Genomic DNA, 72,089 nt, shown 5'->3' on the forward strand with positions numbered 1-72,089 from the left:
GTAATTACTAACAAAATCAGATGCTAGCTTGCTTGGGTCAAACAGGTCTTGGTGCTGGTGTTGGTTGAAGTGGAGTAAGTTATGCTGCGGTAATAAGCAATACCAAAATCTCAGGGGCTTTACACAAGTTTATTTCTTATTCCTGCAAAGCCCTCTGGGAGTCTGGGCAGCTTTCTGAGGAAGCCACTCTCCGCGTGGTAGCAGCTTGCATTTGTGGCACTTCTGTTTCAACAGATTCTTCACTATGGAGGGAGAAAGAATATGGAGAATCACACATTGCTCTTAAATGCTTTCACCCAGGAGTGAGAGATGACAATTCTACACCCACCCATTGGCCAGAACTAGTCACATGGTTTTATCAACTGCAGGAGGCTGGGAAATGCAGTCTTTTAAGTGTCCAAGAAGAGGAGGAGGATGAGAAATAGTAACCACCACAGTGGGATACTTTCAAGAAGAGAAAAAAAAAAGACAACAGATTCCTTGCAAACCAATGAGGAGGAAGCAGAAAGGAATAAGGGATGCAGACAAGAGAAGGAGAGGAGACGGAATCTAGTTGCTGCCCCGTTCAGTTCTTCCTCAAAATGCATCCGTGTCCCAATGCCTGCCCATGACACCATTCACTAAACTGTGTTGTAAAGGGGAAAACAAGGAACAGGTCATTATAAAGATCAATTGACAATACGGCCTTTCATTATTCCTAAGTTGACAATAACGAATGGCCTTCCTACATTTTTTGGTTTTAAAATGTCATTACTTTTATGAATCAATGGTGATCCTAGTTAGTAATTGCTTGTCTAATGACCTAACTTGGCAAAATAAAAAGTTGGCAGCCGCCCATAGCTTTCCCCATTTTTTTAAAGTTACTGTGTAAGTCTGAAAAATTAGATTCTGGGAGCCACTGACCTTGTTAATGGTTTTGCCTAGAGCTTGCTTTAGCTGCGTAGGGAAATTTACTTTTTTGAGCACCCACTCTGTGCTGGTTAGCATGTTGCCTCATTCGTTCCTTACAACAACAAAGAGGAAGGTATTATTATCCAAAATTTACAGATAAGCCAACAGAGACCCAGAATAAACTGCCCCTGGTCATAATTTCTCTGATGTTTCACTTTTCAACCCTGTAATAAATCCCTTATTCCATATTACTCCTGGTGGTTCTGCTTCTCTGTCTGAACTCTGGCAGGTAAAACACAAGGATTCTCATCTCAGGATCTACTTCTGGGGGATCTGACCTCAGACAAAGTACTTAATAAATGATGGCTATGTGACTTACCAAGGCCACATGGTTCATTAGGCAACGCTGGACCTCAGCCCACATCTATGTGACTGAAGTCCTGTTTCTGTCTTCAGAGCACACTGCCACTTTGGATCTCCAGCTACCTCATAGCAGTGAATTAAGAGGAACTTCTGGGTCACATTCACCTCGGGTACATTGGCAGACATTCCTGCAGATGTACAAGAATGATATTTATCACTTAAGTCCACTAATTAAGCATGCCTTGCCTGCACGCTGCCAACAAGAAGGACTTACCACTGCGGAGAGTCACACAGCAGGGTGTCTGAGAGCAGAAACTGACTAATTCTCAGCACAGGTGCTCTATGGAGTATTGATAGCTGGTCTGAAGCCTAAATAGAGCATCTCTGGCTCTTCCTCCACCAGCAGGTGTTTCTCACTCCTGGCACCCGCAACGTATGTGCCTTCTAAGACTGTAAAAATAGGCACCTCTCATATTGCTCTATAGGAACACTGAGAAACAAACAACAGTTGGAAAGCTGCATACATCCTATTCGAAGTTGTTCCACTTTTACAAGGGATCTGCTAAGTCTGATGTGTGAGCATAGATATTTGTATATTCATAAATTTCTGGCGCTGATGCACTTAAAATTCACCGTTCCTGAGAAAGGCAGGAAGAGGCAGGGTAGCTGTGAATAAGCATTGCTTTATTTGAGAATTCTTCACTAAATTTGTAAATATCCAAATTGCTTTATGTTGTTGAAAGCCTAAATGTTATCAATTAAGATTAAAATATCAAACTTTAAATAGGATATTGGGAAAGACCTCAAATAAATTTAGTTTTTCTAATTTAATAAAGTATTACTACCAAATTGAGGCAACTTTTATACCTATATAAATTTCTAATAATTCTTCTTATATCTAGACTTTTCTCTTAGTAGGTGAAAATAAGTTCTATAGATCATAAGTTATTTTAAAACCACTTTTATTCCAGGACTTCAAAAAACACACCACATGTACTTTCTTTTGCGTGTTCTGTAACTTGGGAGCCATAATCTATTGTCATAAAATATCACACATCTTACTATCCATAAGCAATATTTTGGTGGGATAGTTAATTAAATGACACAAAGATTTGCTTCCTTAAATCATTATTCATATTTGAGGCCTATGAAAAGGTACTAAAGCATAAGGAAGAACATTGCCCTAAAGACGCAGAGAAAAAGTATAACTTAAAAATGATTTTTTAACAAAAGTAGGTAGCCACAAGCAATGAAGGCAAAAATGCAGGAGGAAAAAAGGCAAATGAAATTAAAAAGAATTCAAAGAAATCTAAAGTCTAAAATAAAAATTAAAATCCACATTGGACAAAGTTGAAAGCAGAAAAGACACTGTAGAAAACCGTGTTATAGAGAACAAAATTGAAAAACTCTCAAGAATACAGAGGAGGGAAAAAAAAGCAATGAAAACCAATTTTTCTGAAAGATAGACATACAAAAGCATTCATCATAAAACAAAATATTACATATAAGACCAAATATGTTTATTGTGACAATGAATATAAATGGGTTAAATTTCCCTGTAAATGGCTAGGAACTTCAAATAAGATTTTAAAAAATGAAACTTTATTTTGCTTAAAATATATACACCAAAAAGGAAGATTAGAGTCCCAGTAGAGGAGGACCTCTCAGGCAGATGCCAACAACAAATGAAGCGTGGGTGAGGGGTAGAGTAGGTGAGCACTCAGCAGATATGCACATATGCATGGACACAGGGATGCTGGAGGCATCTTTCATCAACTCACAGAGCTGATTGCACACATCTCCTCCCCCCTCTACATTTGGTGACATCACATTGTTTGTTTTTGGGAGAGCTGGTTTACCAGCACACCACTGTATGTATTTCTTTCCTTCATTTTTCTTCTAACATTTCCCAGTTTTATGGATATAATTTGTCCTTTTAAATTCTGGTTATTATCATTAAAGTATTTTATTTATTGTGATGGTTAATTTTATGTGTCAACTTCACTGGACCATGGGGTGCCCAGATATTTGGTCAAACATTATTGTGGATGTTTCGGCAAGGATTTTTCGGGGCGAGATTAACATTTTAATCAATAGAGAAAAACAGATGGCCCTCCACAATGTAGATAGGCCTAACCCAATCAGCTGAAGGCTTGAAGAGAACAAAGAGAATGACCTTTCCCTGAGTAAGAGGAGAGTCTCCAGCAGACCACCTTTGAACTTCATCTGTGCCGTGGGCTCTTCTGGATCTTCAGGCTGCCAGCTTTTGGACTGAAACTGTACCATTTGCTTTCCTGGGTCTTGAGCCTGCCAACCCACACAGCATATTTGAACTTGCCAGTTTTCATAATCACGTGAGCCAATTCTTTGTAATAAATGTCTTTATATATATATATATACAGACACACACATCCCATTGGTTCTGTTTCTCTGGAGAACCCTGATTAACACATTTATACATTACATGCTTCTCCTTAAAGATTTTTTAAATATTTTCATTATTTTAGAGCTATATTACCAATAATTATTTTGATTTAACGTAAGCAGTTATTTGATATCATGAATTCCACATTCTCAATTTCTTTAATTTGATTCATTTCCTAGTTGTCTGGAATATGATGGTAAGTATTTTCAGGGAGAGTATGTTAAAGGTATGCATCTTGGTCATGTCTAGATTGTTTTTCTGTTGCATTCTCAGATGAACAGCCGAGCTAGATATCACAGTCTTTTTGAAGAAGAAGATTAGCCCTGAGCTAACATCTGCCGCCAACCCTCCTCTTTTTTGCTGAGGAAGACTGGCCCTGGGCTAACATCCATGCCCATCTTACTCTACTTTATATGTGGGACACCTACCACAGCATGGCTTGACAAGAGATAATCCAAACCAGCGAACCCCAGGCTGCCACAGCAGAAAGTACGAACTTAACAGCTGCACCACTGGGCTGGCCCCAATATCACAGTCAATTCAATATCTTTTCCTCTCCAAATTCTGTAGAAGTTGCTCCATTATCTTCTGATCATCGTTTTGCAGATAAGAAAAATACAAGCCTTATTTTTTCCATAATAAGTAGACTTTTATCCCATCTGAATGCTTATTGTATTCTTTTTGTTCTCTCTAAGATTCAAACATTTCATCAGAATAGCCTATTTGATCGATTTGGAAGGTAAACTTTTTTTCACATTTTTATGTCCTCTGGAATCAGGCTACATCTTATAGTAACTGTCTACCATATGGCAGTAGTTTTGTCATTCTGCAAACGCCTTCTATAGATACCTCTGAAAAACTAAAGCATAAAACTCTATTAGTCTTGATGCTATGTAGGTTATACTCTTTGTCAGTCTATTTTCTTTGGTCTATTTTTGTTATAAACCATAAATTGAACAGTAAACCATAAACTTAACACATACGTCCTTCTTCAGCTAAAAAAGATAGCTTCTATTAGTCCTCTGAATTATTCCTTCTCTACATGCTGTTTGCTCCTTCTGAAATTCTTCTCATTCTTCTCCCTCTGTTCTACATTTCTTTTATCTTTTCTAAAGTCAAAGTTCATGTCTTTCTCCTCTTCCTCTGAGTTTTGGGAGAAATTTTTGAGCACGTCTACCCCTTCACTGATTCCATTTTCTGCAATAGACAACCTAAAAATAGACAATTTTGTCCATTGCAGATTTTTACTTATCCGTAATGTATTTTCTTTCCATGTAACCCTTCCCAACCTATTTAGGCTCCCTAGAACCTCTTTCCTCTTTAAGACCACACACAAATGTAACATTTCCCAATGTAATCTCCAAAGAATTACGTTAACTCATAATTTATAAATATTCTAAGTATTCTCCCAATTCTTGCAGCACCTCCAGTTCACGAGGTGATCTTTGTTCTGATTTCTGAGTTTGATCGCACTCTTTCGAAGTCTAGTGATGGTGGCACAACATTGTGAATGCACTAAATGCCACTGAATTGAGTACTTTAATCTGGTATTCTTTTATACATCAGTTGGCTTTTCTTAGGTGCTTGCACATCTGTGGTGATGAGCAGCGACGTCAAAGCCATCGCGTCTGATGCTAGCGGTGTGTCGTCAGCTGAGAGTTTGAGTCAAAACGTGATTTACCCCATCCTCATCCAACCTTAGGCAGCCTTTCCCCACTTCTTTCCTTCTCCTCACTCTGTAAGGGGAACTCCTTTCAGAGAACTAACAGTTCAATCGTGTTCTGTTAGAGAGGAAACCAGTTCATCTACCGGCTGTCTCCATTCTGTCCCTCACATCTGTCCCCTTCTCTCCTGATAACCAGTGTTTACCCCTCTCACCTCCAACAAGCCACCTCTCCAGAGTCCAGTCCACAGATCCGACTTGAGTCATGTGTTTCTTTTTGAAGAATTTGCTACATGAATACACAGCCATTCCCCAGCCCCTCATGAGTCATTATTCCTACTGAGATGAAGTACACCCCAGAGGGACATTTTGTTTTTCATAAATGATATGAGATAATTAAGATGCTATTAACTAGTCTTGAATCATTTTGGAGTCTTTTAAATTTTTTACCTAATGAGATTAGGGACTCAGACTAATATTACGGAAAGGTAATTTATTTCCTTCATCAAAATAAACAAGCAATTGCTCACATCCCCAAAAGATGGTAAACACTATCTATATTTGTGGAGTTATATTTGGGAATAAGATGAGATGAGAAAGGCTGCATGATTTATTGCTGATGCTATCAAGGTGGAAACCTGTATTTATGAGAACAAAAATAATAAAGCACACTAATTATTATATGCACACAAATGAAGGTTAAGTTTTCGTAGCTATATTCACACATACTCTATGTGCCACATATTGGCAAAGCACAAACTCATTGATCTATATTACATATAGATCAATACAATATATGTACATACACACACACACATATAATCTAAAGTGTATCTATATTTAAACTGGGTTGAATCTATATATCTATTCTTCAGTTCCTCCCCTTGGATTTATTGCTAACACAGAAAAAATTCTGACATAATAAAAAGGTAATATTCAATTTCATTTGTTTCATTGCAATCTTCTTTCTTTGGAACCATAGTAATTTTGCTGGAGAAGGAAATGAGGAAAAGTTTCATCTAAACATATTTTCTATATTTAACTTTAATAATATATTTTAATATGCAACTGGTGTTAGGAATAAAATTTATGGTGAATAAAAATATTAAGGGAGAAATATATGTTTTCCCAGAGTGCTGACATTTTGTTATGAAATATAGCTCTTTGAAGCTGCAGCTCACACTGACAAAATTACCTGTGTACTGTCTTTTGACATCTGTGGTTACCAAATTGCTTGGCTTTTGCAGGAATTCACTTCATTCAAAAATACCCTTCCCCTAATATTTACTGAGCTCTGACTGCATCAGGTGGACTCAGTTAATCTTCAAAGCACTCCCATGAGTTACCTTTCATTTCCGTATACCCATTTTACAGGTGAAAAGTCTGAGGCTCGAGAAATTTGTCACCATACCATTGGTAAGACACAGAAGCAGGACGCAAAGACACCGCACTGTCTCCAGAGCCTATGCAGTTGCCAGTACCTTGGGCTGAAACTCCTTGGAAGGAGGCCTCCTTCAGCTGCCATGGTTACACCCCACGGATACACTGCTACAGGCTCTCAGAAAGTGCTGTTACCTAATTAACCAAAATGCCTCCAGAAATCAAGAATGGATTAATACTAGGAAATCTAAAATTCAACTCACTTCTTCAATAGATCAAAGAAAATATTCGTACGATCACATCAATAGATGCTGGAAAATATTTGATAAAATCCAACATCCATTACAGATATTAAATAAACTCCTGAAAAGGAGAAATAACATGTCTGAAAACTACCTCCTACCGGAAGAAGCACATTAAAGTGGAAATAAACAGTTCGACTAAAGCCAGAGGCAAGACATGACCATTATTAAACTTCATTCTGCAGAAACCTCCCAGCAAGTCCCAGGGCTCTGGAAGCCAGATTTATGTACCCCCAGGTAGAACACTGGTAGATTCTTCTCCCAAGAAACAAACTTGTCCAAGAGGAAAGACCTAGAGATGGGGAAGTACAGAGACCCCTCAATGAAGCCCATTATTCCACCAGCCACACTCATGCACACAGAGCTCTAAGTCAGCACTTTGGTGCCCCATTCTTTAATATTGACAGAGAGCCGGGGATCACCAAACATATAAGCACAGCCAGTACCAAGCAGAATGGAGGCAAGGAAAATGAACTTCTAGGAAAGAGAGACTGGCTGTCACATCTCTTTCCAGACCCTGAAAAGGCCATTTACAAACTTTTCCCACACCCTAGCAGCTGCAATATGGACAGACATCTCCATTTGGGGCTTTGAATCTGACACAAGAGATGCAAAGAAGCAAGAACAGATGCATGCATCCACCATCCACTGGTGGACACAGTGGCTCACACTCTTCCTGGGGTGTTGCCTTACCTACGGTCTTGGTCCCTCGGGTCCTTGGTTCCTTTCTGCTCTTTTTAATAACCTGATTCTCCAGTCTTCCTGGCAATTCTGTAAGCCATGCAATAGCTTTCGACAAATTACTTTGCTTTTTAAAAAGCCAGAATCAATTTCAATTGCTTACCACCACGCACGTGTCTCACACTAATCTCCAAATTATACCATTACATGAAAGAGCAATACAATATTATGATATCATTTAAATAAAAGTAAAAGCTACCCACAAAAATTGGCTAGAGCTAATTTTTATCTTCTTCTTTTTACTATTCTGTATTTTCCAATTGTTGTATACTAACCGTGTGTGTAGTAATGTTTAAATGTGCTTAATAATTGATAAATGCATTCCTTGGCTGTTGCAAATCAGATTCCCCGGGGCAGCAGACTCTGAGAAAGAGATCTGCATGCAGGAAATTCATTGGGGAATTCTCAACACCTATGAGGAAGTAAAGAAAGCAGGATTGGTCAAAAGGAGAGGTTGAACCGTGATGCAGTCACAACAAAGACCTCAGCTGATCCTATGAGGAGTTCTGGGGCTGAGTTGGCCCTCCAGTCATCCTGAATTGGGGCAAGAGGGCCAGATCTTCAAACCCTTGCATCAGCCAGCCATTAGCTATGGCCACCCCTGTAAAGAGGCATGGAGTAATCTTAAGCAAAGCATCTCTTTTTAGCTGAAGTCAAGTCTCACAAAGGAACTCAGCTAAGAACTTGCAGCTGCCAATATTCCCAGCAACTGAAAGAATGAATGCTTCAGTCCTGAAAGGAAGTAATCAGATCAGCACATTACAGTATCCACTACAGTCCACGCTTTGTCCTGCTCAGTTCCATGTGCTTCACATAATTCACGCTGGGAGCAGCTCCTCCAGGATCCTCTTGGACCTCTTTTCCTGGGGCAAAATTGTGAGAGAATGGTTAATGTGACGACATATGATCCTCTTTACCAAAGCATGTTTCAGTGCCAAAACTCATCCTCTTTAAGCCCCTCCTCCACCAACCATTCTAGATCCCCTTCATCTATAGCTAGCACCTCTGCAGGTCAAGGTAGCTTATCTGGTAGAGCAATATAGACCCTCAACTCTGAGGGTTCTGAGCACCTGCTCACCTGTATTTCTCAGACCAATGAAAATTACCATCGAAATTGGGCTAATGAGTATCAAAAGACAACTAAGGACTTTCCAGACTGAAGAACAGTAGAAATAAATTTGTTTTGTTTATAAGCTACCCAGGGTGTGGTGTTTTGTTACAGCAGCCCAAACTGGCTAAAATACATATGTATGATACCAATGCCTCCTGTGAGCACTTCTTGTTCCTTTGGTTCATTAACAGCATAATCAGTACAGTGGATCAGTGACATGCTCTGTGGGATGTCCAGATGATTCAGAACATTTGGGACTGTATCTGGACAGACAGCAGGAAAGTTAAGATGGCCCCAGGTTAAGTCAATAAATGTACACTGTTGTCCATCCCAAGTAATTGCAAACTGTTTATGGTCCTCCTCTCTGTCAAGGGTGAAAATCAACACATTTGCTGGATCACTGGCCACATGCCATGTACCTGAGGATATACTGATCCGCTCTAGCAAAAGATATCACATCTGGTATAGTAGCTATGTTCTGGTTACCTACTGCTGTGTAACAAACCATAGCAGTGCCTTAAAACAATAAGAAGCATTTATTTTGCTTTGGTTCTGGGGCTCAGCTGGGCTCAGCTAGGCAGTTCTCATTCAGAGTCTCTCATGTAGTTATAGTTAGTTGGCGGCTGGGGTTGAGGTCATCACAAAGGCTTTTCCACGCACATGTCTGGCCCCTGGGCCAGCTAGGTGCTGAAACATATAGGGTTCCTTGGGCATGTCGCAATTTCTCTCTATCTCTATCTTGTGTTTATCTTTACCTATCATATCTCCAAGTAGCCTCTCTACATGGTGGCCTCAGGGTTGCCAGACTTATTAGGCACCAACTGAAGCCTCCAAGATGATTGTCCCAAGAGAAGCCAACAGGCCTTTACTAAACTAACCTTGGAAGTCACGCAGCGTCAGCCCTTCTGCCACATTTTACTCATCAAGAGTCACAAGGGCCCATCTAGATTCAAGGGCATGGGATCTGGACAGCACCTCTTGATGGAAAGAGTGTCAAAGATTTTGAAAGTAGGTTTCCAAAGCACCAGATGCTGCCATTGGGGCTACCACGTTGTTGAGTTTATAGTATTTGCTCTCATCCACCAGGAGTCACCTGACTTTTGTAGGAGACAGATCACTGAATTAAATGAGGACATGATGGGGATTGTACCCCTGTAGTATTGGTTTTCATTTACTGTTCTGGCTGGAGTGAAGGAGTGGGGCAGTGTCAGAGACTTGCTGTTGGTTGCTCCCACTGTGATAGCTTTTACTCCACACGCTAAGGAACCAATGTAGAGTTCTGCCAACCACCAAATACATCCATTCCAATTAAATCTGGCCAGCCCCAGGAAGGAGAAGTGACCTTGGGCAAGGCGGCTCTCTTTAGCTGAGAGCAAGTCTTGGAGACAGACTCAGATGAGAACTGTTGGCTTCCAGCATTTCCAGCAGCTGGGGGAATGAATGTTTCTGTTTTGAATGGAATGGAGCAGGGGGAGGGGATCTGGTGAGCCCATAACATCTTCCACTACACTGAATGACCCTCATATTCTTTGATAAAATTCATGGTTAAAAAATCAAGGATTTATCTGAAAGTGCAATAGGAGAGGAAAGAGAAAGAATGCCAGTTACTCTCTTTTTTCAAGATTGGGGAAAGAATCAGCCTTTTGATTTATTTATCTTAAAGAGTAATTCCCATGAATAAGCTATCCCACAACCTCATTTCTCCCACCCAAAACGATACACAAGCTATCATACTATTTGCTCCTTTCTCTCATTCCAAGCGCTTGTCTTGACTTCTAAACATAATTCCCGCTCTAAATGTCAATGCTGTATATCTCATCTCCCCGTGGAGGTAAAACTGGGCAATGATTAGATCTACATTAAATAAGCATCAGTTATACTTTTGAGATGAGCTGACTTTGAATTTCCTAAACCTACTTTTTATTGAGAAAGCACCTCTACTCCATGGCATTTCTTAGAAAAATATAAGAAGGAAACTTAAGCATCTCACAGGTCAAGAAAAGAACAAGCCATGAAAAAATGATAAGACAGGGGTTTTTTTCAAATAGCCTATAACTTAGATTCATTTATTTAACTTTTTTTTTTTTGAGAAAGATTAGCCCTGAGCTAACATCTGCCACCAATCCTCCTCTTTTTTCTGAGGAAGATTGGCCCTGAGCTAACATCTGTGCCTGTCTTCCTCTACTGTATATGTGGGATGCCTTCCACAACATGGCTTGATAAGCAGTCTGTAGGTCCGCACCCGGCATCCAAACCAGTGAACCCCGGGCCACTGAAGCAGAACATGTGAACTTAACAACTGCACCACTGGGCTGGCGCCACAAATTAATGCTTTTAATCCCCAAATGTAGTGCAATGTATAATAATCGATTTCTTATATTTTATTGAATTCAATTTTATTTATGTTAATTTTATTTAATTTTTAATATTATTGAATTATATATATTTCAAAACAACAAAAAGAATTGAGATAGGCAGTGAAAAAAAATCTCTCTCTCATCCTCCTTTCCATCTGTCCAATTTCCTCCAATGGAAAACCAACAGTCTTAGCTTCTTACACATCCGGCCAGATTTTCTTTACGTACATTCAAGCATGAATCTATATGCAGAAAAAGTATCTTGCACATCATTCTTCACTTTGCTTTTTTCACTTAACAAAATCAATTGTTTTGGGGGTTTTTTTACTGTAACTTCTTTTTCACTTTTTGGTGAGGAAGATTGGCCCTGAGCTAACATCTGTTGCCAATCTTCCTTTTCTTTTCCTCCCCACAGCCCCAGTACATCATTGTACATCCTAGTTGTAAGTCCTTCTAGTTCTTCTGTGTGGGGCGCCACCACAGCACAGCTTGATGAGCAGTGTGTAGGTCCACATCAGGGATCCAAACCAGTGAACCCCGGGCCACCGAAGTGGAGCACGTGAACTTAACCACTCAGCCATGGGGCTGGTCCCAAAACCAATTATTTTTTATTAATGAGAAACCATGTGGTTTTAGGGGTGTTGCAGCAAAATATTATTACTTGAGATTTTATGATAATCATAGAACTATTGCATGTATGCTTGAGATGATGTCTATTACCTATAATTTAGAGATTTAATTCTGTATGTATGCTCCATGCCAATGACAAGGTCCTACAATAAAACTACAATTTATTTCCTTTTAATATTAAGTTATGGGTCACTACAAGCAAAGTGGTCCAGTAATCAGACCCAAATTTTGTGTCTTCTTCTACCTGGCTTCTTCACCTGCCTGTGCTCCTATGATACTGTAGATAGAACCACATCTGGAGGAAACGTCAAAAGTCTACCATTAAGTACCCTTGTGAATAAGATGTCCAGGGAAAGGGCCCCCATCACGACCCCAACGTTCTCTCCTCCACAAGAACCGCTAACTCCAAATCAGGAAAATGAATTACAACAGCATCCTCAGTGCCTACCGACAGAGACAGATGACTCTTAGAACATGGTCATTTGCAAGGTCAAAGCTCTAGCCAGCACCAGCTTCAAGGCATTTGTAGTCACACAGGGCCTCATGTTCAGAAGGACCCCAGGCTTGGTGGAATGCTCTGGTGTTGCCATCTTGAAATTCTCAATAATTTTTAACAAGATGCCTTGAATTTTCATTTTGCACTGGGCTTTACAAATTACGTAGCCAGTCCTGTCCTCTGCCCCTTCTCAGAATGCATCCTAAAAGGGAGGATGTAGTAAGGGAAAAGAAATGGCTCTAAAAATAAGGAAAAACACACTTCACAAAGCCTGCCTGGCTTAAGTATTATTTTCCCCATGGGAGAGCCTCTTTGGTGCTCCTTGTAAATCCCTACAAAAGGTTAATTGCCTAATCCCTAAGAACCACTGTCATTTTCTGAAAAGACTATTTGTCTTTGCAAAGAGGGACAGGTAATTGGTTTTCGTGTTCAGCTTCATTCTTACTCTTTTTTCCCTTTTCCATTAATGATGAATGGCTTGTCAAACAGTAAAAATATTTTTATTTTAATTACAGAGTCATCAGAAGTCCTTATTTTCAAAAGAAAAGTTTAATTTAATGATTAAAGTCCCTCCACCTCTATGAGTAATAATTGGTTAACAGATACGAAGTCTTCTCTCATTGGACTTATGATATAGCATTGGGACACAGATGAGCACATTTTCAGAAAATTAACATAAGTAGTGCACACCAGTGGATCTTCCATGGACCTCAGGTCCCAGGTGGAACTCGACATATATTGCAAACCATGCTCCAGTCGTGTAGGTACCAACTGCTGCTTGCAGACAGAATCATAACAGACCTCTTAAGGTCACATACTAAAAGTTTTTCAAATGTTTGTAGATGCTGTCAAGATGAGTAAGTCACAAATCACATATGAAAGTGTTGCTGAATTCACGGTAGCTTTTTAAAAGTATTGTTGCAACCACAGACCCAAAACTCCAACTACCATCATGAGAGATTGATCCAAGAGTATTTTGAGTTTATGCAAAAGGGATACTTAAGCTTGGAAAGGATGGGGACCAACTGAGCCAGATGTTCAAGTCGAAATGACTCGGAATGGCATTCAAGGCCTTTCAGCATCAGGCATCTAATGAGGCAGTAGGGGGAGGGGTGAGTAACACAGGTTTAGAAGTCAGATGGACTGTGTTCCACGCTCCGTACTTAGCTGAGTGGCCTTGGACAAACTACTTAACTTCTCTAAGTCTTATCCTCCTCACTTGTAAAATAAGGAAAATAACAGTACTACCTTATTATCTTGATCTCAAAGGAGGAGGATCCTAGAGGTTGAGGGAGCCCCTACTCCCATATAGAGGGAAGAAGGAGCTGAACCAGCAAGCTGGAGCCCTGGCTGTGGTTAGCAATGTGCCCTGCTGGATCACGTAAGTCAAACCGCGGCGGCTGCACATTGCAAGCCTGCCAAGTATTACTTAGCTATTGTTACAATGTTTAGTAAAGTCACTTGGCCACCTGTCTCTGGCTGATTAGCTGCCCTAAACTGTGTGATCATAAAAGCACACTCCAGCACACTGTTTCTCAACCTTTTCGTTCATGACCTTCTAAGAAGTTATTTTCCCTATTTTTCCTAATTGCCTTCCCCATGAAATTGTAATACCATAGATATATTGTAACTCTATTTGTGATGATTAATTTCATGTGTCAAACTTGGCTGGTCCACAGGGTGCGGGAGTTGCCAACCTCACCCCTCCACGTACAAACTGGGAGTGGGAAGGGGTTGTAGGCTTTGGGTGGGAGGTTCCTGAGCAAGCGAGAATGTGACTCATGGCCTCTTGGCCTCTTCTCTGAGTCCTGCCCTTCCAGACAGTGGGCTAGGTATCTTCTCTGAGGGCTGGTCCCAGGGCTTTTGGCCCCACCTAGAAACCTCTTTGCTTACTCCTCACTGGGCACACCCCAGTCTTCCTTCAAGTTCTCAACCCACACCCTCTTTATTCCTCCACGGAGAAACCCTTAATTTCTCCTTTTCCTCTCACAATCATCTTTAAGGCATTTTCAAACCAGAGCCCGAGTGATTAACAACCACAAACTACTTTCCCCTTATTAGAGGGCAGGGGGGATGGAGGCATCAAAGGCTCCTCAGAAGTAAGGGGGAATGTTTGCTTTCCACCCTTAGAGGGACGTGTGCCTCATATCCTAGAAGGGGTTGGATCATTTTAAAGCCATTGTCATCAAGTTTCTGAATTAAAATTGGTTGATTATTTATATCCTGCTATTTTCTTCATCTCAATGAATCTCTAGAAGTTTGTACATCAGGTTGCTGAGAGAAGTTACAGTGGCCTACCTGTGGAGGTCAAGGTAAGGTTCACTGAGGTGTGCTGAGTTCTATCTCAGGTCAGGAGGACAATGATGCTTAATCTCATTCCGAGCCGAACGCCAAAGGCCCAAGGATGACTGCCCTGTCCTGTGTCCTCATGGGCAAATCAAAACTCGCACAGTGACTTGGAGGGGAGATGGCTCTAGTGGTCAGAACAACCTAAAAAATGAGAGGTTGTGAGAACTATTGTGACAGGGACATAGAAAAAAAAAGAATCCTTCACTTTAAGTTGAAATTTTTTGCCCGAGGACAAAACTAAAACGTCTAGACACAATCTGTTAGAATTTCCAAAAGTCTGCTTTCCCAGATACCAGCTTTTGACGTCATGTTGCCCACTACACAGAATCTAAAATTCACAAGGTAATATCAGTGAAGTACGTATGCAGTATATAGAGGTTTTTTCTTTTGTTTTTATTATGAAAGCAATGTAAGTTCATGGTATGAAAGTCAAGCAGAAGGAAATAAGCGGAAATGTAAGGTCTTACGCTGACGCCAGCCACTCATTTCCACTCCCCCAAAGCAATTGCTTTTGTTAAGAACTTTTCCATGCAGTCACAAGAAACTACTGTTTGTTTGCTCATGTTTTTAGACAGATGGGACCATACTCTACGTTATTGCTTTGCGACTGCTTTTTTTCAGTATATAATAGCATGCATTGTGTATCTTGCCACCCACAGCTTTTAATAGTTGTATAATAATCCCACTTATTAGGGATGCATGAAGAAATTTTGATGAGTTTCCTAGTACTGGACTTTTAGGGGAAATGCCTGAGAAATAATGATAGTTCACAAAATGATATGATGAATAAACATCTTCATATACAAGCTCCCACGAAAATGTAAGCTCTATGGTGGCAAAGATTTTGCCTGATGGTTCACTTAGTATTGTGCCTGATACATGGTGGGTACCCAAGCAACATTCATTGGGTGAATATATCTTCAGGTGTATATGTATCTCTACAGGTGTTTAAAATTTCTATATATATTGACCAGTCACTCTCCAAAATTATCTCTTCACTATATACTCCCATCTATGTTTTGTTTTGTTTTATTTTGATCAGCTGAGAACATCTTAAGAGCTCGGTCTAGTAGAAATAGTGAATGCTTGTGTATTAATTTCCTTTCACGGCTATAACTAGTTACAATGAATTTAGTGGCTTAAAACAACACAAACGTTTTACCTTCCAGTTCTGGAGGTCAGAAGTACAAAATGGCTTGGCAAGGCTGCGTTCCTTCTGGAGGCCTAAGGGGAGAATTCATTTCCTTGCCTTTTCCAGCTTTTGAAGGCTGTGTTCCTTGCCTCTGGCTCCCTTCCACACCATTCCAACCTCTGCTTCCATTGTCACATCTTCTCTGACTCTGACCCACCTGTCTCCCTCCTTCCCTTATATGGACCCCTGTGATTTCATTGGGCCCACCCGGATAATCCAAAATAATTGCCCCATCTTGAAATCTCTGACTTAATCACATCTGCAAAATCCTATTTGCCAGGTGAGGTAACACATTCACACGTCCCAGGAATTCAGACATGGACGTCTTTGGGGAGCCATTATTCTGCATACGATAGCTCAGGAATCAGGTTTGAATTTCAGCATTGTCCTTCAACATGCATATCCTAAATATGTGCTGAGTCCCTGCTTACCACATCCTGAACTAAATCTAAGAAATACACTAACTAGCTCCATGGCCGTGCCCAAGTTACAAAACCTCCCTGAGCCCCTATTTTCTCACCTGCAGAAGTGGAGAGATTAATATCTGTCTCACAGGAAATGCTGTATGTAGCGTGGCTGCAGACATGCCCTTCCATTTAACCAGTATCCAGGAATTATTATATGCTGTTTTAATCTTGACAAAATGTAAGTAAAATACTGGATTAAGCAGTAACAAGATAGAGAAACAGATCCTCTTATAAACTGCTAGTGTGAATGTAAACTGGTGCAACCTTTCTAGAGGGCAACGTGGCAGCATGAATGTAATGAACAGTCTTACAAATGTTTGTTCTCTTTATTCCGGTAATTATCCACTTCTGAAGTGTATCGAAGGTGCATGGTCAAAATGCTCAGTGAAATATTATTTATGATACTGGAGGGGAAAAGTAGAAACAAACTAAATGTCTACCAATAAGGGATTAAGTAAAGAACGACGGTACAACATCATTACAGAAATCTCATCGGCCATATAAAAGGATTTTGCCAAAGAATATTAAATACGGCGTTCAGAGATTTGTCAAAAGTTAGTGACAAACTCGAGATTTAAATCAGGGTTATTCATTATCTCAAATCAGTAAAAGAACTCTGTGTGACGAGGTAGTGTGTGTGTGTGAACAGATAAAAAGGCTAAAAGTATAGATTTCATGATGATAACAGTGGTATGTCTGGGTAATGGGCTAAGAAGTGATTTTTATTTTTGCTTATACTTTCTATTTTCTAACAAGGAAGGTTGGGGGGAAAGAATTTCGACGCAGAACAATGCCTCCAGTTAGATGAACAGGCATCTCCAGGTATAGAAGGAATACTACCGGAGGGGTCCCTCTAGTGGAAGGGGGGACGCGGCTGCTGCGGGGACACCTGGTCGAGATTTTACTTTAAATTGCATACAAGCCCTTGCGAGAGAAACAAGAGCCTGAAATTAGTAAACTCTTTTGCTTATGCAAAACATTTTAAACGGGGAGGAGGGCCAGTTGCATAGTAAAGACCAAACCTCACGCTGGGAAACAGGTGCCAGTAATTCTAGGCGCACTTGGAAAGGTGACAACTTTTTCAATGTCCAAGTCACGGAACTAAGGTCCTTGGGTTTAATTCTCCTCTCCTTGCTTTTTGGTAGTTTGCGGGCTAAGCCGCATAAGTCTCAGACTAAAGGGACCCTGCAAGGTGAAATCACTGAAGGCTCCGGGGTGGAGCCTCAGGAGTGGAGGGGGCACCTGTCGGGAGCGGAAGCACCTTCCGGTGGCTCTTTGAATCTTCGGCTCTGCTCGGCTCCTCTTCGGCTGTGTTCGGCCAGCGCTCGCCTTCTCGGGCTCGGCTCTCTTCGGCTTCCTTCGGCCAGCGCGCGCCTTCTCGGGCTCGGCTCTCTTCGGCTCCCTTCGGCTTACGTTCGTCTCAGCCTCGGCTCTCTTCGGCTCCCCTCGGCTTACGCTCGTCCGGGTTTCGACTCTCTTCGGCTGCGTTCGGCCGCGGCCCCGGAAGGGCGCCCATGGAGCCCGGGCTGCCGGCTCGGCCCACGGCTATGGCGCCGTTGCTGGAGTATGAGCGGCAGCTGGTGCTGGAACTGCTGGACACGGACGGGCTGGTCGTGTGTGCCCGCGGGCTCGGCGCGGACAGGCTCCTCTACCACTTCCTCCGGCTGCACTGCCACCCGGCGTGCCTGGTGCTGGTGCTCAACACGCAGCCGGCCGAGGAGGTGCGACCGCCGGCGCGGGGGTGAGGGGACCCCGAGAGCCTGGGGGCCTCCTGCGAGGCTGCAGGCCCGGGCGCGGATGCGGGGCCTCTGAGGGCGGTGCAGGCCCCTGACACGGGCGCGAGGACACTGAGAAGATGGAGGGGTCCCGCGGGGTATGCAGGTCACTGACACGGGCGAGAGGAAACTGAGAGGATGGAGGGGTCCCCAGGGGGATGCAGGTCCCTGACACGGGCGCGGGGAAACTGAGAAGATGGAGGGGTCCCCAGGGGGATGCAGGTCACTGACACGGGCCCGAGAACACTGAGAGGATGGAGGGGTCCCCAGGGGAATGCAGGTCCCTGACACGGGCTCGGGGAAACTGAGAAGATGGAGGGGTCCCCAGGGGGATGCAGGTCACTGACACGGGCCCGAGAACACTGAGAGGATGGAGGGGTCCCCAGGGGGATGCAGGTCCCTGACACGGGCGCGAGGACACTGAGAGGATGGAGGGGTCCCCAGGGGGATGCAGGCCCCTGACACGGGCGCGAGGACACTGAGAGGAGGGAGGAGTCCCGAAGAGGACACAGGACCCTGACACGGGTGTGAGGACACCAGGCGGGGGCAGGGCACGGAGGCGGTCCCAAGAAAGATGCCGGACCCTGACACAGATGCAAGGACACTGCGAGGGTGAAGGGGTCCCAAGGAGGATGCAGGTCCCTCACACTGGTGTGGGGACACTGAGAAGTTGGAGGGGCTCCAACAGGGATGCAGGTCCCTACCATGGGTGGGAGGGCATTGAATAGGGATCCCCGACAGGGGTGCAAGGACACTGAGAGGGTGAAGGGGCTCTGAGAGGAGTAGGGGACTCATTTGAGGAGGATGAGGGCAGAGAGAATGGTTGGAGGTCCCTGAGGGCATAGGGATGTCTGGGGTCGTGCAACACAGGGCCCCCGGTAAGGTAGTGTTGAACTGGAGGTGTAAAGGGCCTGGGCCTTATTGACATTATGATATCCGGTCTAGGGTGAATCAGGACAGAGCTGATAGGCTACAACACCGCCTGGGAGGAGGACCCCTTGTCTTCTCACACAGTACTCTTGCTGCAAACCTGGCTTTGGGGGGAAGTATTTTCTAGCAGAAGCCTTGACCCAGGGTTTAAAAAGTCTTTTTTTTTTTTTTTTTTGGTCAATAAAATGCTAATAACAACTCAAATGCAATCATTTCTCAGTGCCAACCTAAAAGCAAAAACAAGACCCCAGTTGAATGCGGACTGGTTGGTTGACCACCATAAAGTATCAGCTTAGTGTGTATATTCATTATGAAGCTCATTATCTCTGAGAAAGGCAGCATCATTTTAAATACAGACCTGCCCCCTAATAAACGCTGCCCTGTGGTAAACTGCCTGCTAATCCGGTTTGGTTTGATTTAGGAGTATTTTATCAATCAGCTGAAGATAGAAGGAGTTGAACACCTGCCTCGCCGTGTAACCAATGAAATCACAAGTAACAGTCGCTATGAGGTTTACACGCAGGGCGGTGTGATCTTCGCAACAAGCCGAATACTTGTGGTTGATTTCTTGACTGACAGGATACCTTCGGATTTAATTACTGGTAAGAATTTGAAACTTTGTGGTTATTTGTATATAAGTTTATGCTTTTTTTTTGTCTGTCCCCTCTGCTAAACTCTAAGCTGGAAGCTTCTTGTGGGCAGCCCTGGATGTTTTTTGCTCCGCATTGTGCTTCCAGGTGTTGGCACAGTATCTGACATGTTTTAGATGCACAGTAAATACTTGTCGCCTGAGTAAAGAACTAAATGTAAGATTGACTGGTTCTTGTTTTCTAACCTCATTTTCAGTAAATACTTACTGGTTGGCTGGCATTTGCTTTTAGAACCTAATCACACTTAAAATATTTATAAATATTCTTTGTATATTTTCTAAAATATGTTTGCCTCTTTAAAGAATATATTTTCCTATGATTTAAAATTCAACCAATTTGTTGCTTAATTATTTTGAGAAGAATGGTTTAATTTTAGCTAGAATTAATAGAGAAAAAGGATTGCTACTCATTTTTATTTGTCCTTTGGGAAACCTTTTCTGATTTCCCCAAAGCTCGTATAGGGCCCCTACCTTGGTGTCCTCAGGTTTCCCTGTGCTTCTCTGAAGTCTTAGCGCTTCCGAACACAACCTTATATTTTCCTGTTTGTCTGTCTGTCTCGCTCGTGACATAACAAGCTTCACAGGCACAAGAAACACCTTGTTTATCCCAGGCTGAGTATCTGGTCCATAGTGTGTGCTAACTACATGTTCGTTAAATGAATGATGCACGGAGAGCTGTAATCTTTAATGAACTTCCGGAGGGCAGAGAGACCGTGAGATTCGTAATCATACTTCCCACTGTATCTATCGTGTTGCCTTGAACCTAGAACTCAGGAAATATTTCATGAGTAAGTTCATGAACTTATGTGGTTCATGATGAACTGATTGAGGAAAAGTTTTGTTATATTTTTATAACATAATTGTTATCAACTGTGACGCAGGCCCTGTGGTCAGACTCACTTCACTCTGGGTGGTGGTAATGCCATTGCTTACAGCGAGTTACTTTTCATGAGCCTCAATTTTCTCATTTAAGTTGAGAAAATAGTTTCTCCTAGAGTTATCAGAAGGATTGAGTGGGATAAAATAAATTAATTGTTTAGTATGTTTCCTGGTACAGAGTAAACACAATAAATAATAGCAAAAAAAAAAGTATTGGCTTTTTATAACCAGAAATCTTGATACATCATAAAGTCTTTTGCTGTTTTCTTAAAAGCTTAGGGTTTTTCCTTTATTTTTTGTCGATAAGATGAAAAGTGTATCGAAATGACCACTAGATGTCAGTGTTTCTTTTTGACTTTCACTAACAGTTCGACCTTAGGCAGAGAAGCAACCTGAATCCAAGAAATGTCCAAAGTATAGCTTATAGGTACGTCCTAATTAAAAGTGCAAAATTCTGTCCCCGTTTCTGTTCCAAGCAGTACTGAAGCTAGAGCCGATCCCGCTGCTTGGCTAGATGGAGTGGAAATGAATGCCAGAAATGGATTCCTTCAAATTCTCCACCCCCTGGGATCCTCCCCTGGAAACCCCTGTAGGGTTTCACCACAGCACTACAGACCAGAGAGCAGTCCCCAGAGCATGTAACCCTCTGGAGAGTACTGGCTGCCCCCAGCCCTAACGTTTTCCCCTGTCACCAGCCACTATCACCACCACAGTCCACCCTGGGTGTCGCCGCCTCCCGCAACTCCTGAATAGTGGGAGCACTGTGTGAATATCTAAATATCTACCCAGATTGTGCTTTCAGAAGAATGGGACAGGAGGATGCCTTCATTGCTGGAACGGATCCTGACATCTCCAAACAGAACGCACAACACACTTTGCCCAGGAAATTTTGGTGGAAAAAAAAAAGTTAGATTTGTGGACCCAGTGCTGTAATTCAGCTTTGTAGTCCTTCAACAAACATTTAATTTGCTAAGAGTCGTTTGTTTGACAGGAATATGGTAGGTGCTGAAGACAGAAAAATGAATAAGGCAGTGTGGTGAACTGTGTCGAGTTAGACTGCTTCTGGGTCTGAGCTCACCTTCATGTACCAACTGTGTGACCTTGGGCGTGTTTCTTAACTTCTCTATGACTCAGCTTACTCCTCTGTAAGTTGGAGACCTTCCTCCGAGGATTCTTGTGAGGGTGAAATGAGGGAGTGTCTGTCACATTCTTAGCATCCTGCGTGGCTCCTAGTGAGCATTCCGTGACTCGTACTTGTTACGGTGTTCTTGTCCTCAGGCAGTTAGTAGAGGAGAGAATGTAAAGCCATGACAGTGCAGTAGGACATACGAAGTCTTATGGGAGCATAACCATTTCTGTAGGTTTTTGTAGGACTGGAATTGCCCCCAGAAATATAACTTGCTTGTGGTTTGTGGTTTTTTTAAAGAGAGGAGTCCTCAGGTGGTGTTACTTAGTAGAAAAAACCTGGCTTTGTTCTCAGACACACATGATTTAGAACCTTTGGTCTCCCATTACTTGCTGGATGACCCTGATTAAGTTACTTTCCTTTCCTGGTCTCATAATATTACCTACCCCATAGAATTGTTGTGAGGATGAAATGAAATAAAATTCTATAAAAGTACCTAACCCCAGGGCCTAGGGTATAATATTGGTTCTTTTCTCCTCCCTTTTTCTGGGTTCCAAAAGAATGACATCATTTTGGAGCACAACATTTTCTTCCATTGAGGTTCACGTTTCCTGTAGAAGTCCATTTTTATTATTTTCAAGTTTATGTAATATTTCAGTCCAGGTCAGCATGTGTGACCCAGTAGATACTTGGAAAAACCTGCCTACTGGGTACAGAATCTTTTTGTCGTCAGTTTTTTTTAAAGTTATTTTATTGGGATCATATCGGCTTACAACATTGTGTAATTTCAGGTGTACATCATTATATTTCGGCTTCTGTATAGACTGCATCGTGTTCACCACCAAAAGTATGGTTTCTATCCATCACCATATATATGTGCCCTTTTACCCCTTTTGCCCTCCCCCCACAGAATCTTTTCTTACTAGTAAATTAGTTACATGCATGTATTGAGGTTATTGAAAAACCCTTGTCTACAAATTCCTACATAACACTATTAATTTTTACCATTTGAAAAACAATTTGCTTAGCTAGAAAAATTTTAGCTCCACCCACCTTGATCCAAAATTTAAACACCAAAATAGTAGAATCTGAATTGAGTTCGTTGAACTACTAGGAGTCATGAATTACCATTAGTGTCATTTTCCAGACTCTAGGAGTGATGAGAACTGGAGCAAAAACATCAAGTACATTTATAACAAATATATATAAGGTAACTGGCTTGATTTAGGTCTAAAAGACTGAGAATCGTCATAAAATAACTGAGTTTTTGATCCAGAAATGACATCTGTGCACTCTTACATCATCTCATGTCTCTCCCTATCACTAATCATACGCATCAAAAAGGTATATATAATATATATTCCTCCCATATATATATGAAAGATCATTTGGTGCAGTACTCCTGTTTTATAAGTAAGGAAACACATATAATTTTCTTTGTTTTTGTGATTCAGAGGTGTCATTATCACACCACCCCAAAAAACAGATGTATTAAATATATTCATTAAAGATTTTCATTTATTTATTTTTGGGAAGATTAGCCCTGAGCTAACATCTGCCGCCAATCCTCTTCTTTTTGCTGAGGAAGACTAACCCTGAGCTAACATCTGTGCCCATCTTCCTCTACTTTATATATGGGACGCCTACCACAGCATGGCTTGATAAGTCGTGTGTAGGTCCACACCTGAGATCCAAACCGACAAACCTTGGGCCACTGAAGTAGAGTTCGTGAACTTAACCACTGCGCCACCGGGCCGGCCCCAAAGATTTTTATTTTAAATGGACTAATTTACCTCTCAATTGAATAAACGCTAATTCTGAAAGTTGAATTATTCTAACAGGTGATGCAGATGTTGCCCAAACTTCTAAAATGCAGCTATTTTGTGCAGTCCACATCTGATTCACGTGGAAAGAATTGGTGACCCACTTCACTTTCAGAAATTCCTCCTCCACCATGCCAGACACGCCCCACCTCAGGGCCTTTGCTCTTGCTGTTCCCACAGCCTGGAACTCTCTTGGCCCAGATGGTCACAAGGCTCACCTCCTCATCTCCGTCCAGCCTTTACTTAGATATGACCTTGGTGAGGCCACCGTATCTAAAACTGCAGACCACGACCCCTCGAGCATACTCTCTCTCCTTCTCTGATTCGGTTTGCCTCTTTAGCACTTATCACCTTAAAATGTACTAAATATTCTACTTATCTACGTTGTTTATTGTAAGTGCCACGAGGACAGGCGTTTCTGTCTGTCTGTTCATGGCGGTATCCCCCGCCTAGAAGGGTGACTGCCCTGCTCAAGTAGGCAGTCAAGAAAAACGTGATGAATAAATGAATGAAAGTGAGTGTGAAAATTCCATGTCCTCTCTGTATTTTAAATTACGCTTTTCCTCCCTCAGGCATCCTGGTGTATAGAGCTCACAGAATAATCGAGTCTTGTCAAGAAGCGTTCATCTTGCGTCTCTTCCGCCAGAAAAACAAACGTGGTTTTATTAAAGCTTTCACAGACAACGCCGTCGCCTTTGATACTGGTTTTTGTCATGTGGAAAGAGTGATGAGAAATCTTTTCGTAAAGAAACTCTATCTGTGGCCAAGGTGAATAGCATTACGTGACAAATTTCTGTGAATCTGCTGTGATGTGATTGTGTGCTTTAACATGATGTAAAATTACTGTGATTGCACTTGACGCGTGTAGTCAGGTCCGTAACAAGCACATCCAGATAGAAATATGTGGTCACCACGTTTATGATTCTTTCCAAAGGGGAGAGAGGTGTGATCGTTGTTTTTCTCATAGCCCATCAGATCTGTCCAAGGGCAGCCAGTTTACTGTTTCTTGGACATTTAGTGAAATCCCCAGGGATCTAGAGACTCAGAGATACAACAGCTTCAGGTGAACTACAGATTTACTGCCTACGACTCCCTCCTTCACTCTGAATATTATCCATCAGGGAAATAAAGCACGAAGACTTTGAAGAACTTATGTAAATTTCTGGGGAAAACGTAAGGTTTCAATTTTCAAACATTTTGCAACCTATGCTAATAAGTATTTTCATTATACTATATGATATTTAAGAGTCGTTGTTGTGGTCTTTTTCCTTTCTTGATTATACCTTATTTCAGGGATTATATACTTTTCCTGTAAAGGGCCAGATAGTAAATATTTGGGGCTTTGCAGGCCGTGCGGTCTGTCACGATTACTCAGCTCTGCTGTTACAGCGTGAAAGCAGCCATAGACAGTACATACAGTGGGCATGGCTGTATTCCAGTAAGACTGTTTATTCAGACAGGTACTGGGTTTGGCCCAGACGGCGGTTTGCTGACCGCTGCCTTGTTTGACTAATACTTCCATTCATTGAGATTAAAAGCATTCCTGAAAACATTGTCATTTTGCTTTCCATCCTGTTTCTTAATTGCATTTACGAAAAGCTATTAGAGTATTAAACTAAGACCAGAAATACGTAGTTGTTGAAACTCTAGAAAATATTTGAAAAATCTTTGTCTCTTTAGGTTCCATGTAGCTGTAAACTCGTTTTTAGAACAGCACAAACCAGAAGTTGTAGAAATTCATGTTTCTATGACACCTGCCATGCTTGCCATACAGACTGCTATACTGGACATTTTAAATGCATGTCTAAAGGAGTTAAAATGCCATAACCCGTCACTTGAAGTCGAAGATTTATCTTTAGAAAATGCTATCGGAAAACCTTTTGACAAGGTACTCCATTTCTTTTCCTTCTTAAGCACAGTTTGTTATGTTGTAATTTTAAAGAATGCAAGTTATTTTAATATTTGTGATGTTCTTAATAGGTTATTTGCTGTTATTTTAGCATTAAATTGGAGGTGATATATTTTAAAATATAGCTTCTTTGGTTTACTGGGAAGTAATAAATTGTAGTAAAATATGTGGGTTGGAATATAAGCATAACTGATTTTTGCATATACACAGTGATTATTTCTTATTTTAAGTATAATTAAGAGGAGGATAAATAATCTCTGCTCTGAAATGACATTTGAATATCTATAGGTAGAAGAGTTTTATATAAGAATGCTTTATAATTAGACATGAATTTATAAGCTCTTTTTTGGAATACAAATTAATTTGGATGAGTTTGTTACTGAGGAATGTGAAACTTGCTCTGCCTTAAAATTACATTCTAAATTGAGAAAATGGTAACACTTTAAGGAAGTTTTATTCTAATTTTTTATCATAGATTAATATTAAAACAGTTATGTAAATATCTAAGATTGAATTATAGATTCAGAAAATGCTGCCTTTTAAAAAATTTGAGGCAGCTTTTTTTTTGTATTTTGGTAAGACAAATTCCTGTCTTTTAAACTCTGAATCAATCTCTTTGTTGCTGGAAATAATGCAGAGTGGTTATAAAACAGAAAAATTTAACTTCCGTTTCTCTGATTCTTCCAAAAAGTCATTTTATTGTGAAATATTGATAACATAAAGGTATTCTTTTAGTAAGCAAATCTAAATATAGACATAACTTGCATCTTCTTAGAAAATTTAACTTTTATAGATGATTCTGCAAAAGAGGCATGTAGTTATATGTCCCAGTTTGTTGAGGACAGTCTCAGTATTTGCTTGTTGTCCTGGAGTAATTATTGTTAGTATCATTTCATTTTCACAAGAGTCCCGGTTTGGGCAATAAATTGTCTGGTCATCCAAATGTTACTCCTACTCAGTATTAAATTTGTTAGATAAGGTGCCACGTCATGATACTGCTTCCATATCATGCTGCTTGGTTTATCCTTTTTAGTTACAGAGTCAATTTGTGAAGGAAATGTTCATATATATATATATATATATATATAGCTGTGGATATGTAGGTACCTACATAGTATATACATAAAGCTGTTCTGTGGTTTAGGCAACTTTTTAATATTTTTAAAAATACTCAAATTTAGTCAATTGTTAATTTAACAAAACACTTTCCCATCCATGAATCACACTTATAAAATAAAAAACTAAACAAATATTTTACATACCAGCAAATTAAGATACATTGTTTTTAAATTTGATACTTTGTAGTTTCCTGGTTTACGCCCTCTGCTCCATCGTCCAGCTGGATCCCACGTCTTTATCCATCCAGGTTACGGTCACAGCCAAACTTGGCAGATATTGAATATGTCTGAGCTACGTGCTTTGACTCTTCATAAAGACAAGTAACTGATTATCTGATGTTTGTCAGGCCTTTTCTCTCCTGACTAATAATGTAAATATAATTATGAATTGACTCTATCTTATCATAAAGAGTTTACTAAGACACTCTGCTTTATATTTGAAAAATTAAACATTGTTATTAGAATCTTATGAACTGAATTTTCCTATTCACTTCTTTGGGATATAACGTTTTGGGTTCTTTTGTGTGTGTGGTGAAATATACATAACATAAAATTTACCATTTTAACCTTTTTTAGGTATACGGGGGATGATGTTTGTTGAAAGTGTAATTTGTATTAACAATAGCTACATTGAACATATTTTAGCAATACTAAATTTCATTCTTGTTGCAGACAATCCGCCATTACCTGGATCCTTTGTGGCACCAGCTTGGAGCCAAGACTAAATCCTTGGTTCAGGATTTGAAGATATTGCGAACTTTGCTGCAGTATCTCTCTCAATATGATTGTATCACATTTCTGAATCTTTTGGAATCTCTGAGAGCAACAGAGAAGGCTTTTGGTCAGAATTCAGGTGAGAGATACAAATACTAATATTATTCTAGGAACTGATTTGAATAAAGTTCTGGGTTTTGTTGGGGAATCAGGTGTGGGGAGTGTTATTCATGGTATACTAAGATTACAACTTACGTTTATGTTCATAGCACAAGGATGTAGCTTTTATTGATAGCTAATGTTTCCGCCTACTTAACTTCTGTTCTGTATAATAATAAATATTCATACCCATTCCGAGCAACTTTATTTCTAGAAAAGCCTGTGTGTATTACAGGCAGTTCCCAATTTGGAAATAGGTTGTGTTCTGGAAGTTTAGTTGTTAAGAACTTAAAATTCATTTTCCCCAAAGAAACAGCACAAGGGGAGTATAGGGTTTCATCAGCTAGGTTGTTGAAGACTAAAGAGAAGAGATTGTGGGGAAACAGGCATGTACAACTGGCCACCGTCTTGTTTTCCTACCTGTCACAGCCTTTCCCTCACTATTGTGACCTTTCTCACTGGCTCGACCAGTGATTTTCAAAGTGTGGTCCATGGGCCCCTGGGGCCAAGGTTTAGTATGATTAATAATTTTTACTGCTTCATCTGGGACGTTGTTGAAGAATAAACTGCCAACGCATAGCAATAAAGAATACATCGACTGCTAGGACCCTTTGGTTCCACTGCCTTAATTCGTGCTCAGACACCAGCAGCGTTACCCACCAATGCTTTTGTACATCATCGGAAATGTCATCACACTGGAAGAAAGTCAAGTAATGAGTTAGTATTATTATGAGAGTAGTTTTGAGGTCACAGACCCCGTGAAAACATCTTGGCAACCCCCAGAAGTCTGTAGGCCACACTTTGAAAACAACTGGTCTAGCCAAACAGTGACAGAGGCCACAATAAGGGAGAAGGTTGGGTTGGGAGGAGAATAAGATGGCAGCCTGTTGTATAATAGGTCATGTGACCATCAGAGATTCTTTAAAATTAACCATAAATTGAAGGCTTTTTTTTTTTTAACTTTTCCTATTAGGTTGGCTGTTTCTTGACTCCAGCACCTCAATGTTTATAAATGCTCGAGCAAGGGTTTATAATGTTCCAGATGACAAAATGAGTAAAAAAGGCAAAATGTCTGAAAAAATGGAGATTAAAGAAGAGCAAGGTATTTTGTAGGCTTAAGTCTTTAAACGTTTCTTATATTTAAGTATTTGGTGTGGAATGCTTATCAAGTTAATAGTGTAATTTTAAATCTCCTTTGACCGTGTGAAGAATGTGTGCTTCTATGTTAAATGTATATTGCATGTAAGATATGTAGCATATGTTAAAAGTATTCAGCATGGCAAGGCTTACAGTCCATTGCCAGCATAGAGAACATAAACACATGAGAATGAGGGAGATATGGATTTTATTCCGACACTATCTAATAGGTATAATAAATATATTAAGTTTTAGAGACGTAGGATAGGGCTAATGCTTACTTTCTGCCTAGTTCAAAGGTCTATTTCAAAGCTTAATTAAATGTGTTAGTGGGTGAAATAAAAGTTTGATTGTTGTCCACGTCCATCCCATGTTCAGGATTGTGAAAATCATGGGGATTTTAGAAATCATAAATACTGCTGTTCTGTATTGATCCCGTTATTTTGTGTAGCAGCTTACATATAATGTCACAGTTGACAACTAACACAGAACCTTCTCTTATTAGTGACCATGCGTATAACTTTCTATCAAGGCCTTATGAAACCTGTATTAAGGTTGGTTTGAAGTATCTTTCATTTAGACCATAAGTAGACCTTTTTCAACTAAGCAAATTCTGTCTCGCATCATGAAGGAGGCTCAAAGGAATGGGCTTATGGAATGATGCTTGTGTTATCTGTTGTTTTGAAAGCCTTTGGAATACTTTATGGATAAACATTATCACATGGAATGAGGTTATCTTTTATTTCTATACAGAAACAAAAAAGGAACTGGTCCTGGAAAGCAACCCAAAGTGGGAAGCACTAACCGAAGTCTTGAAAGAAATTGAGGCAGAAAATAAGGAGAGTGAAGCCCTTGGGGGTCCAGGTAGGAAAAAAGGAGATGATGACATTTGCTTTCAAAATTGAGCAAATGAGCCTTTTTCATTAGCTCTTTAGAAATAACTTACTATTTTGTTTATAAAATGTAGAAGAATAAATGCCAAGTGAACACCGAGATCCTCGGGGCAACCTCCTTTCTGTTCATTTGGTGAGATTTTGACTCGTTGTATATTCATGAAAGCAGGGGTATTTGACTGGTTGGGTTCTTGGGACTTCTATTTAAAGATGCAGCTAATCTCCACATATGTATTCACCAGGCTTTAAATCTGGAATCTCCAAGGAGAAAGCTAAAGGGTCTTATGTTTTATATTTTCAGCAAGTATCTTTCCAAAGAAGCCTCAACCATTCTGTGGAGTGACACTGACCTAGCCCTAAAAAAATTCCAAGTTTTGGGGCTCCTCTATTCAAACGTAAATATACTAGTAGATTAGCCCAGTAGACTAAATCAGAACTAAATTAAAAAATAAAACCAGATAGAAAAATAAAACTAGATTTAAGAAAATATATATCAAGGGGCCGGCCCCATGGCCAAGTGGTTAAGTTCGTGCGCTCTGCCTCAGCGGCCCAGGGTTTCACAGGTTTGGATCCTGGGCACGGACATGGCACCACTCATCAGGCCATGCTGAGGTGGCGTCCACATGCCGCAACTAGAAGGACCCACAACTAAAATATACAACTGTGTACCGGGGGGCTTTGGGGAGAAAAAGGAAAAATAAAATCTTTAAAAAAAAAAAAAGAAAGAAAAAGGAGATTGGCAGCAGTTGTTAGCTAGGTGCCAATCTTTAAAAAAAAATAAAAAAATATCTATTGAGTCTTTGAACTCCTGCAATAAAGGCAAGCACACAATCTTTATATTAGTAAATATGCTGGTGATATTATCCCAGAACTTATGGTGCTGTGATTTAAGACCCAAAGTCATACATGCTCACTTAGAAAAAGTGGAAAATTTAAAGACAAAAGAGAAGGGAAAAAATTATGTCTAACAGCCGCTGTTAACATTGACATATTTCCTTCCTGGTTTTCTTTCATGTACTTTCTAGTGTACATTTTTAAAGTCACAGTGTAGATTTAATTTCAGGATGTAGAACTAATGAGTCAAGTGATAAAGTGCTTGAGACATATTACCACATTGCTTTATAGAAGGTTTTCATCAATTTTCATTTTTTCTGGCAGTATAAGAACTTATCTTTTTTCACTTAGCTAACAGTGGCTGGAGATTCTATACATTCGTGTCTGTGTACATATATTATGTATGTACAGCAGTTTTATTAATTTGGAGAAAATATCTTGTTTTAAATTTTGATGTTTGGTGAGCTCAATATTTTCTCAAGTGCACTTTCTCTTTTGTGAATTGTCTACTTTCCTTTGACAGTTTACTCTGTCCTCAGTTTGTATTGGCTTTTTATAAAAGATACTAACACTTACCATAGTTGTTACATAAAGTTCTTTTTACTCTCTAGCTTTTTTTTTTTCTTTTTTCTGAGGAAGATTCGCCCTGAGCAAACATCCACCACCAATCCTCTTTTTTTGACAGACAAGTGTTGTAGGTCCACACCTGGGAAGCGAACCTGAGCCGCCAAAGTAGAGCGCGCTGCACTTAACCACCAGGCCACCAGGGTAGCCCGTCTCTAACGTTTTTAATGCTCAGTTTTTTATTCTTAAAGAGTCAATCTTAGATTATAGATATCAATCTTCTTTGAAATTTCTTTCGTTGCTTTTAAGCCTAGAAAATCATCTCCATCCAGAGAGATGGAGAATCATTTTTTAATGATTTCATGTTTAACATTTGACTCTGTAATCCATTTGGAATTTATTTTGGTGTATAAGATCCTCTGGAAAATTAGTAATTAAAAATAGCTTCTTTAAAGCCTTCATTATACTACGGCTATCTATTCATTAGACTCAAATATTTCCAGCTTCAGCTTTACTCAAAAGATTTCAGTAATCCTGGTGGGGAGGTAAAAACCTTTGATAAGCATCTGAGACCTTTTTTAAAGAAACTGTAAATGTTGTGTCTGTAGCACCAAGGGGTAAGCTGTGTCTTCCTGTGGGGGAAGGGGTGAGGGGGCACATGAGATAAGAGTAACACAGCATCGTTTTCTACTTTTAGGTCAAGTACTTATTTGTGCAAGTGATGACCGAACGTGTTCCCAGCTGAGAGAGTATATTACTGTTGGAGCAGAGGCCTTCTTGTTGAGGCTCTACAGGAAAACCTTTGAGAAGGACAGCAAAGCTGAAGAAGTGTGGATGAAATTTAGACAGGAGGACAGCTCAAAGAGAATGGTGAAATCCAACAAAAGACCCAAAGACCCCCACAACAAAGAAAAGCCTTCTACCAAAGAAAGGACTCTCAAAAAGAAAAAACGAAGGTTGACTTTGACTCAGATGATAGGAAAGCCTGAAGAACTGGAAGAGGAAGAGGATGTCAAGGAAGGATGTCCTAGAGACATAAGCAGTAGCCCGGAAAGCTGCTTCGAAGAAATTAAGCATGAGGAATTTGATTTAAACTTGTCATCAGATTCCGCCTATGGAATCCTGAAAGACCCCCTCACCATCATCCATCCCCTCCTGGGCTGTAGCGACCCCTACGCTCTGACAAGGGTACTGCACGAAGTGGAACCGAGATACGTGGTTCTGTATGACGCAGAGCTCACGTTTGTTCGTCAGCTTGAAATTTACAGGGCAAGTAGGCCTGGGAAACCTCTGAGGCAAGTTACAAAGAATGGGAGCTGTTATCTTGTAGGCTTCAATTTCACACTTCTTTAGGTTTTAACACAGAAACTGTACCAGTTGCATATGGATTTTCTTATCTTTAACATTCTGTTGTTAGGATGTTGGTTAAGTTTATGAAACCTTATTTTGCTTTCTGATCAATCTGGGGAGTTTGCGTGGGACAGCTATCAAATGTTGTCGGAGAACAACGAATCTAGTGGCATATTTGTGTTCTCCTTACGTCCTGCTCTGCTGTTCTGTGTGGTGTTCATTATTCCCTGGTTGTGGCTTATTGCGTGCTGTATCTGAACAGGTCTAGGAAATTTATAATATCCTAACTTCTACCAAAAGATGATACCATTATGACTCAGCTAAATAATTTCAATCTTCTAAAATGTCTTTCTTATAAATTTTAAGAAGTGACTCTTAGTTATGTCCACATAAAACTAAAGTATTTAGGGAATTATTGTACCAAGTTTTCTTGAGTTTCAAGAAGTACCAGATGAAAAAATCTACAGAAACATCAGATGAGAAAATGATGCCTCCCAAAGAATATAGTGTTCTGGCTCTCCAATTATCTGAGGGAAATAAACAGCAAAATTAATATCCTGAACTCAGTCTGAACCAAAAACAGAGCCAAAAGAAACCTTTCTAGCAGTTTAACTAACGCAGCCTTTCAGAGTAGAGATGAATGGAGGAGGTGGATCAGAAATAATGCAGGATGAAGAGATTAGATGAAGCTGGTAAAATAATTATAGGCTGGTAAATTTTTCATACTTTGCCATTGATCAACTTCGTAGATAGCTTGTGTGCTCCAAAGTCTTTGTTGCCTGCAAATAGGAGAGTGTGATATTTGGAAACAAAATATCAGAGTCAGAAGGGCCCTGGGAGTTCAGCCGCTTGCTCTATCAGTGGGAAACTGAGGCCCAGAAAGTCAGTGACTTGCCCTTGACCATGTGGCACATTTATGGGAGAGCTGATGTCTCGGGACTCATGTCCAATGGTCTTTTCCCTGTCCATGCTTCAGAGACATATCATCTGGGAAGATGAAGTCTAAAAGAAACTTTGAGAGCTAAAAAGGAAAATACCTCTGATAGAAGGTGAAGAGAAGGGACAGAGGAGGTACTTAATTCAGCTTCTCAGAAACAAAGAAGATGGAAAAGCAGGCCTTCTCTAAGAGAAAAGAATATATCAAATGATTTCTGGAGGAGCCTGATAGAATCCGTGTGTCCTCTGTGTCCATGTGTTTATATAAAATGTGTGATGACTCGGTTCTCTTAAGACGTGAATAAAAAAACTGAGAAGTCGCTCGTGAAGATAAAGCTCATATAGATTTCATTTGTTTATTTTTTACTAACGTGAACTTTCATGAGCTGGTTTTTATAACTCTCATCCAACTTTTTAAACGATTGTTTGGCAGAGGTGCAAAGAAAAAATTGAAAAAAGAGAAGCCGCTAAGATTTTGTGTTTTCTGATTTGTTTATAGTTATGAGGAAAGAATTACTCTATCCTTCTAGTTATATTTCAGTGTTTACCTAACTTCTGTTCCTCCTTTTGGTGAAGGAAAAAAAAAAAAAACCCGTGTGGTAATGAGACCTTTCCCAGGTGGGGTTAGGCAGCTTAATTTTAGTATGTGATTAATGGAACCTTTTATTCTTAGTCAAATATTTATTATTTGAGCAGGGTAGGTTGCTGATTTCAAATGCTGTGTTCTTCCTTTCAGGGATTAAAATTTATGATTTTGCAGCCTAAAAGGGTTCTGTCTTCACTCGCAGGGTTTACTTTCTTATATACGGAGGTTCAACCGAGGAACAACGGTACCTCACTGCCTTGCGGAAAGAAAAGGAAGCTTTTGAAAAACTCATCAGGTAATACATAGAAGATGAGTATGAAAGTGTCAAAGGCCTTTCCAGATCCAGAGGCTTCTCTGGATGGGGGCGTATCTCAGAGCCTCTGGAAAGACGGAAAGGGGAAGGGGTTGGGGAGGATGCCATCAAGATGAGCCTGTGGTCTGATTCATCCCCAGCACACATTTCCCTTTTCTCTTCCCGTCTCTTTTCCACCATCTCCACTTGCTTTTCAGTGGTTTAACGGAATATTAGAAATGTGAAGAAAGCTGCTTTTCTGTTTGTAAAGAAATATAACGTAAAACACCAGAAATATAATCCAAACACTGCTTCTCTAAGAAACACGTTAGTAAAGCTCCCTCTTCCCTCCCCGACAGCACAAGATTTTTCCCTTCCCTTTGAATTATGATTTTTTTTCCTCCTTGTAAAATTGCCATTGTCTCTGCCTGGATGACTTGCCCTTTACTGGGAAATGTTTTTATGACCCAGTCGGTTCAGATCACCATCAATAGAATCACTCTAGGAAAATATTTTTTAAAAGGTGTGATGTTTGTCTGAACATATGTGTATGTTTTTGAGAGTGAGTGTCTGGTAATGTTCCAAATCCAATAGAAAACGCTCTTCAGTTTAACATAAGGAAAATGGTTCTCAGTGCGAGGTTCACAAACTGGATAGCTACCTCTTACTCCTGCAACTGTTTGAAGAATCTGATAACCTCTCACCAGGGACGTTGTCAAGGAGATTGCAGCTTGGTGAGGGAAGATGGACCAGGTGATCTCTAAGGGGCCTCAGAAGCCAGGGCAGGGGCTGGGTGGGGCTTCCTTGAGCTGAGCCCGAGAAAAGGCTGGACTGAGTATGACTGGACCAGACCAGCCTGCCGAGCCTCAGACGGTGGCCATGTATCAGTGGCAGCGAGAGGGCAGAAATCATTTTAGTGGCAGTTAGCCTGCCAGGACCCTAGACGGAATTTCGGAAGGGACAACTGTCCTCCAGCAGTGGCTGTGGGCTCTCAGTCTATGCGTAAAATATATACATGCCCCAGTTGGTCCAGGGCATGCCTTCCTGGAGCCCGGTGCTCACTGAATCAGTGCCGGGGAGTCTCCGTGGAGGGGCTGAGCACAGTGCTGGGGCACTTCCCACCCTTTCCCTTCAAACCCTCTGTATCTGTGACACGCCTTGACCATGGATTCTCCCAGCTCCTAGTCATACAGTTATCGGTCAGTCCTTTCAGCCTACGGGAAACATTCTCTGTTCATGTGCTCCGTGGGGTGGTTTGTATGGTATATGTGTGTATATATGTTTTTTGAAAAAATAGTTCAGAAAGTGTTGTAACGAACCAAGTATTATACAGGCCACCTCTTCTTGTCCAAAGCTTTTAGCACCTGTCTGTCTTCTTGACCTTCACTCTCGCCAGACTCAAACAGTCCACGGGGATTTACTGAGTATCTATTATGCGCCAAGCCCTGTGCTGATATCAAAGTGCTGAAGTGACAGTGCTGCAGAAAAAGCCTCTGCCCTCCCAGAGCTTATCCTCTGGTGGAAAAGACAAATATTAAGTGATTACGAATATTATAATAAATAGACGTGTGCAGAGTGCTGCTGGCTGCAGAGGTGAAAGGAAAGAGTGTAATCAGGGAGTATGTCAGAGTCCTAACCCAGTGCCGGGGAGCAGGATGGCTGGAGAAGTGACATTTAGCTGAGACTAAAGAATGTGGTGGTTGCTGAGGAGACGGGGTGGACACGGGTTGTGTTGAACAAGGGTGTGTGTGAAGGCTCCGGTACAGAGGCGTGTTAAGGATTTAGGACTTGACTCTAAAGGCAGTAAGACAGTGCTGAAGAGTTCTGAGTGGGAAAGTGACATGAGTATATTGTTAAAGGCTCTCTCTGGCATCAAACTGAGGACTGGATGGAGCTGGGACACCAGTCAGGAGGCTCTTGCAGCTGTCTGATAAGAACAGGTGCTAGCCAAGATTAGGGTGATGGAGAGAAAGGGACACCTTTGAGAGAGCTTTAGGAAATGGAATCAAAGGATTGGTGATGCTGGGTGTGGTCAGCCCGTCCTAACCGTTCCTTCACTCTTTTTAAAACCTCCTTTGCCTAAGGCTCCTCTGGTTAAAGCAGTTGCTGCGGAATTACAAATGAGCTCACAGAGCCGAAAGAATTCAGTTAGGTTTTCAGTGTTCGTGTTGAGGCTCCCCAAGAGGACCCTTGAGCTTGATGATTCTCTAGAAGGACCCACGGGAGTCAGAAAAACTGGGAGACTCACAGTTACGGTTTATTACGGAGAAAAGATACAGATCAGCAAAAGGGAAGAACCTGTGGGGCAAAGTCCAGGAAAAACCAGACGTAAGCTTCCAGTGTCCTCCGCCAGTGGGGTCACGCGGACGTGCTTCCTTCTCCCAGCAGCAGTGTCTGACAGCACACGCAAAGTGTTGGCCATAGGAAAGCTCACCCAAGCCTTGGGGTCCAGCGTTTTTCTTGGGGATCAGTCATGTAGACACAGAATACCCTGGTGACAGACTCCAGCCCCGCAGAACAAAACAGATATTCACCGTAAATCACATTGTTAGCATAAACCACCTGATCAAACTGGTGCTGTGTGGCCGCATGCCTCAGGCATACAAAAACCCTCTTATCAGGCAGAATATCCCAGGGGCTCAGAGGTCATTTCCCAGAAGCTGGGCAAGGGCCAGTCCTGAGGAGACAGGCATTTTTGGGATCCTGCAGAGTGAGCAGCCCAGGCCTGCCAAGTTAACTCTTTCCTGCACAGTGGTGTAGCCAAAGGAGCCTGGGAGAGCATGGGGAGGAAGGCACCTAAGAAGGTGGGTCGTTATGGTCCAGGCCTCCTTCACGCGGGTGCTGTTCCCCAGTCCATCAGGGAACCTGAACTGGAAAGAGTACTTTCGGTAGATTGTAGCAAGGTACTGGGGACCTTGTGCCGTTCCTGGTTTATGTAAGTGATGCCACACATCAAAGGGCTCGGTGACAAAGTGTGGGTACCTGGCATGTCCTGGAAACCTCACTCAGCAGAACCTGGAATACGGCTGTCTCCTACATTTCAATCTATACAATAATTTCCATACCAGATTTTAATATAATTTTATCTATGATCTGGCAAATTTTCTAAACTCAGTGGTGATTGTCTGCTTATTGTAAGTTAGATCTCCCCACATTACACAACAATCAGATAGTTACACCATTTAGAATCCTGAGATATTTACTTTCCCAGAAAACTTGGGGAATTTGAGAATGTTTGTTTTGAAAAGCAAAACCTACGTGAGGTGCATTGCTGCAAGAGCCTTTGCGCTGAGCCCGTACTTAGAGAAAATTTAATGTGAGAATAAGATAACGTGCTTTTGCCAGGACCTCCATGGGTGAGGTTGTAAGAACAAATGCAGTGCTACTATTTAAAATAACCAGAAAGGAATGAATCAGGGGAACTGGCAGCGAAAGGAGTGCTTGGCTGGACTAAAGATCAGTAGATTACAAGTAAAGAGAAAAAAGATTACGCTTCTGAGGATTGATGATAAAGTGCTCCCTGGGAAGAAAAATTAGTAATAACATTCTGAGGATACATAGTTTTGGAGAGGTCACTGCTTTTCAAAGGAGGGGGTAAAATTATCTGAAGTTTTACAGTTAGAAAATATGACCACAAAATGGGTTAGTATGAGGGCTTGAATAAATACCCATTTGAAGAGTTCTAGTTTTCCTCCGTGTATTACCATGTTATACGAGCTATTTAAATATCGTTGAAGATGTTGAAGCAAAAATAAGAAACCTCACTACTTTAGATTAAGTGGAAATGAGAATCTGAATTTTTAAATTATTACTTTGTGTCTGTCACATAGAGTAACTTGAATAATTATGCTAAATGTTAAAAGCAAGGGACTGAATATTTATAATTATGGCAAATTTCAGTTAAATATTACTGGTTGGGAACACTTAATATTTTCTTCACAACCCAGGTTTCATTTCAGGAGTATATTTTTTCTCAGATTCAGTTTGCAGTTATAACATTTTGTGGTAGAACAGTTATGGAATTATTTGAAAGTAAATCTCCCGTTTTTTAGCATAACCATGGATAATTAGGGGATGAGAGTACCACATTATAAGAAGTACACTTGTAGTAACAGCTACCATTCATGTAATGCTCATGTGCCAGACACTATTCTGAGTGCCTTACATATATTACGTAATCCTCATAATAGTCTTTTAAGGTGGGTTCTAGTATTCCCCTTTTACAGATGAAATTGAGGGACAGAGCCATCTTACCTAAGGTCACACAGCCAGAAAGTGGTTTCAAATCCACAAAATATGGACCCAGAATCTGCATTCTAACCTACCGTGTTGTACAGCCACTCGCAGATTACAGATTAAGCAGGAAATTGGGGTGCCCCCATGTGTGATATGTAGCTTAGCCAGTAAAGTAAGTGGAAATAAAGAGGGGGCAAAATCCCCAATATTAATCCCAAATGTAAAAGAGAAAGAAAATTTAAGAACAATAATTTTTTGCATGGTTTGCCCATTGTCCTCAACTAGAGTCTAGTAGCTGTCATGGAGCAGTAACGAGTGGCTGCCAGAGCATTATCATTGCAAAGGATTTTTCAACAGGCAACTCTTGACACCAGTATTGAGAGTAATGAGGAAAAATGGGACTGGAACTACTGTCTGCCCCCTTGTGATCTATTTATAAAATGTTGTACTAATAATAACTCTGCGTTCGTATATTGTTTCAAATAGTATAGAGTGTAAAGTTGTAATTTTTGTTCTTCAGTGGTATTTTTAGTGGTACCCTACTCTCAAGCATCGTTTATCCAGAGAGGGTGGAGAATTAGTCCTTTTGGTTTTGTTTCCCTTAACTGGAAAATCTTTGTTGTTTTAACCTTTATTGAAATTATCGGTTAATATTGAAGACTCCTCTTCTGTTTCACCTCACTCTGGGCTCCTTCACTGCAGTTTGTCAGTTCCGCAGTTGGTTTTCGTGCTTGCTTTGTGTCCCCGACTCAGTTGCAAGCCCTGCGAGGGAAGAGGCCAGCCTTATACAATTTTGCTGTCACACCAAGCACGAATGGACACATAGTACTTGCTGTTTCATGAATTGATTGTAACACACTTTACTAGTTTTGAAAAATAAGACTGTGGCAAACCAGCCTTACTCTTTCTTTAGTTACTGAGAATCTTGTCACGATGTAGTTCCTGATCACAAATCTTAGTTCTGATCGGACAGTCCTGTCGACCTACCAGGTATAAGGTACTGAGCTACCTGGAAGGCAGGAATTATTGCGTAACCATCTTTATATCCAAAGTACCCGGCACAGCACCTGGGAACGCTCTGTAAATGCTTTTAAATAAATGCACAATCGAGCGAATCAATGCTGCTCTACCACATAACCTGAGATGTTGATTTTTTTATTTCAATCGCTGTTGGAAATTTGCTTTCTTATGTTAACCTTGATTTTCTGTTAAAATTGAGAGTGTTTAATGTGGCCTCCCTGGAGTTTTTTAAACCAAAGGTCTGTCATACATGTTTTCATTTTTTTAATCATTGATTTTTAACCATCTCTATTTATGATTAATCTGGAAATATTGGAAAATAAATTATTTTAATTCTTTTTAATGCTCAATAACATGTTTAGCATGTTCTCATAAAAAGTCTCAATAATCTCTCTGTGGCATTTTTTACATGCTTATTTCATACCTCAGAGTGCTTGAAGGCCATACAGAAGAGAAAATAAACCACAGCTTTTTTAACTCGGGGAGATTGGAAATAGTACCCAATCAAGAAATTCTTTCTGCTTCCTTTACCCATCGCTTGTCTGTGCAAATTTACATCTAATGTATTCCTAGTATTCTCTTTTACCACTGCAGTCATGTAGATCATCTTCTGTATTATAATTACAGACGATTAAAATCTGGAATTTTGAAATTAGTTCAAAAAATGTTTAGTTGTTTTTCTTCCCAGGGAGAAGGCTAGCATGGTCGTCCCTGAAGAAAGAGAAGGCAGAGATGAAACAAACCTAGACCTGGTAAGAGGCTCCGTGTCTACAGGCGTTCCCACCGACACTCGTAAAGCAGGTGAGTCCTGCTCTTGCCAGGCGCTCTGACTGCCTGTCAAGGAGGCCGCCAGGGTCCACAGCTTCTCTGCAGAGGACTGGTTTTTCTCAGCGAACTCTGAAAGAGGGATGTCTGCTCCCATACCGTAGTCCAGCTCTGCCGTTTATTAACCATGTCGCTCCTGGATCTAAGACTCCTCATCTGTAAAATAAACAGGGTTGTGTTCTCTGCACCCCCGCTTGGAAGTTAGTTACATTCCAGCGTGGCTTGTAAATGTGGTTGCTTGAAACTCGGAATGTACTTTTGCAAAGAAACTTTTTTAAATGGTGATTAAGTTCTTATCTCACCCTGAAGAAGCCAGTTTAACTCACAGATAAACAGGCAGGAGTTGTTGGAGTACACTCCCACTTCTGCATTCTTCCGTCCTTCCTGGTACTTCTCCAGATCCCAGCTGTGTGCTACTGTCACTGCTGTGCAGTATCTGAACAGTGGTGGCCCACCGAGACCTGCTGAATGCCAAGTGCACCGTGACCCAGGAGTAACCATCTTCCCACTCCCCAGGTCCACATTTCCCTGTGGCGGCATAAGAAAAGCAACATGACTGAGTTGGTTGAACCGATAGTGGGGTCAAGCACAGTTAGAGCAGTGGGTTCCAGAACTTAATATACTTAAGAATAACCTCAGATGCTCCTTAAAACTGTGGATTCATGGCCTCAGTCCATAGAAATTCTGATGCAGTCGATCTGAAATGGGGTCAGCATCTCAGGGCCTTCTGATGGAAGTGGTCCTTGGACCATACTTCGAGAAACACTGCCTCAGGGCATCCATGCCTTTGTTGAAGAAAGTTCTTATTAACTCAGATAAGTTGGTGACATTTCATGCCCAACTACAGAATGTCAAGCAGTATGAAGGAAGATAGATTTGGGCATGTAGGTATCGCACACAAAGCTATTCACAGAAGCCTGGCCTTTCGAGTTCAGTCCTCTAAGCCCTTGTGTTAGTTTCCTGTGGCTGCTGTAGCAACTTGGCACAAACTTAGTGGCTTAAAACAGCACATATTTATTATCTTAGCATTCTGAAGTCCAAATGGGTCTCACTGGACAAAATGAAGGTGTTGGCAGGGCTGCCTTCCTCCTGGAGGGTCCAGGGGAGAATTCCCTTCCTTGCCTTTCCTGGCTTCTGGAGGTTGCCTGCGTTCCTCGGCTCCTGGCCCCTTCCACCTTCAAAGCCAGCAGCTCTGACTCTGACCTTCCTGCTTCCCTCTTTCACTCGTAAAGACCCGTGGACCTACATGGATGATCCAGAAAAATCTCCCAATCTTGAGATCCTTAGTTTAATCATATTTGCGAAGCCCCTTTGCCGTGTAAAGTAACATATTTACAGGTTCCAGGGTTAGGACATGGACACCTTTAGGGGGCCCTTGTCCTGCCTACGACAGCCCTGGATCCTTGAAAGTGTAGTCCTTAAGCCAGCAGCATTAGCGTCACCTGGGAACTTGTTAAAAACGCAGTCTTAGACCTGTCCCGGACCTACTGAATACAAAGTCTGCTTTTTAACTCAATCCCCGGCAATTCGTATGCACCTTAGAATGGGAGAAGCAGCTCTGTTCTGGGATATTCTTGTTTTTCCCAGCGTCTTCCATTTTTCCCTCTTGGACTCATTGATACAAGCACTAAAAGCTCCAAAGTTTTTCACAACAGCTCATAAGGCTATTTATTCAACGAGCATTTTTAAGCATCTGCTCTGTGCCAGGTCCTGTCCTAGGAATTGGGAAGATGATGAGCAGTAAAATGTGATCAGTGCAACGCTAAGGGGCTATAGAGACAACTACAGAGGGCAGATAATGGCAAATGCTGGTCTTTGTCAGTCATTCTAAGTAAGGAACTACCGACAGACTCTAACTTTCCATTAGCTCCATTTAGGTTAAAGGAAATGGCCTCTATTTACTTTGTAAATACATGCTTTTGAAAATAGAGAAAATGTGGAATAATAGCTTGTATTATGTAACCGTGCATCAGAGGTTAACAACTGAAACATCTATTTAAACTTAATTGTTATATTACATCTTTGAGAGTTCTTCCTCAGTGACATTACTTAAAATGCTGCCCTTTCTTAACAGGTGGCCAGGAACAGAATGGTACACAGCAAAGCATCATCGTGGATATGCGTGAGTTTCGAAGTGAACTCCCATCCCTGCTGCATCGCCGGGGCATCGACATTGAACCCGTGACTTTAGAGGTGGGCGATTACATCCTGACTCCAGAGATGTGCGTGGAGCGCAAGAGCATCAGTGATCTGATTGGCTCTCTAAATAGCGGCCGCCTCTACAGCCAGTGCATCGCCATGTCCCGCTACTACAAGCGGCCGGTGCTGCTGATCGAGTTTGACCCCAGTAAGCCTTTCTCTCTCACTTCCCGAGGTGCCTTATATCACGAGATCTCCAGCAACGACATTAGTTCCAAGCTCACTCTCCTGACCCTTCACTTCCCCAGACTGCGGATTCTCTGGTGTCCCTCCCCTCACGTATCTGCCGAGCTATTCGAGGAGCTGAAACAAAATAAGCCACAGCCTGATGCCGCAACAGCCGTGGCTGTTACCGCAGATTCCGAAACACTCCCGGAGTCAGAAAAATACAATCCCGGCCCCCAAGACTTCTTGTTAAAAATGCCAGGGGTCAATGCCAAAAACTGCCGCTCCCTGATGAACCATGTTAAGAACATCGCAGAGTTAGCGAGCCTGTCACAGGACCAGCTCGCAGGTGTTCTGGGCAATGCCGCAAATGCCAAGCAGCTTTACGACTTCATTCACACCTCGTATGCAGAGGTTGTGTCTAAGGGGAAAATGAAAAAGTGAACCACAGTGGCTGTTCTCTGATGCCGTGACTGCTTTTCAGCTGCTCTTCGCCAGCATGAATAGGTCATTACTCATTATTAGTTCAGTATTTCATTCTCGTCCATGCTTTGAATGATTGTGCAGTCTTCCTCCCAGGTCAGCGGAGCAGAAGGCAAGATTCCTCTCTGAGCTCTGCTTTGAGGCCTCGTTCTGACTTTCCCTTGACAGCTCTCCTCCCTCCCTGCGCTGTCCATGCCAGGTTTAATACGCTCATTTTTAAATGAGGCACGTTAGGACCAGGTAAAGTGTCTACAAGCGTTTCTAGAAGGCCATTTTTGCAAAAAGCGGAAATATATGTTTCCTACACAAACTGATAAAACACACAATCGTGTTCCCCTGGAACCCTGCGAAGGAAATGTCTCTCTGCCCTTCCTGACCAGTTCTCGCCACCACATTTCCTCAACTATATGCGTCTTCCACCTGTCTGCCTCTGAGGAAAATTCACGGAGACTGCCTGCTACCAACTTAAGACAGCCACCTCTAAAACTGGCTGATTAATTTTCTAATCACCTGAGTGTATGTAGCATATACTATAACTTGATTGTTCAAAACTAGATTTTTTTTTTCCTGTGAGGAAGATTGGCCCTAAGCTAACATCTGTTGCCAGTCTTCCTCTTTTTGCTTGAGGAAGATTGTCACTGAGCTAATGTCTGTGCCAATCTTCCTGTATTTCATGTGGGATGCTGCCAGAGCATGGCTCGATAAGCGGTGCTAGGTCCCCACCCGGGATCCGAAACGGTGAACCCCAGGCTGCCAAATCAGAGCACACGAATTTAACCACTACACCACCAGGCCAGCCCCTAAAACCAATATTTTTAAAACATAAAATGAATTACCTATTTTCAGAATTTAATGATGTAGATGAAGGGCCCTTAGAATTCTTAGTTTCTACAGATACTTAACCGCCTAAATCCCAGAGATCTCTAAGCCCGGATGGCTAGTTACAGAGTCTGAAGACTTCCTCATTTCCCAGCCTCTCTTCACGTCTCCTAAGACCACCAGCACCATATCCTCTCGAAATGCAGCATCAATTCATCCCTCTTGACTCTCCCCTTCTCGCTTCCTGTGCCTCCTTGCATCTCGGTGTGAGGACACGAGTACAAGCCAATGAGTGGCCCACAAAGTTTCTAAGATTGGGTTTTCCTTTCTTGAGTTGAAATAAAAGGATTGTAAGTAAATGGAAGATCAATGCTTAGAATATATAACAATTCTAAAGAAATACTTTAAAATCTGTAATGAAAACAATCTCATTCTAAACCTCCTTCTGATTAATTTAGTTTAGCTTTTTACTGAAGTGTACATACAGGACATCCATAGCATCTTTGTGCAGTTTTTAAACTTTTATATTTAAACATGATTAACTTAGGTATTCTTTGTGTATTTAGTAATCAGTAGTGAATTTCCTACCTCAAGAGCTGACCTAGACATCGATTCTGCCAGCCATATCGTGTGGTGTCACGTTTCATCCGTGTCAGCTGTGTTTTGTGTCTGTCACACTGTTTGAACTCAGAGTAGTCAGTGGACCTTCTAACACAAAATGGTCTCAACTCTCACAAAAGTGCTTTCAAGTGTCACCCAAACTGAACCTCTTGCGCTCATGTCTTGATTTCTTGGTATATTAACATATGTTAATGCTGTTAAAGTATATGTGAGTTTTGAGCTCTATACAAGGGAACTGTGAGAATGAATTTTTGAAGGATCTCAAGGATCCATACTGGTTATCATCAAACTCTGTACAGTGATTTGGAGAGTAGAGAAGGCAAGAAACAAAGATTAGTTTGGGTAGAATAAAGATTTCCGCTACTCATTTTGTCCCAGGGTTAAAAATACACCCTTAAGAATAGAAAACAAAAATGTCGGGTGCATATGTTAACCTTCACTTTGGTATATATTTATTTAAGAGTTCAGTCATAGTTAAAAGTACATTAAAATAGACATGCCACTTCTCAAATAGTAATGGTTATTATAATTGTTCTAGCACTTCTGCTTGAGGTACGTAATTTCTATTTTTTTCCTTCTTGTATAATTCCACCTGCCTTTTATTGTTCTTTCATTACATAAAAGGAAAATCCTAACATAGCGCATTCTTTGATAAGTTTCACTCCAAGTTAAGTTTTCAAAAATAAGCTCTTCTTAAAACTATCGTTTTAAACAGTCCTTGTTATCTAGTACAATGTAGGTAAGTCTTAACTATATTTAGCAACCCGTGTCCTCTGACTCGCAAATTCTGTTATTTACTGTTGTATCCACTTCACTGTTGAAGACAGGTGCACCATCTCGTGTGTGTCTGAATTACGAGCGATAGTTTCTGATGAATTCTCAAATGGTCATTATAGATGAAAGGCTCTCACTGCCACTTCCTCTTTCAAGTAAATAAATAGACTTTAATGTGTCTCCAGTCGTGGAAGGCCTTCAATACAATGGTCACGTATTTACTTTTATCAAGTTCTTTGACAGATTTTTACAATCTAAGAATCTTTGGCAGACAAACTAGAAATGCACACAGTTGCAAAATTGATGTAGCACTTTATTTTCTAACATCATTTTGTGAACTTTGCCTTTTTCTTTCAAAATAGTAAACGTCCAGTTTGGTTATGAACTCATGCTTAGCTTTTTTAAAACCTTTTTTTAAAATGCAATATCATTCTATTTTTACAAGTCTTTTGCACAAAGATTGAGCATATGAAATATTGTGAGAAATCGTTTTCAGTTTTGTTTGTTGGCTTAAATCGTAGTGCCTCTCTTGATATTCCCTTAAAATTAGACAAGGAGAAGTCATTTTTAATAGTGGCTGTAAATAATATCCTTTTGGCAATCAGTTACTGTTTCTTCAAGCTGAGGCCTAGCAGACTGTGTGTCTGCATGTGTTTGAGTACATCCGTGATGCAGTTCCCAGCTCATGAGGGCCTGGAAATAATTGTCCCACTCTTCAACCCGTTGGGACGCAGAGGTTAAGTCTAGAGTTGGTCCTGTTGAGATAGAGAGCCTAGAATTCATAAACGGCCTTCCGCAGGAAACCCCCGCGGAAGCAAATCTGGAGAAGGAGGTGGAGGGCGAGGGACGGGCATTATTAGTCTCTGCTTTTGTTTTTCAAGCATCATTTGATTTTCCTTTGTCTCAGGAAACTTTTTTAGGGAAATTCCCTTCTCTTTTGTCTTCAGTTTAACCTAGAAATGTGTTCTTAAAAACCAACATTTTCAGAAAATTCTTTTCTCAGTCTTGAGTGTATGAAAATGTATCCAGACGACACGAGTTGTCATTTTTCTTCATTATTTTCCTCTCTATTTCAGTTTATAGCTGTTTCCTGTCCGATTCTGAGCTTCACGACTTCATTTACCATCCCCATCCACAGGTTTGTGGTGACCTCCACCACTGTTGTTTTTTCACTTAAGAGTATGTAAGCCAAAATCTGGATGGGGGGAGATGTAACTGATTTCTGTCGATTTGTAACAGACTTATGTGTGTGTTTTTAATAAAGTGTGTATTTATTCAGTATTTTCCTCAGCATTCTGTGGGCAAAGTAAAAGTAACAGTGTATAGTGAAAGGGCGTGTATTCCCAGTCCACTGTGTTCACCAACATCTTGGTTAAATATAATGTACAATCCAGAGACTATTTCGTTTGTTTTCTTTTTGTCGTGCAGAAGAAGTGATTAAAGCTAAACTACTCTTTGAACCACTGCTTCTGCATTTGACTTATTTGGTAAAACCCACTTTCTAAGGCTTTGGCGTATTTTTCTCTTGGTTATTTTCCTTTACTGCTTCTTATTTTGTAGCATGTCTCTTTAAAGAGGGAGAAAAAAACTATTCTTCTGGAAATACTCATTTGTTGACACCTAATCAATGCGTGGTGGGCACAGTGCCTGGGACATCTTAACAAAGATTAATTTCCTGCGGCCCCTGATTCATACATTTTTGTTCCTTTAACATCAAAGTTGAGAGACGTGAATTATCCTTTTGACACTTCTAGAATTTATTGTAATCTCTTAAATGAGCTTAACTATTAGTTTACTAATTGACTCATTTTGGTGATTTAATTATTTTTGCTTCTGCTTTAAAATGTAGAACTGAACCCCTTTTTAACAAAGCATAAAACAGATTATTTCTCAAAATGTTTTAATGTCAGAATAAAACTCTGGTAGAATAATTAACCCTTTCTTAGTAGAAGTACTATGACTCAAATTTACTGAGCACTTATGCATTATCTCGTTTAACTCTCATCACAAAGCCATATACTATCACTTAAAATCCTCTTTTATATTGGTGAAACTGAGGCACAGAGAGGGTAAGTAATTTGCCCAAGTTCACCCAGCAGTAGATGATGGAACCGTGATTTGAACCCAAGCAGTCTGACTCTGGAGCCCACGATGAGACACTGGCAGCGAGTGGTGGGGGGAGACAGTGGGAAACTGGTTTATGTCCACTTTCATAGATCTAATTACAAATATGTCATAGAAAAAGAAAATTGGTTTGTTTCCATGCCTCCCTTAGTTAATAGTGTCAAGAGCAGGTATACAAAACTTGGGGGAAACCAAAGGAGTACTGAGCACCTTTTCTGTGTAGAGCTGGGTGATGTCCAGGGGCCTGTGCTGCCTGCAGATTACCTGATCTGCGGCAGCATACCTTTTGCTGACTGATCAGGAAGGCTGTTTTGCAACTTTGTAAGAGTAGAGGTTTAACTTGTGAAAACTCAAGAGCAATACAAGTGATTCTTGTCTGGTGGCATCTCAAAGGTTACTGCCTAGTGGGACATTGAACAGGTTTGCATGTGTTTGCTGGCAAATTTCCTGCATTCCTTTAACCGACTATAAATCTCTGGGTCCTTGAATTTTCTTTTGAATTAGTCTTAATATCTTACCGGTTTCCTCATTAATTGAATCAAATAAAATCTTTGACTTCTGGTTTTTTTCTATCTGTATGGAATCATGTTTTTAACTTCTTAAAAATTGTCCTTTGCATATGGTATTGCCAACATGAGCTCCCATATGATGATAAAACCATATTTCCAGCCTCATTCATCCTAAAGTTAAACCTTGTAAACTAGAAAATGGATAATATGCGTGTGCACATATATGCATATATATTTAAGAACTGTACTTTGCTACTAAGATGTTAATATTAAAAACTAGAAATTGATCAAATATTTAAGAACCATGGACTCATTTTCAGACGCTGGCTCAGTGGACCCCTGTTTCTCATTCTGTTTACAAAGCTCAACTGAATATTAAATGAGTTCCTTTTCTGTGTAGCCTTTGGCTATGCTTGTTAAAGAGATTGATTCATGAATGAGAAAGAATTTTAGGTGTTCCCAAGGATCTGCTTGCATGGTGAAAATATCTACATCCAAAGAACGCTGCTCCCCGAGGACCTGGGCGACAGGTAAGCAAAATCAACTTGTGATTTCAACCAAGGGAATTTCCTGGAGTTCATGAAAATAGTGCATAAACCGGGTCTGATGAAATGGTGGCACGGTATATTTCAGATGACGATATTTGGGGACACTTTTTGCTATAATTATGAGCTCCGGAATTTGTTGTCAATGAGAGAATGTCCTCCACTGAGTAAGAGATTTGCTTCCTGTGCAACTTTGTTTCTGGGAAGGGTGCCGCCCAACAGAAGCTGAGGGAAGGAGACAATTGAGTAGACTGAGAGAAGCGTGACTAAGCAGCAGGCTTGTGTTTGGCATAAGGCGTCTCTTGTGCAGGGCAGAGGGCTCTCTCTGGGTTCGATGCTGTAACAGTCCACGCCAGTCAAGGGGCATCCAGTCTTACAGTGAAGAGAAGTCAAACAAAGACAGAACGTGAGCGAGTAGAATAATAAAAATGTCACCTGGGGCCGTATTGTAGGGGCCTCTGATGTGCTAGGCTTGAGGGGTTTGTTCTTATTTCAGTAGAAAAACGAATCATTGAGTAAGGGAAGGACGGGATCGAGAAGTCTGTTTTAAAACTTTGGTCTGGCAGCAGCGAGTTTGAGATGGAAAGGAGCTAATGTTAATGGAGCACTTCCAAGGTACCAGAGACCTTGTGTGTGTACCCCATTCGATCCGCACACCCTGAAGTAGATGAGGAGACAGACTCTGAGAGATTAAGAAGTTGAAGTCACCATGGAAGCCAATGGCAGAGATGGGACTCCAGCTCCAGAGCCTACTTTGATCCCTTGCCACCTAGAAGGGCGGACTCGAGGTGGAAAGACCATTTAGAAGCAGTTGTAACAGTCTGAGCAACAGGCAAGGAGAGCCAGAACTAAGATTATAGCTTTGGAACTGGGAAGAAGAACATAAAGTGGAGAAGCATCAAAGAAGGACAGTCTGTGGAATATGAGAAAGAAAATACATGCCTAGGAAGAGTCAAAATAACACCTCGCCTTTAATCCAAGGCTCAGGAAATGATGGTGCCATTAGCAGAAATAGTCAGGAGAAAGACTGGTTACATGGGGAGGAAGATTAAGTTCAGTTTTGATCAGGTTGGTGCTGAAAGAGCCAACAGGCTGACAGTCTTAGTTTAGGATGTAGCAGACATCTGCATAGAAGTGAGAATTGAAGACATCCAAATAAATGGCTAAAGCAAAGAAATAGGAAGCAGACGGAACTTTACAAAATGCCTAAATTTAGGAGGTGAGAAGACAGAGGAGACAGAAGAAGATTCTGAATCATGCAGCCACCAGAATCAAAAGCAGGAGAGAGCAACACTGGTGGCCTCAGGATGCGACACTGCAGAGTGCTCTGGTCATCCTGGATGGTGGTTCTGGGGAGCCCCAGTGGGGCTGTGCAGATGAAGAAAAGAGAATGAGTACACGACATGGCAAAGGTGCCTTTGTTGGTGATCAGCAGGAAGGAAGAGAGTAGAGTGAGAGAAGGGAGATGCTGGAGAGAGACAATTAATGGAACTGAAACCCAGTGCTGTGGGTCCTGGGGGTGGAAGGAAAAAAGAGCAATTTTGCTTTTCTTCTTTTCACACCTACAGAAAACCTGTTTTTGTATTGTATGCTTAAAAGCCAGCCTTTATAGTATCATGTCCCCCCAACTTGGAACGGAACTGGCAAGCCACAATAAGGAACAGCCCTTTTCTGGAGCCTTCTATTTTGACAACAAAACGCTGCTGTTTGGCAGGGAGGTCTGCTGGTGTTTCAGCTGGCAAAGGGAATGGCCTAGAACCCCTCTGTTTGTAAACTGGCTGTATAGTTTTATTATTATTTAAAGCATCCTTTGCAGTGATTTATGAAACCAAAATATGTGCTGGCTAATGTCATCCGGAAACTGAAAGTCGATGTTCAGCAGTTCTCACTAGCCAACTCCGAGACTTGGTAAGGATTTTTATTTTGGTGTACTGAGCTTACCGTAACCGGGGCGGCAGAGTTGCTATGGTGATTTGTTCTCAAAACAGAGCACTTTGCCGCAATACATTGAAACAGCAGATAAATCTCCTTGATGTTGACTTGATCATGACATTAATTCTAATTGAACCATCCCCCATGCTCCCATCAGGACTTGTGTGTAGGAATGTTAAAGCGGGGCCAAGAAGGCATTGGCTAAAAGAATCGCAACTTGGGCATTTTAAAGCCTTCACGATTCATGCCACTGAAGACTGTTGGCTCACAGCCTGGGGCTCTACCACGAGGGCGGGTTGCAGCTGGGGAAGGTTCATCCTTGAAGCAATTATGTGGTTAATTGCTCCAGTGTGGGCAAGGGCTGAAAGGTGTGACTCACGCCCCAGTATGTCACTAATAATTGGGCAAGGGGGGTGGGGTGTGGAGAGGATACACGGAAAACTCGGCTGCTTCATCCTATTCCTCTTGCAAATCCATAACTGGCTAAGATCTCCTTGGAGTGTGGGAAGGCAGACCTCAACTCCAAGATGTGGCGCTGCTTGTCTCCATCGGTAGGGGTCCCCATTGAGTTACAGGTCCTAAACCAGCTACGCTGGAGTCGCTGGACGCTTTAAGGATGACTGCACTTGAATGGGGGTGTATCTGCCTCTGATTCTTGCCTAACCATGACACGGGAGAGAAAAAAAGTAGCTGCCTGATTTCCAGCATGACTCATTATAAACAAACCGAGGACAGATTGACTGCCTCTTATCAGAGCCCGCGGACGCGCCCCAGGACCGAGGGTGAGTCAGGCTGGAAGTCGCAAGGCTTTTGTTGTGTCAGAGGGGGGTTTTTTCCTTGCGGAAGAGGTGGATTGGAGGGGGAGTGCTACCGATTTCATAAATAATGTCAGTGACCCCATGGTAACCCTGGGCTTCTAGGTGAGCTCAAATTCCCTCAAACCCCAAAAGCCTTCCAAACTGAAGATAAAAACTGGCCATACCCACAAAGAAAGCCATGTGGAGTTGATAGAAATGTTCGGCATCTTACGGCGGTGGTTTCATAGCACATACCTATCTGTCAGTTATCATCCAAGGGTGCGCTTTAGGGATGAGCAATCTATTTTATGTAAATTATACTTAAAAGATCTTTAAGAAGAGGTAAATCCACTTAACAGTTTAGTGAGAGGAAAAAAACCTGGCCAACCCACTTCTATTGTGATTTATCGTGAAGGTCCGTGGACCACGCCCACTTCCCCAGCCATGTCCCTGCTTGCTTTGGATCTGGGTGCAAATTCAAGGAGTAGGTACATGCCTGAAGATGATGATGTCCTGTCATCTGATGCTGCTGTGCTCCCAGAGAGTGTGTTGGTAGCTGAGTTACTTATTTTTACTAAATGAAGGCAGTAGGGCTAGGCATATAAGTCACAGATTGGCAACAAATTTGGAGTAGGGAGGGCGATGTTGGGCAGCAAAGGGGAGAAGAGGCACCTTTAATGTACCTGCCACACCCCGTCCCCGCCAGCCACAGACTGGAGACATCTGTTTACGCCCCAGGTGCCTTCTATTTCAGGGAATACAAGTCGGGTCAAGCCAATAGCAGGCCTGCACTCAAGAGCTTGGCCGATGGGCTGTGCCTGCAGAGCCGGCACATGTGAAATGACTCGACACCTGGAAACCAGCAAACGCGCAAGCGAGTTAACTTAGGGGGAAATGAACACAGATGTGCTTAGACGGCAAAAAGAATGAAGTGGTTTGGCAGGTGGGGCTATTCAAAGAAGGAGCGGCGATGAAGGGAGGGGTGGCCCAGATTCTTTTGAATGTAAACGACCTCAGTTGGGAAAATATGAACATGTGTGTGTGCATGGGCTTGCTTATGATCTTCTTCTGAAAAGTATGTGATTGTTTTCTCCCTTCGGACAATAGGAGTGACTTAGTGGACAGGAGTGACTTTTTCTTCTTGCTATAGATATTCTCTTGCCAATACGTTCTCTTGGCTGCTAAGCGTATGGGAAAGGTCTTCACTATCTCTTTCATTTTTCCATATGTCTGGTCCTGCTGCAGTCTTTCCATGAATGAATTTGATGTACACATCAAAGTGATTTGGAGAATTTGACTGTCATCTTAACAAAAACCTCATTAATGTAGGAGGGCTTTGTCTTAATCTCCGAATCTCTTAGTTGCTGTCCTTACAGCTGTGTTTGTGTGTGTGCGTGTGTGTGTGTGTTATTTTCTGACTCCCTGGATTCTGTATATACTTCGAAAGTATGTCCCTGCCACAGTGGCTGATCTCACAAATAATGGCTGTCTGTGTCCTTAATTTCCCAAGACAGTCCCAAATCTCAATTATTCTTTTGACGTACCCCCCGACTACATTTGTACTTTTAGATCATTTTTTGCTATATAAATACAATCTGTAGGAAGGATATTTCACTCAATAGGTGTTTTCTCTTGAAATCTTGGGTCTTCAAAATTATTATTTGGAAAACAATGCCAGTTTACTCAACAGACATTCATGAAGCACCTACTGTGTGCCAGAACAGTAGCACACAGCCCATGGTTTGGAGTTACAGGTTGTTGTTTTTCCAGATCTTCAAGAGCCTGAAAAGCAGAGCCAGCTTTTGTATTTGTAATAATGGAATTACAGTAAAGTATTACTTATATTTTTTTTTAAAAATGCTCATTGCCTGGAAATGACCAAACTTTCAAAGCACTGTGATATGCATTACAGAGTTCTGGGGTGCCATGAGCATGGGTTTCAGACGTTGTAAAAGTATCCTTTGTGGCAAGCTGCCAAGCAAGGCCTTATTTCACATTTAATGCCTTGTAGGAATAAGATAGCAGGAGACGTGTCTTTCAAGCAGAGGAGATAGTTTAGTTGCCTTGAGAAGCTGAGGAGCCCCGGTCCTCCATTTCTCGGGGTCTTCACGCAGCTCACTGGTTCCACTGAGTGGTGTCAGAGGGCGCTTTTGAAATGGGAGAGCATTTTTATAAGAGGAAAGACATTCTCCAGGTAGGTTGGTTTAAGGTACTCCTTAGAGTGGTTCAGGTATTTCTTTGTAACGTGGCTTTTAGGAGAGGCTCCAAACCACTGATCGGTCCCTCCAAACGGAATCTTCAACCCGTCGTCCAGATTCAGGCTTCCCGTGCTTCCTCTCATTCATAATCTTGCTTCCCTTATCTTATTCTAACTTTTAACATAGGTTTTTTTTGTGGGCCACTGCCACACAGACTTGGAGTAATCATAATCTTTGGTTCAGGAAACACACTCCTCATTGATCTAGGCATGACCTGCTTTTATTTAGTCTATTTTTAATAATGCAGAAAGTACTCATGAAGCTGCCATCCCAAAAACAAAAGCTAGAACCTTGAAAGTAAGATTATAACCTATATTTAACCCTATAGATTACCCCCCACCCTATGTCTCTGCTCCTCCCAAGCCAGTGTGAACCCTTGTCCTGAATTGTGTTCACTATTCCCTTGCTTTCATTTTTATCTATTCTCGTTGTTTCTTATATGTCTTCAATGCATTCCAAAAAGTGTATGTGTGTATATATGTTGTTCTTAACTTTATAGAAGAGATGTCATGTTGTATGTAATTTTTTAGGGCTGATATTGTTAAGATTCATATTGCACGTTGCTGTCACTCATTTTTTTCGCTCCTCTATAACATTTAATTATATGAACACAGCATAGTTGACTCAGCAGCCCTCTTGTTACTGGTCATTCGGGTTGTTCACAGATTCTTGATGTAGTCATAGCACTTTGATGAACATTCTTGTACCTATGTGTGCAAACATTTCTCCTGAGTACATTCCTAGGAGTGAGATTGTGGAGTTAGGTAATATATATGTGCTCACCTTCAGCTGAAGTGGTTGTGCCGCTTTACACTTGCATCACTGTATGAGAACTGAAGGATCCACACCCTCTCCAACACTTAGTATTGTCAGACTTTTTAATTTTTGCTGATTGACTGTACGTAAAATAGTACCTCATTGTGGTCCTGATGGGCATTTTCACCTTCGATGCTGAGCATCTCCTTGTATGTGATTAGCCAAAGATGTCTCCTTTCTTCTTCTCAGAGCGTCTGTTCTTGTTCTTTGCCCGTTTTTACAGCTGTTTGTGCTCTTCTTATTAAAGGAGTACTTAATGTATTCTCAGTGCTAATCCTTTGTTTGTTGTACTTCTTTGCACTTTCTTTAAGGTATCTGTTGAATAAAATTTCTTAATGTAGTAAAATGTATTAATATTTTCTTTTATAACTAATGCCTCTTATTTAGGAAGTCTTTTAAGAAATTGTTTAATAAATCTTTTCCTACCTCAATATCTAAAAGACGTTTGTCTGTATTTTATACTAAAGATGAAAAGGCTGTCCTGGCAGAAGAAACTTGTGAGAGTAGAGATGGGAAGTCCAGGCACTGGTGCACAGCAACCTGGGGGATGAAATATGGGGGGTTGGCAGGGCAAGGCAGGCCCTGGTGGGACTTATAGCCTTGGTAGGCTTTTACAATATTTATTGGTTGTAATATATTTTTTTCCCTGGGTTATAACCTAATCTCCTCAAACTTGGACTATGAAGAAGAATGTAGAAAAGAAAAGAAAAACCATAACCCCGTCACTCAGGTTTTTTTCTGTAGATGCTCATTTGCACATCTCCTGGTACACACATATCTCGTTCTCCTGAAAGGCCATAACCCTTTATCCTGCCTCCAGTACCCTGACCCGGGCCATGGACACTTTCCAGATGGTACCGTCCTTGACCCAGGAGTGGCCTCTACCAGGGTTAACCGTTACCTTAAAAAAACAATGAACTGCTGTTAAAGAAATTATACTTGGAATCTTGTGCAATATTACGAAAAAATAAGGGTAGGCAAAAAGTTTATCTAATTTTACTAACCAGAGATATCATTTCTAGCATTTTGATGTACGTCCTAGACATTTTTCTATCTTCACTTACGTACATCTTTCATTTAGAATGGAATCTTATGTGCTATATGAGCTATGAGCATAACCTATATATGCTATTCTGTAAGTTTTTTGTCTTACATGGTGCTCAGTTTTTCAGCATAATCAGTGTTCTTCTACGTCATTATTTGAGTGATACAGAGTATTTCCTTGTGTGGGTGAAATCTAAAATATTCGTCAGGTGAGCATCACAGCCACCAGCGAATCTGAATGGATGCTGGCTGGCGCTCTCATACGCTCATATCAGCCCAGGGCTTTATTAAACCGGTTCTATACCACAGATGCTCACATTTCCAATTGTTCCCTATTAGAAGCAATGATGAAATGAGTATCTTTTACGCTAAACCTTTGTGCACATCCATGATAATGTTCTCAGGATAAATTTTGATAAGTAGGAATTTCTAATCAAAGAGTAAGAATGTTTTTTAACTTTTTGTTTTGGAGGAAGATTGGCCCTGAGCTAACATCCACCACCAATCCTCCTCTTTTTGCTGAGGAAGACTGGCCCTGAGCTAACATCTGCTCCCATCTTCCTGTATTTTATATGTGACACGCCTGCCACAGCGTGGCTTGAGAAGCGGTGCATAGATCCATGCCAGGATCCAAATGGGCAAACCCCAGGCCTCTGAAGCGGAGCACACCAAGTCAACCGATATGCCACCAGGCCAGGCCCTGTTTAACTTTTTGATATATATAGATATAGATATATAGATATATATACAGGTAAATTGCTCTCCAAAAAGCTTTTATCAATTTATATTCACATGAGCAGAATAGAGCCTGTTTTCCCACGCTCTTGCTAAGAATATTATCATTGTGCTTTTACCATCAATACACTAAGTTCACATGCCATTTCATTACTTTAATTTGTATTTCTTCAATTACTGTTGAGGTTAAATGTTTGCATATGTTTCCTGGCCATTTGTTTTTGAGTGTGTGTTCTTGCTCTCTCTCTCTGTCTGTGTGTGTGTGTGTGAGTTGCCTGTTGCTGTCATTTCCCCTTTTCTCTAGCAGATGTTCTTTCTCTTCTTTATTTGTAAGAATCATATCTGTTAAGGGGTTTTAATGAGCTTCATAAATATTGCAAATATTTTTCTAAATTTGTCTTTGCCTTTTTTTCTATGCTTCTGCCTTTCCGATTTTTTTAAAATTTTATATGTTGTCAAATCTTTCAGTATTTTAAAAATTCCTTTTTCATTTGAGAATGTATAAAATCCACCTAGATTTTCTTCTGCTAGTCTTGTTTCAGTTTTTACGTTTAAATCTCTGTTCCATCAAAAACTTATATCCGTTTGTGATGTGAGATATGGAGCTAACTTTTTTCAAAATCTTTAGCTAGTTCCCTAACACTGTTTGTTGAAAAATGTTTGTTTACCTGCTGATTTGAATTTGCACCTTTGTCTTAAACTGTATTTATGTTTACACTTGGATATGTTTCTGTGCTTTCAGCTCTGTTCCTGTTCTGTTGACTGCTCCTATAATCATATTTTGTTAATTAACATTTTGTAATAAATTTTAGTAATTTGTTGGACAGTTACCTCCCTATTACTATGCTTTGTGAAATGTGTATAGGCTACCTGGCTATCCTCAGGCACTTATTCCTCTAGATGAATATTTAAGACTTTTTTGATCAAGTTTCCAAGAAAAGTTATGTTTAGATTTTAATTGGAATTCCATTACATTTATGTTATTTTGGTAGTAATGGACATCCTTACAATATTAGGAAAATGGTGTGTTTTACTTTACTTGGGTTGAAGCCATTGGTGGTATTTTGTAGTTCAATTCATGTAAATCCTGCACATTTCTTGCCCAGTTATTCAAAGGTGTCTGTTGTTGCAAATTATGACTGTGACTGGTCTCTCTTCCCTCTCCCCACCCCTACTGTATTAATTTTTATGGATTTTGTAATTGACCATCTTACAGAACTCTTATTCATTTTAGTGGTTTTTCAGTTGATTCTTTTGGAATTACAGATAGGCCATCAGTTCATTTGAAACTAACAATGAAAATTTTGTCCCCGTTTCAATATTTATACCTCTTTTTCTATTTCTTATCTTACAGCATGGGTTCAGGAATTCAGATGCCCATGGGGCCCAGGCAAGTAACATAAAGAAGTGAATTGGGCCAGGTGAGGCCTTCAGCCAATGAGACAGCATAGGTCTTGTCTAAAGGGGAAAGTTCCTAGCTCTAGCCAATTTCTGCCATTTGGGAATTGCGCCTACTGTTGACAGATGGTCAGATTTTTAAAAAAGATATACCAAAGATCATTTTTTAAATGTGAAATCTATAAGCCTTTTAAATGTTGGAAATGAATTAAAAATTCTTAAATATCAGGCAAGTCAAATACAGAATCTCTTATGGTCAGGTTCTAGTCAAACTCAGAGTGTGCCCCACTTTGGCCAGAACTTCAAGAATTTTAGAATGTGTTGAGTTGGAATACCAGGCATTCTTGTCTTATCCTGCTATGGTAAAAATGCCTCCATTCTTTGACCCATTAGCTATTTTATAGACTCTTGATTTATTATTTTTCATGTGGAAACTCTGTCTCTCTCCAGTGTAACAGAAGTATTGTAGGAAGAGAGAGATTTGATCCTATTAGCTGATATGGTTTTCTTCTTTGACCATTAATGTGATGAGTCCATAAATTTTCTAATATCGAACTATCCTTGCATTTGTGATTTGTGGAATTAAGCTATACTTAGTATGTTACATCGTTCTTTTATTATATAGTTGTATTCCATTTTCTGTTCTATTTAAGGGTTAAAAAATGGAGGGAAAAAGTTTTGTTTCATTTTTTAGTAGCAAAACTACCCATTGCCTCTATCCCATTACCACCACTATCCTCTACTTGTTTTCCTGGGTAAATAGTGTGACATGATGCTTAGAGGGAAGAGAGAAGTCATTAGACCTCACTACATCCACCCAGACATGCTTGTGGATTGACAGATGATTATTTGGCTTTTTTTTTTTTCTTTGCTGGGGAAGAAAGGTTAACGCTAGATTGTTCTCAGTAAAGAAATCTTGTTTTTTAGAGGTTTGAGGCAAAAGCAGGAAAGAACTCGGGGGAAGGGAATGAGGTGTCTAATAGTGTCTGCTGTGGTTTGTAATGTGGCTCCTTTCTCGATGTCCCACAAAGCTACTGATCAAGTATCCATTTGTCTTCAGTGTGCTGTCGAGTTGGATCCTTTTTTGCAACATGACAAACTGCTAAGGGGCACCACCCTTAAACCCAGGCAAAGGTGGCTTCTGCCTTTGCTTCACAGGGCCGTGCACTGTCTGTCATTGACCACACTCCTCCCCAACAGGTGAGGAGACCACAAGACCAAGGAGAAAGGCCCTGCAAGTGGGTGCAGGACCATTTGGGTTGGGAATTCTGGGGTCCTGGGTGACTGGACACTGTGCCCCCTGCCTTCTACCCAAATGGGCCTCACCTGCACCCAGGGTCTGTGTGGGTCTCTTTCCGAGGTCCATTGTCCCAGGGTAGACAGCACTGCAGGCGTTTGCACTCCTAGGCCCAAGGAGTGACCAAGGATGACTGATGTGTGGAAGGTGGACAAAGCCCGGACATGAGGGCAGGAGTGTTCACACTGTTCCCACGAGGCCCGTTATGATGTAGGACGGAGCCAGGAGCCTTTAGGGAAAGGGCCTTCAACTGTCCTTACACCACCCAATAATATCTCAGAACGCCAGGGAGCCTGGGAGATTTCTAAATCCCAACTCGGTTTCTCACATGGTTATGAAGGTATATTCGTCAAGGTAGAAGTATAACCGTTTTTTTAAACATGGTTTGTTTGACTTATAGCTTTTTAATACTTTGGCCATATGGTCTATGGGCCTCCTTTTGTACTCTTGACCCAGGCCCCACAACTGCTTGGGGAAAACCTGTGGGTGAGTCCCTCCTCCAGTTGGGCCTGAGGCCACCTGGGGGAGACCACAATAGGAAGCAACGTTGGGACTTCTGTATTCATTTGTTTCCCAGATGGTAAATACAACCCATATATTCTCTTCCCTCACAAAATGACTGAAATAACTAAAGAAATAGAAAAAGACTTGCATCCCTGTCTGTATTCGTCTCCTAGGGCTGCCATAACAAAGTACCACAAATTGGGCAACTTCAAACAACAGAAGTTTGTTCTCTCACCGTTCTCCACAGTTTGGAGGCCAGGAGTCCAAAACCAAGGTGTCAACAGGGCCACCTCCTTCCAAAAGCTCTAGGGAAGAACCCTCCCTTGCCTCTTCCAGCTGGTGGCCCCAGAAATCCTTGTCACTCCTTGACTTGTAGCCACATCACTCCAGTCTCTGCCTGCATCTTCACATGGCCTTCTTTCTTCTGAGTGTATCTCTATGTGTCCTCTCCTTTTCTTAGAAGGACGTCAGTCATCGGATTTCAGGCCCATCCTAATCCAGTATGGTCCCCTCTTACAATTACATCTGCAAAGACCCTATTTCCAGATAAGGTCACATTCTGAGGTTCTAGGTGGATGTGGATTTTGGGGGGACACCATTCAACCCAGTACACTACCCCTAAATAACTTTGATCTCTAATGCTCATGTTTTCTCTCTTGATATTTCTGTCTCTGACTCTCTGTTTCTCTCTTCTCAGTATTTGGTTAGCAGGGTTGGGTTAGCTTTGTAAAATTAATTGGGACACTTTTAAATTTTTTTAATACCCTGGAACCAACGAAATCATATAGAAGTTCCCTCTTCCATTACCATTTGGCAGAATTTGCCCCCCACACCCTCCACTCCCAAATCATCTGAGCCCACATGTTTCATCAAAGTGGCGGAGAGTTCTTTATCAGTTTCTTCCATGACTTTTTCTTGAGTTGGATTTTTCTACGTCGTCTTAAGTGAGTTATATTGTCTTATTTTGGTTAATATTTTATTAGGGTAAATTTAAACACAGTATGCTCTTCACTTTAATCTTCTGCTACATCTTTGTTTCTAGTCCCTTTTATATTCTAGAGCTATTTATTTGTATTTTCTTTCTTTTCTCGCGTAACCTTGCCAGAGGTTTGTCTCTTTTATTGGTCTTTTAAAAGAGCTAGCTCTTTTATTTATCTTATCAATTCTATTGTTTTTCTGTTTTCTAATTTGCTTACATCTGCTTTTATCTTTCATTCTTTCCTTCTGTCATCCTTAGATTTAGTTTTTATCTCAGTTTTTTAGTTAATAGCTCATTTAAAAGAATTTTGTTTTCTTTAAAGATTGGCACCTGCACTAACATCTGTTACCAATCTTTTTTTTTCTTCGTCTTCTTCTTTTTCTCCCCAAAGCCCCCCAGTACATAGTTGTATATTCTGGCTGCAGGTCCTTCTAGTTGTACTGTGTGGGATGCCACCTCAGCATGGCTTGATGAGTGGTGCCATGTCTGCATCCAGGATTCAAACCAGCGAAACCCTGGGTCGCCAAAGTGGAGCACATGAACTTAACCACTTGGCCATGGGGCCGGCTCCTAAAATTTTCGTTTAATAACAAAAGTATTTAAGCTTTGTCTTTTTTTTAATGAGTAGCTGGAGAGATGGATACACTCAGAGAATGCCATAGCTAGGAGAGCTAGAAAAAGAAAAGACCAAAAACACGTTTCACTCTTGGGGACCTGGCTGTGCATCCACAATGCCAGTTGTTCAGATAATGCTACTATGTACAATATCATCTCTTTTCTACTGTTGCTTCCTGTGGAATGCTAACTAGAGGGCCATGCTGGTCTCTAGTTGATAGAGACTAAATGTTTGCGTCCCCTTAAAATTCATAGTTTGAAACCTAATCTCCAATGTGATGACAGCTGGAGGTGAGGCCATTGGGAGGTGATTAGATCATGAGGATGGAGCCCTCAGGAATGGAATTAGTGCTCTTTTAAAAGAAACCCCACAGAGCTGTCTAGTCCTGTCCACCCCATGAGGACACAGAGAGAACATGGCCATCTGTGAACCAGGAAGCCGGTCCTCACCAGACCCCAAATCTGCCAGTGCCTTGATCTTGGAATTCCCAGGCTCCAGAACTGTAAGCAATAAATGTCTGTTGTTTATAAGCCACCTCGTCTCTGACGTCCTATGCTAGCAGCCCAACAGACTAAGACACTGGTGAAGGGCTGGACTCCCTCTCTCCAGCAGTGATACTCTTCAAATTTTATCCCAGAGGATTCAACGGCTCCCTGAATCCGTTTCATCTTATTTGGGGCCACGTGGTAATTGTTTGGAGGTACATCAGCCAGCCTGCAAGTGCCAAGCTGTACATGACAGGCAACTGTCAGTCCTCTGGGTGTGTTCCCTCCACCCTGGCACAAGGAACCACCCCCAACACCCCAAACCTTAACCTCCTTAGCAATCGCTCCTCAACTCCTGGCTCTGAAGAGACTTATGGGAAGACTCCTTAAGGAGCATTAAGATAAAGAGGAAAGGGAGCCTGTGATGAGAGCTGATTGACTAGGTTAAGTATGCCTGAATATCTTGAAAAGGCTCAGTCTCAAGGCATCCTGGGGCCTCAGCAGAGGACCGCAGTGGACTGGGGCTAGGATACGTGGCCCAGATCCCTGGTTTCTACGTGGAACTTGGTGCAGGACAATATAAATATCCACTGGGCTTTTGCAGGTGGTGGTCAGCATAGAGGGGCTGGAAAGATGGAAGTCTCTGCCAAGAACCCCGCAATGGCCAGAACTCCCTTCTTCATTGAACGTAGATCTTCACTTCTAATCAATTCATTGCAGAGTCTCAGTCCTAGCATTTCATTCCTAAAATGATGACTAATAACAGACGTTTACTAAGTTTTTGCTATGTGCCATAGTGTGCTTAGTTGTCTTTTTTTTTTAACAGCTTTATTGGGCTAGAATTTCCATACCATATGACTGATATATTGTGAGTGTACAAGTCAATGATTTTCAGAAAATTGACAGGGTTGTGCAGCCATTATCACAATCCAGTTTTGGAGAATTCCATCACTTCCTAACATTCCCTGTTTGCATTCAACCCCACTCCCGTTCTCAGCTCCAAACCACCACTGAATTGCAACCTGTCTCTATAAATTTGTTTTTTCTGGACATTTCATAGAAATTGAATCATGCCTAGTGTAGTCTTTGGCATCTGGCTTCTTTTACTTAGTATAATGTTTTTGAGGTTCCTCTGTGTGGTGGCATGTGTGTGTATTGTGTTCTTTTCTTACTGCTGAGCAGTATTGCATTGTGTGGCTCTATCACATTTTGTGTATCTGCTTCCCAGTAGACGGACAGTGAATTGTTTCAGCTTCTTAGCTTTTATGAATAATGCTGCTGTGAACAATCACATACAAGTCTTTGTGTGGGCGTATGTTTTCATTTCTTTTGGGTAAATACTTAAGAGTAGAATTGCTGGGTTGTACAGTAAGCTTATGTTTAATTTTTAAAGAAACTGTCAAACTATTTCAAAGTGGCTGCACCATTTTCCCTTCCTACCAACAATATATGAGTGTGCTAGTTTGTCCACATCTTTGCTAACACTTGCAATTGTCTGTCTTTTTGATTATAGCCATTCTTGTGGGTATATAGAGATATCTTAAGTGTGCTTAGGTTTTTGTATCTAATCCTCCCACCAACGCTGTATTAGTCAAGATTGGACAGATTATGCTGTGATAAGAAACAGCCCCAAACTATATTGGCTTAAGACAACAAAGGTTCATTTGTCACCCATGCTGCCTGTCCAGTAATGATTAGAACCAGGGAAGACGGCAGTGCTTTCAAAGACTCAGGGATGCAGGCTGCTGGAAACTCCTGCAGTTAAACAGCAGACTGCACACCAGCTCTTAAAGCTTCCACATGGTAGCAAGAAAGCACTTTCATTCTGCTTCACTGGCCAACTAAGTCACATGGTCATGGTTAGCTTCAAAGAGGACAAAAAGCATAATAACAATTTTATCATGTCCTTAGAAGGAAAGGGGAATTGGAGTCTTTACAGATTAGGAAACCAAAGCTCAAAGCCTAAATGCCTTGATGGAAGATACATCATTGATAAATTAAACCGAGACTATCCGTCTCCCAAGACTGTGTTCTCAACCACAACATTCAAGTTTTCACGGAGATACTGTGGATTACAGATGGATTTTTGAGGCACTCTCATTGGGGGAGTATGTGGAAATTTTGGGCACAGGCTTTGCTTGATCCCATCATGGGATAGATCACAGGTCTAGAGAGATCCATGTCATGGTCACCAAGTTCTTCTGGATGTCAGTGCCTGCCTTAGTCTGGGGTCCATAGGATCATCTCCTGAAAGGTAGAGAAGACCCCTGGTCCTGTTACCACCTTCATAACTGTAAATCATATCCTTCTGCCCACCCCCCAAGTATGCACCATATTTTGCTCTCAAAAAATTCAAGACCTGAGAGCCCCATGTGATCAGATCTGATCAGTTAACTTCTTAGTTGGAAATGAACAAAAATACTGAGAGAGGGTCCATTTCAGTGAACAGGGCGTAGCAGCAGGTAACCCCTGGTGGGCTTAGTCCCACAAGGGGAGGGTGGCTGTGGGGTTCCAGGTGCCGTGTGCTGAGTGCAGTGTAATGGTCAGGAGTGCAGGCTCCACGATCAGACCTGCTTTGGAAACCTGGCTCTGTTGGCTGGCTACGAAACCCCGTGCAAGGTGCACCTCCAACCTCACTTCCCTCCCCCTCCCCGTGGAAATGGGGACAATCTGCAGGAGGCCCCATTTCACAGGCTTGCTAGGGATCTAATCAGAAAACATGTGAAAAGCTCTTAGCATTGTGCCTGGAACTTAGTGAGTTGCAGTGATCGTGTTAATAACCCCAATATCATCATAGTCATCATCACAATATTCAGGTACATGGAAATAGGAAATTCCCCAGATTTGGTCCCCAGGGATCCATGGATTTGTAATCATAGTCTCGATTGAAGTTATCCTTGGATAACGTTACCACCTCTGACCATACCCTGCTCTGTCGACACTGGTCCGGGGCCATTTACGATAAGTTGAGGAAAAGGAAGGGAATTCAAGAGGAGGAGGAGGAAGAGAAGAATAGGCCGGTTAGGATCAGGAGAGACAGTAATTTCCTGGAGGGTAGAAACAGCACAGCACGGTGGTGAAGAACACGGTTGTGCCTTTTTACTAGCTCTGTGACCCTGATCAGGTCACTTAACCTGTCTGGCCTTCTGTCTAGGAGAACTCATGGGGTGAGGTCATCAAGGCGACTTCAATTTAGCCTCTTGTGATCGCTTTACAATTTCAGTACAGTAAGTCCTTATCCTGACACGGGACGAAAACTTCAGGCGGGCCCCATGACCACCTTTTTCACTTTGGTTAAAAAAAATCCCTATGATTTCTAAGTTAAAAATTAATCCCATTTCCAAAATCATAATGTCCTATCCAATATGTTAATCAAGCTGTATCTAAAGATAAGCCTCCATCTGCAAATAAGGGTGGAGGAGGAAAGAACTTACTTGACTATTTGAGTCAAAAGATGGCATTGCGGGCCAGCCCGGTGGCGCCCCGGTTAAGTTCACACATTCCACTTTGGCAGCCCAGGGTTCACCAGTTCGGATGCCGAATGTGGACCTCGACACCACTTATCCAGCCATGCTGTGGCAGGCATCCCACATATAAAGTAGAGGAAGATGGGCACGAGTGTTAGCTCAGGGCCAGTCTTCCTCAGCATAAAGAGAGAGATTGGCGGCAGATGTTAGCTCAGAGCTAATCTTCCTCAAAAAAAAAAAGATGGCATTGCACCCAGAACGCCCTCCGAGAATGTTCAAGTACACCGGGGGCAATGGGCAGGTTTCAGAGAGTCCCCAGCATTGGGGTGATGCGGCTGAGATCACCAGCCCCTTCACACCCCTAAGAATCTGGTGATCCACCTCCAGCCTCTGTCTGATGAGGGCTTTCTGACTTTCCAGGCCGCCCTGTAAGACAATATCTAAGATGATCCATCAGCCAGCTCACTCGTGTGTGGTCCCCAGACGGTCCGTAGGAAACACTCATGCTTTCACCAGAATGTGCATTGGGCATGTAAGCCGATGTCAGCTTCTTGGCCCTCTGGACTGCTCAGGAATGAGTTAGCTTCCATCTCCCCAACTACAGAGACCGCTCCTCAAACTATCCATCGCATCTCAAAGAAGCCGCTTTCACCACATTTGAGGTGCAGGCACAGGTTAACCATCCCCACCCTTTGTGAGTGTGCTTGTTGGGGGTGAGTGACAGCATAGCATTTGCAAAAGAACAAAAAAAAAAAAACTTCATCAAATCCTCTCTTAGTACCCATTGATTCGTTTACATCCTCTTTGTGGATTAGGGATTTGTGAAACTGGAGGGATTAGAGTAGTGAAACTGGTTCTAAAGCATTTGCTGTGAAAATTGACATCTGGCAACTCACTCTGCAGGTTGATGTTTCTTCGATCTTGGTGTCTCACCATAACTTCCCAATTTACCGTCCTGTTCCATGTAAAGTGGAGATATTATTTGTATTTACCTTGTGGGGCTTTTTAGGAGATGCAATGACATAAGTGATGCATGCGAACCACTGATCGGAGTGCCTGACACTTAGAAAGATCTCAGAGATGTGCTGACGTTATTCATTCTGAACCCCGAGCCCCTGGCTGAGGATGACACACAGGAAGTGTCTGATAGAGCTTAATGAATGGCTTGTCAATAACTAACTGTATTTCAAGGCAGAATAAATAAGTGCTCAATAAGTGTACAAGTTCTGCATCATGGCAACCAAGTGAAGCACAGGTCGTTTGACTGGTGCAACCAAGGACCCTTCAGTAGAGAGGTGGGATTTGGGATTTCAGTAAATGGGATGGAGCCCTTGACCAAGTGCATGGAAGCAAGATGATATGTATTTTCTGCAAGAGCTCAACAAAGCAAAAGAAGGGAATGCAGGATGGACTGTCATTATAGATGGGGCTGGCTTGTTAGTTTGGCCACATGGTGTTGGATTATGGGCCAGCCTCTCTCAGTTAGGGATCTTTCAGCCGCAAGTGATAGAAAACCAATGTTGACTGGCTTAAACGGCAAAGAGAAAATGTTGGCTCGTGAAAGTGCAAACTTGAAGAGTAGGCGCCAGCATCAGGTCCAGCTGGATTCGTGGTTCAAATGGCGTCACCAGAATCTGTTTTCCAGCTCTTCTTTCCGCCCCACCATGCTGATTTCCTTCTCAGCCAGGCTCCCCCTGGAGGAGGAAGATGGCAGTGGCGCTTCCGGAGGCTGCTTGCCTCCAGTACAAATCCAGAGGGAAATGCTGTCTTTAGCCCAGCATTCCCGAAGAAGTCCTGAGACCCATTGTGTTTGGCCTGACCTAGGCCCAATGTTGATGGGGAGTGACGGGCTTGGGCTGGCACCAGGCAATAAAACCAACAGATGTGTTCTCCGAGTCCTTCTTTTAACTATGGGAGACCACCTCTGGAGCTAACCTGGCTGACTTCCAATCCGGACTCACCAGCTGGGAGACCTTGAGCAGCGACATAATCTCTCCGTGCCTCAGTTTCCTCCTCTGTAGAATAGAGATAATAATGGACCCTACCACGTAGGGGTTTTGGAAAGATTACAGGAGTTTTTACAAAGTGCTTGGAATAGCGCCTGGGATGACCTGGCCAAGCGCTGAATCAACGGTCGCTCTTGTGGTTACTATAGTGACTTGACTTTGTTGCCCCATCGCTTGATGTTTATTCACAGTTATTCCAGATGTTTCCACCCCCGTCGTCTATCATGGCGATGTGATTACCCTACCTCTCAAGCACACCGTTCGGTGCAATTCAGAGCAAAGCCACACCAGGCCTGGAACGCAGGCCCTCAGTGCTGCCTGCCATAAAGATGGCCATACTTAAAGAGGATCCTTTTAATTCACGGCTCAACGTCTGCCATGGAAACGCCAGCCATCCCTGTGCCTGGCAGCCAAGAGGAAATCCTACCACCTGGTCTCTTCCCTTAGGGAGTTTGCAATCTAATCTAAAAGACCAGAACACTCTGTCAATACAGCCTGAACCAGGGCCCATTCCCAGAGAGAAGTGCCAAACTGTCCGGCCAGGGTGCTCACACCATGACATCCTTCCTCCACGGCTTCTGCTCAGTTATAACGTGAACGAGCATTTAGAAAAAGGGGTGAAGACGACAGCGTCAGACTCAGCTGCTTCCCCCTCGCCACCACCACACTTACAAAGAAAAAGGACAAGCCTTCCCAGCGTAGTACCAGCGGGGTAACCCGAGAACATCCATTTAGCGCGTCTGTCCCTGTGAAAAGGACCTTTCAGTGACACAGAGCTGAGTGTATCCCGCTCTATTTATAGGCACTGTTTGTTTAATTTGAGTCCGGTCGCTAAGAATAAATAATGAACTAATCCTGGGGACAAAGCCAGAGCCTACAACTCTGAGACGCCCCGTAAATCCCTTTCCTTTTCCTTCTGGTTCCGGAAGGGGTTCTGTAGTTCAAAGGTGAGCCGCTTCTGTTCGCTGGGCTGGGGTGGGCTTGAGACCCAGGCATGCTGGGAGATTTGGTTTTATAGCGGTTTTTCGTGATGGTTTGGGGGAGTTTTTCGGTGTTTGATTTTGGATTGGCGATTGAAGAACAGATCTTGAGCCTCGCTGATTTCCCCCAAAAGGAGGGACAATGACCAAATTTCTTGAGCCCTTGGTTGGTTAAACTTCAGATACAAAGAGACCCATTAGGACTCAGATATCCCTCAGTAAGAAGGATGTGGCAATGGAGAAGAAAGAGCCCTTTCCTTCCAGTGCCCTCCTGACCTGGTAGCAGAGAGTGGGGCCAGGCTGTCTCGTAAGGTAAGCTACCATTCTTGAGGTTTTCTTTCAGAGTATGTGATGGGGACCAGGAGTCATAACTCACTTAAAATTTAGGCATCTAACCCCATAATGTGATGCATGACATTCCAAAGGAGCATTATCTCTAGGGAACTAGTTTAAATTTGTGCTCCAGTCTTCCCCATGCTGACCTGCTTGTTTAGTGACTCCTGGAACCAGACCTACTGAGTCTAAAAGGAATGATCTAAATGGAATTTTTGGGTTTGGGTCAGTATATTTGCATATTGTAGCTTCCCCTACTCTCCTTTTCCAGGAATTTATCCTCTTTTTTTTTTTTTTTTCTCAGTGAGGAGGACTGGCCCTGAGCTAACATCTGTTGCCAATCTTCCCCTTTTGCTTGAGGAAGATTGGCCCTGAGCTAACATCTGTGCCAATTTTCCTCTACTTTTTGTATGTGGGATGCCGCCACAGCAGGGCTTGATGAGTGGTGTGTAGGTCCAAGCCCAGGATCCAAACTCATGAACCCCCAGGGCCACCGAAATGAAGGGTACAAACTTAGTTACTACACCACTGGGCTGGCCTGCCAGGAATTTATCCTTAAGAAGGTAACAGACTTCTCTGGGAAGGGAAAGAACAGTGTCCATTCATCCACTTCTTCTCCCAATATCTGTTGGCCCTCTCCTCTGTGCCAGATCCTATTCTAGGCACAGGAGATGCCTTCAAGAGGACAGGTCATGCGGTGACAAGGTCTGACTTACATTGAAAAAACTCAGCCTCTTTGCTCTCTTCCAGCTGAGTCAGGCTGGCTGTGAGGTGCTTTCCCAGCAGACCCTGGGCTCCATTCATTTATCTGTTCTTCCATTCAAAAAGCAATGATGAGGCATGCTCTGTGTGTTAGACACAGGGCTGGGTGACTAGATACAGGGGTGAGCTAAGGATATCCACCACACCCCTTAAGAATTTTGGAATCTAGTGGGGAAGAAGAGTATTAATCAGATAATCATCTAAATATAGATATTGTTACAGACATTGGGGAGTCCTAGAGAGCTAAATTCAGGACGCCACGGGAGAGCCTAAGAGAAGGGTCAGCCCTGGTTGGGTGAGCGGAGAATTAGCAATGACTAAGAATACTTGAGTTGCCCCAGCTGGGGTGTTGTCTACTGAGTATGGAGACAATGGATGTCTCTCTATAGGAGGTGTGTTTCTGAGTTTCCATTAGCTGCGCTGGGCCATCCACATTCTCACCTGATTGTCCTGAGGACCGTCGAAAGCCAGGAGGTCTGGGTAACCTGGGGGAGAGTTTGTGTCCATGGAGAGCATGGGGGTTCCTTTGGAGTCATCAGCACGTGGAGGTCTTGACCTTGACTTAGGGGTCTGCAAGGGACAGGGAGAAATATCCTTTTTCTTATGTGACATTCTTCTTGCTCTGCCTCAGGGGTAAAGGAGTAAACTGTGTCATCCTCTCGTGTTGTTTTCTGACTTTACGTGTGAATGGTAGTCTTGCCACCATGCTCAGAGACCTGGATAAAAAGATGGCCCCATGCCCCCTCTGCAGTTTCCTGCCTTCAAATGTTCACACACATTGGCTTTGGGGAAAGAATTCCTCAGAGAAGCAGGCAGCGCCTCCCAGATATCTTTCTGTACTAACTCGGGGGCAACTTTGAGCAAATCCCTTCGGCGGAGAGCTCAGTTTCTTCCTTTGAAAAATATTACTGTATTTCGTCTCCTTTATGCTCAGTGTTTAACCATATTACAGCCTGGTGGTCTAGTGGGTAAGATTCGGTGCTCTCGCCCCCTCAGTCCAGGTTTGGTTCCCAGTCAGGGAACCGCACTACCGACCTGTCAGTTGTCATACTGTGGTGGCTGCGTGTTGCTATGATGCTGAAAGCTATGTCACTGGTATTTCAAATACCAGCAGGGTCACCCATGGTGGACAGGTTTCAGTGGAGCTTCCAGACTAAGACAGACTAGGAAGAGGGACCTGGCCACCCACCTCTGAAAAAATTGGCCATGAAAACCCTGTGAACAGCAGCAGAACATTGTCTGATATAACACCAGAAGGTAAGAGGATGGCACAAAAAAAACAGGCAGGGTTCCCCTCTGCTGTCCACAGGGTTGCTAGGAGTCAGAATCCACTCAATGGCACCAACCACAACAAAAATGTGAAAGCCAAGAAAAATATAAGAAATTGTCTTGCCCTGTAAAAGTTTCCAAGTCCTTTCAGGAAGGAGTTTTCATTCATTGATCTAATAAATACTTACTGAGCATCTGCGATGTGCCGGGCACAGGACCAGCAAGGGGAAGGTGCACACATCAACAGGACAAGCACAGTCCTTGCTTTGTGGGGCTCACAGTCTAGTGCAGAGAGAAAGGCACCCCAACCATCAAGGAGCAGGATAATTCCAGATGGTTTCCATGCTAGGCTGGTCAGAGGAGACCTCTCAGAGAGCGTGACACTTGAGCAGAGCCCTGAATGAAGAGACGGAGCCAACTGTGAAAAGATTTAAGGAAAGAGGATTCTAGATCGAGACAGAGAGCAAGCAGGAAGGCTCTGAGGCCCAAAGGCGATGGCTTATTTCAGGAACAGCAAGAAGCTGATGTGACTAAGTGTGTAGCGAGGGGGCGAGCGACGGGTAAGCCAGGGTGTAGAGGGTGAGTTTATTCTGAACGCAGAGGAAGGCTTTGGCAGGTAAACAGGTGGCATCACAGCTTGCACGTACCTGAGGGAGATTCTGTTGCCTCGGTGAAATTTTGGGAGTGTCAGACCCAAGAGTCTTAGCACTGAGAACCCCAGAGAAACCCAGAGATGGAAAGAGAAGAAATGAATGTTGGCCTGTTTCTGGATAAGAAGGAACAGTCACCCCTAATGTCAGCGGCTTTCCTGGGTAGGAGAGGATGAAACTACAAAATGAATGAACCACACAACAGTCTCTTGCTCCTTCTTCAACATCCATTCCATCAAATCTCCTTCGGGAAACCATTGCTTCCCTGTTCTTGGGAACCTGGTTTGGCTCACACTAGTCAGAGCATTTTTCACCTCCTGCCCCTCCACCCAAATGATTGGTTCAGAGGTGGACACAGAACCTGGTCAGAGCCAATGAAACACAAGACAACCTTTCTTGGAACCTTCTGGCAAAAAAGTTTTCTCTCTCTTCCTTGGGAGCCACCAGTATGAAGCTATGAGGTCTAGAACCACCACAGCCATTTGTGACCATGGGGGAAGATTCTGGAACTGCTAGAGGTTATGGAGGAGCACAGCATGGTGCCTGGAAATGAAGCCAATGCAACAGAAAGCAGAGCTGAGCGATGGAGAGAATTAGGTCTTTATATGGCATTGAGACCCTGGATCAAGCCTCACCTGAAGCCTGACCTATTGCTGGGCTTTTTAATGGCCTCAGCCAATTGAACATTCTTTATTATATAACCCAGTTTAAGTAGGGATTTCTGCATCTTGCAACATAAAGAGCCCATATGATGCAAACCTTAGAATAGGTACCCAACCGTGCCAAGGGCCTCTTCTATACCCTGGGGACTCTAGGAGGAAGTGAATCTGTTCCAGAAGCCAAATAGAAGATCTCGCCTCCCACTTCTCTATTTCAGGGTTTCCATGCCTCCTGTTGCCATAGCACTGTGACTCTCTTGGAAAGGCGGAGGAAGCCGAGGAGAAGGGGCCTGTTTCCAGGCTGCGTTGCCACGTTTAATGGTTGGGGCGGGTGGGGGGCTGGCGAGAGAAAGGCAGCTCCACGCTTGACATTTCAGGGTAGAGATAACAGGGTAAAAATAAACTCCCAAGCGCCTGTAGCTGCACTCGCTTCTCTCGCTTCACAGTTCTTATCTCTCCCCACTTTGGGGACAGAAAGGTTCCTTTCAGGTCACTGCGTGGCCTGCCTCTCTGCAGCCCTGGAGGATGTGTGGGTGGTTGTTTCCATCTGTCCACACCCGCCCATCCCCCTCGGGAAGTGGAGTGAGTCCCTCCAGCCCGCACCTCGCTTTTTATTTTACCAACAACCTTTCACATCTTTGTCATCTGATGCTCCAGTAGCTGGCAGAGATGAGTGAGGCCGGGGCTGGGTCTCCTTTTTCCAGCGGGAACTCAGACAGATGAAATGTCCACAGTCACATA

The 72,089-nt window shown here is 42.1% G+C and overlaps 1 protein-coding gene across 2 annotated transcripts; it reads left to right on the forward strand.

Annotated features, from left to right (window-relative positions):
* The first annotated feature begins 17,874 nt into the window (after positions 1-17,874).
* ERCC4 (ERCC excision repair 4, endonuclease catalytic subunit) lies at positions 17,875-43,627 on the forward strand. 2 transcript variants are annotated; one of them, XM_046668510.1, is made up of 11 exons: positions 17,875-18,088; positions 19,494-19,674; positions 24,122-24,317; positions 25,230-25,437; positions 27,249-27,429; positions 28,423-28,551; positions 29,340-29,450; positions 31,575-32,172; positions 33,952-34,044; positions 39,986-40,098; positions 42,197-43,627. In XM_046668510.1, the coding sequence occupies exons 1-11, from the start codon at positions 17,882-17,884 to the stop codon at positions 42,928-42,930; spliced, it is 2,751 nt and encodes a 916-aa protein (XP_046524466.1). In that variant the 5' UTR covers positions 17,875-17,881; the 3' UTR covers positions 42,931-43,627. The 2 variants fall into 2 exon arrangements, with proteins under 2 accessions (XP_046524466.1, XP_046524467.1); XM_046668511.1 differs by lacking the exon at positions 17,875-18,088 and adding an exon at positions 18,144-18,240.
* Positions 43,628-72,089: the final 28,462 nt, after the last annotated feature.

Source organism: Equus quagga, chromosome 7 (genome assembly GCF_021613505.1).
Source record: "Equus quagga isolate Etosha38 chromosome 7, UCLA_HA_Equagga_1.0, whole genome shotgun sequence".
NCBI classification, from domain to species: domain Eukaryota; kingdom Metazoa; phylum Chordata; class Mammalia; order Perissodactyla; family Equidae; genus Equus; species Equus quagga.

Excerpts from the sequence above, each read along its gene's own strand:
- ERCC4 (XM_046668510.1), top strand. The coding sequence starts at position 17,882 with ATGGAGCCCGGGCTGCCGGCTCGGCCCACGGCTATGGCGCCGTTGCTG. Across the intron at positions 24,318-25,229 it reads AAACTCTATCTGTGGCCAAG|GTTCCATGTAGCTGTAAACT; the intron begins GTGAATAGCATT and ends TTGTCTCTTTAG. Across the intron at positions 29,451-31,574 it reads TGAAGCCCTTGGGGGTCCAG|GTCAAGTACTTATTTGTGCA; the intron begins GTAGGAAAAAAG and ends TTCTACTTTTAG.